This window comes from Erinaceus europaeus, chromosome 1 (assembly GCF_950295315.1).
Source record: "Erinaceus europaeus chromosome 1, mEriEur2.1, whole genome shotgun sequence".
Lineage (NCBI taxonomy): Eukaryota > Metazoa > Chordata > Mammalia > Eulipotyphla > Erinaceidae > Erinaceus > Erinaceus europaeus.
The window spans coordinates 89,647,013-89,717,394 of NC_080162.1; the positions used below are offsets into that span (position 1 = coordinate 89,647,013).

The 70,382-nt window shown below is 46.3% G+C and overlaps 3 protein-coding genes and 1 long non-coding RNA gene across 4 annotated transcripts in view; 2 read left to right on the top strand and 2 right to left on the bottom strand.

Moving 5' to 3' along the window:
- Positions 1-4,681: 4,681 nt before the first annotated feature.
- On the bottom strand, positions 4,682-21,121 carry MATN4 (matrilin 4). Its single transcript, XM_060190692.1, has 11 exons — positions 21,062-21,121; positions 20,836-20,950; positions 15,805-16,374; positions 14,203-14,325; positions 11,606-11,728; positions 11,367-11,489; positions 11,151-11,273; positions 7,733-8,146; positions 7,481-7,633; positions 4,993-5,100; positions 4,682-4,816 (listed from the first exon to the last, which is right to left on the bottom strand). The coding sequence occupies exons 2-11, from the start codon at positions 20,912-20,914 to the stop codon at positions 4,758-4,760; spliced, it is 1,875 nt and encodes a 624-aa protein (XP_060046675.1). The 5' UTR covers positions 20,915-20,950; positions 21,062-21,121; the 3' UTR covers positions 4,682-4,757.
- Positions 21,122-21,904: 783 nt separating this feature from the next.
- RBPJL (recombination signal binding protein for immunoglobulin kappa J region like) lies at positions 21,905-47,963 on the top strand. The gene is made up of 12 exons (XM_007530894.2): positions 21,905-21,926; positions 23,254-23,338; positions 24,517-24,642; positions 26,481-26,551; positions 26,689-26,804; positions 27,286-27,460; positions 36,252-36,389; positions 37,335-37,444; positions 37,699-37,851; positions 44,439-44,594; positions 44,696-44,799; positions 45,362-47,963. The coding sequence occupies exons 1-12, from the start codon at positions 21,905-21,907 to the stop codon at positions 45,633-45,635; spliced, it is 1,530 nt and encodes a 509-aa protein (XP_007530956.1). The 3' UTR covers positions 45,636-47,963.
- A 2,921-nt stretch (positions 47,964-50,884) lies between these two features.
- LOC132538203 (uncharacterized) overlaps positions 50,885-70,382 on the top strand; it is a 481,696-nt gene continuing 462,198 nt past the window's right edge. The window contains exon 1 of the long non-coding RNA XR_009549641.1: positions 50,885-51,183. This is a non-coding gene — a long non-coding RNA (uncharacterized LOC132538203). The remainder of the gene's footprint in view (positions 51,184-70,382) is intronic.
- Positions 57,833-70,382, bottom strand: part of SDC4 (syndecan 4) — a 22,340-nt gene continuing 9,790 nt past the window's right edge. The window contains exons 2-5 of the mRNA XM_016191599.2: positions 66,596-66,731; positions 64,206-64,261; positions 63,050-63,245; positions 57,833-59,909 (exon numbers count right to left, since the gene is read on the bottom strand). Coding sequence (XP_016047085.1) covers positions 59,758-59,909; positions 63,050-63,245; positions 64,206-64,261; positions 66,596-66,731 — 540 coding nt within the window. The 3' untranslated portion in view covers positions 57,833-59,757. The remainder of the gene's footprint in view (positions 59,910-63,049; positions 63,246-64,205; positions 64,262-66,595; positions 66,732-70,382) is intronic.

A 70,382-nucleotide genomic window follows, 5' to 3' on the forward strand; every position in this document is an offset into this window, starting at 1 on the left:
TAGGGGAAGATGACCAGAGGGCGCTGAACTCCAATCCTATCAGGACCCAGAGAGAAAAGAATAAAATAAGAAGGACATTTGGAAGTAGTAATAGAAGTAGGCATGACTTAGAAAGGAAAAGAAGATAGGAGCACAGGAAAAAAAAAAAATATATATATATATATATATATATATGTGCAGATAGTTATAAAAATAATAGCCAATCCATATCTGTGACTTTGGGAGAACCATTGAAGTTTATTTTTTAATTATTTATTTGTTAATGAGAGGAATAGGATGAGAAATAAAAACAAGACATTACTCTGGTACTTGTACTGCCAGGGATTGAACTCAGGACCTCAAGCTTGAGAGCCCAGTACTCTAGCCACTGAGCCATCTTCCAGACCACATACCACTGCAGTTTCCAATGGAGGGAATAGGACACATTCTGGTGGTGGAAAGTGCGGAATTGTACCCCTGTTATCTTGTAATTTTGTATGCCAGTATTAAGTCACTAATGAAAAAAAAAAGCCCCATTCATGACATCTCTGCCAACTGCTGACATTTATTTATTTACTTATTTTATTTATTGGTATAAGGTGAGAGGGAGAAAGGAGAGGGAGAAAGAGAGACATCTAGAGCATTGTTTCACTACCTGTGAAGCTTTCTTCCTGCAGGTAGGGACCAGGGGCTTCAACTTGGGTCATTAAGCATTCTACCAGGTGAGCCACCACCTGGCTCCAACCACTGGTCTTTCAATTATTCATAACCTTTAGAGAACCAAGGAGGCTCAGGGTGGAGTTCCCATGGAGAACCTGGGCTTAAGAGTTTCCCAAAATGTGTGGTCCGGGAGGTGGCGCAGTGGATAAAGCACTAGACTCTCAAGCATGGGGGTCCTAGGTTCGATCCCTGGCAGTACATGTACCAGAAAGATGTCTGGTTCTTTCTCTCTCTCCTCCTATCTTTCTCATAAATAAATAAATAAATAGTTTTAAAAAATATTTTTAAAAAAAAGTTTCCCAAAATGTAAAGTGTTCTGTGCCCAGTCTTAAGAGTTTCTGAAAGCCATGTAACCTCCCTGCTGTCAGCACCAGGAAGCCCAGACCCAGTGCTGGCTCAGGTTCAGTGTTTTATGGTCTTAGTTTTTTGGCAATGTTATTCCCCCCACCAACATCCCCTGGTCTCCTGGATTCTTACTTCCTGTCTTTTGGGTAACAGGTGCTTTTTCTGAAGAACTGATGAGTGTTTTGTAAGTGATCTCCTACTCTTTGAAGTAGGAAAGAGAAGTAAACAAGAAGCAAGGGTTAGATATCTTTGTGTGGGACAGTCTTTTCTTTTTATAATTTTTTTAATATTTATTTATTCCCTTTTGTTGCCCTTGTTGTTATTATTGATGTCATCGTTGTTGGATAGGACAGAGAGAAATGGAGAGAGGAGGGGAAGACAGAGAGGGGGAGAGAAAGATAGACACCTGCAGACCTGCTTCACCACTTGTGAAGCAACCCCCTTACAGGTGGGGAGCCGGGGCTCGAACCAGGATCCTTACTCCAGTCCATGCAACTTGTGCCACCTGCGCTTAACCCACTGCACTACCGCCCGAGTCCCCTGGAACATTCTTTTCTACTCCAATAGGTAAAGGTGGTAAAAGAAAAGGGAAATGAGAATCAGATGATAGGCACCTGTGAACACCTTCATAAAGCAGGTAGATAGCAGGGCTGGTCTCCAAATCCAAGAGTGTGTGTCCTATGCTGAAGGGGGAAAAAAAGCAGTTTCTTGAGCGGAGCAATGGAATCAGCCAAAATAATGAAGGGATGAGGGTCTTGTGGAGAAGGACTGGCCGGACTCCCAAGTGACAGATGCCACGAGCTTGAAAGGGACCCAGCTCCAAATCAGGACTCCAGGCTCCATCCAGTGGTTACTATGGAGATTGCAAGAGAAAAATCCCAGAGAAGACTGCTGGCCAAGCCAAGAAGGAAGTAGGGAACCTCTCCTTTGTCCTTAAGTCATGCCCAACAACTGAGGATCCCGTTGCTCAAGATGCTTCCCAATCAACTGAGATCTTCTCAGTATTTGATCTTGGGCAAGCAACTCTGTCCTCTAGAATGGTTCTAGGCTCTGTGATTACCATTTTAGTTCATCCCATCCTCATTTGCAGATAAGACTGCAACATCTTATTAATACATACACCAGGCACTCCTGACCTTCATGTTTTATTCACCCGCTGTGCCTGCCCTCTGCTCTGACTGTAGCAGGAGGAGAGGTCTGCAGGTGAGAGGATGGAACAGAGGGCAGGCACAAAGGGAGAAGCCCCAGGAGAGATGATATCTGTGCCTTGCCCTAGTGGTCGTGGGGGGGGGGGGGGGGGTGTTCACAGGTGAATAAAGCATGTAGGTCAGGAGTGCCTGGTACTCAGAGGTAGAGGGATTGAGGTACACCTCCTCCTGCTACCTCTCAGCTTCTGAGCTTAGGGGCCTCAGTTAACCATGTTTTCCTCTCTTCATCAAAGCTAGTGAAGCACCAGTCACAGAAGAACCAAAGAGTGCCTCCTATAAGGTCACCCCCTCAATCCCCTTCAACCCATGTATGGTAGGCAGAACATACATCCCCAACATGCCCACACCCCAAATTCTAGAACCTGTGAATATGTTACATGGCAAAGGAATTTTGCTGATATGATTTAAGACTTTGAAATGGGAGATGATTGTGGATATGTGAGAACAACATAATTACAAGGGTCCTTATAAAACAGAAACCAGAGAGAAGAGGTGTGATGTCTGAAGCTGAAGTCCAGGTGTTATGAGGTAAAAGCCAAGAAACTGGAGTGGCTTCTTGATGCTGTTATAGGAGAGGAAAACACAAGTCTCCAGAAGGAATGCAGCTCTGTCAACTCATCTTAAACTTCAGGTCTCCAGAAGTACAATAAATTTGTGTTATATAAGTCACTAAACAGCAACTATAGGAGGGCAGGGGTAGATAGCATAATGGTTGTGCAAACACACTCTCATGCCGAGGCTCCAATGTCCCAGGTTCAGTCCCCTACACCACCATAAGCCAGGGCTGAGCAGTGCTCTGGTGTAAAAATAATTTCAAAACAATTTTTTAAAAAGTAACTATAGGGGAGTCGGGCTGTAGCGCAGCGGGTTAAGCGCAGGTGGCGCAAAGCACAAGGATCGGCATAAGGATCCCGGTTCGAACCCCGGCTCCCCACCTGCAGGGGAGTCGCTTCACAGGCGGTGAAGCAGGTCTGCAGGTGTCTATCTTTCTCTCCTCCTCTCTGTCTTCCCCTCCTCTCTCCATTTCTCTCTGTCCTATCCAACAACGACAACAACAATAATAACTACAACAATAAAACAACAAGGGCAACAAAAGGGAATAAATAAATATTTTTTTTTAAAAGTAACTATAGGAAATAATAAATCCTCCTGCTTCTACTTTGTTATGTGATTTTGGGGAAACTTAACTTCTTTATGCCTCAGCTTCTTGGTCTGTGAAACAGGGATGAGCCACCAAAAAAAGGTTATTGTGGGGATAAAATGTAAATGTCTGCAAACTGGTTAGAGTAAGGCATAAGAGTAGATGTGATAGGTATTACCGTCTGTTTTTATTTTTGTTGTTGTTGTTTTAGTTAGAGATGAACAGAGAAAGAGTAAAAGGGGCCCCAGCACCAAAGCACTTGGCAAAGCAACACACTGTCCAAGTACACTATTTCACGAACTCATATGTAAGTTATTTTATAAGAATAATAACTATACTACTTATTGAAAACCTTCACTTGCCAGGCACAATATCAAGTGTCTGAGAAGAATTTTTCTTGGTTTTTGCCTCCGTCCTTAGGGGTAACAACTTCAGTCTCCATGTATAGAGAAAGAAACCCACAGTACTTTCTTTGCTCACAATCACTCTAGGCCTGGAAGCATTAGACTCTTGCACTTTCCAACATGTAGGAAGTAAATGATACTGGTTTGTGCTTTCTGACAACAGAAGATTTGTTTAGTTTTTGGGGGGTTGCAGTTGGGAGGGCTGAAGAGGGAGAGAACTGGGCAGAAACTGGACAGGCAGAGGGCCTGCTCTGCGGCCAGAGGTCCTACCTAGTGCAGAAGGCAAATAAAAGCTGGTGAAACTGACCTCTGCCCCCAGCCCCAGTTTCACTCAGGGGTTACTGACTCCTCTAACCTCACCAATTCCTGCTCTTCTCTACCCCCACCCCCAACACACGCAGCTGAACTGCCCCAACCACCCATCCCCACTTAGTTCTAGCAGCTTCTGAACCAGTTTGGGAGCATGACGGACACCGTCTGAGAACAAAGTGCTCGGTTAACAATGGCGAGGTGGACAGACAGACGGCCTCAGACCCCAAGGTTCGCGCGGAGCCCCACCACCTCCGTCCCGGAGTTCCGGCGTATAAAGAGCCGAGTGTTCAGGCTGAATAAACGGGGCAGGCAGCGCCCCCAACCCGACCCCGCACAATAAGCCTTTCTCCGCAGAGCCCTGGCGCCACGGGGACGCTCGTTGGCCCCCTACCCCTGGCGGCAAAAGACCCACAAACCAGCCCCTGTAGAAACCAGACTTTTTTTTTTTTTTTAGAAAAAGAAAACATAAACGAAATCCAACAAGCACTTCGCGCAGCACGCGGCGAAGGCATGCGGGTCTAGCCCCACCCCAACCCTCCTGTACCCCCTGTACCCGGAGGCCGCGGGAACCCGCCCGCGCCCCCTGCCCTTCCCTCCCCGCCCGCAGGGGCTCCAGCGCAGTCCCCAGAAAAGCCCCGAGTCTGGCCCTCACTTCTGGACCACCAGCTGCTTCTCCAGCTCCTCCATGCGCGTGGTCAGCTGGGCCAGTAAGCAGTGAAGGAAAGCTCTGGGGTTCTCCCGGGTCCCCCGCCACACACACACACACACACACACACACACTCCAAAGGATATGTTTCTACACACACACACACACACACTCCAAAGGACACACACACACACACACACACACACACACACACACACACACCCCTCCAAAGGATATGTTTCTGCGTCAGACTCTCGAGCGCCCCCAGCGTGCGGCCCTGGAAGTCCACGAGGCTTTCGCAGTCGCAGGGGCTCCGAAGCTCTGTGCCAGCGCCGATTCCCTCCTCTGCCAGAGGGTGCGGTCCGGGAAAGGACACACGAAGAGTCAGCCCCCACTGCCCAGAAATAGGCTATGGATTCAGACAGACTTGGGCTGGGCCCTGGCTATGCAGCTGGAAAGACCAGACTTTATTTCCCTCTCCCTCTCCCCTCCTACAGAGACCTCTGTCTGAGAGAGAAAGAGGGAATGAAAGAAAGACAGAGTGATGAGAGACTACAGCACCTAAGCTTCCTTCAGTGCAACAGGGGCCGGGCTGGAACCTGGTTCGTCCACATGGCAAAGCAGCGCTCTATCCAAGTGAGCTATTTCACTGCCCTCCCTTTTTTCTCCACTAAAACTTTTGTAAGCTTACTTCCTCACCTGTAGAACAGGTACAGTGAGGGGGCCTATTTTAGTGTAGTCTCTCAAACCTCGATGCTCACAGTCATTACCAGCAGATCTTGTTAAAGCAATTTTTCATTCAAAATTGGGGAGGGTCTGAGAGAGTCTATTTGTAATAAACATCCAGTGATGCTGGTTCTGTTGGCCTGTGAATCACATTCATAGTAGCAAGACCCACAGCAACATTCTTCAAATGAAGCTTTATGTAGTGGTGAAAATGATCCATCTCTGCTCTGCCCTGGGCAATAAGTAGCCTCTAGCCACCATGGCTACTTAGCACTTGCAATGTGGCTGACTGGACTGGAGATTTAAATTTAAATTTAAAATTTAGATTTAAATTTATTTTGTTTCATTTTAGCATGTAACTAGTGGCTACCATTATTGGAGCACACGGATAAAGAGGAAAATCTGGCACATGTGAACACTACGTTGGATTGCAGCTAGAGCACTGGTACTCAGAGTATAGTCCTTGAACTAGCAGTATCACCTAGGAAGCTATCAGACGTACAAATTATGTGTGTGTGTGGGGTTAGACAAAGAGAAAGGAGAACAGACCAGAGCACCACCCCATCATTTATTTATCTTTTTATTGCCACCAGAGTTACTGCTGGGACTTAGTGCCTGCATGAGGAACCCACCATTCCCTGCAGTCTTCTTTCTTTCTCTTTTTCTTCTTGACAGAGAAATTTAGAGGGAAGGGGGAGATAGAGAGACAGAGAAGAAGAAAGACACCTGCAACATGCTCCACTCCTCGTGAAGCTTGACTCCTGGAGATGGAGACTGAGGGATCTGAACCTGGGACCTTGCATGTGATAACATGTGCAGTCTACATGTTGTGCTACCACCTGGCCCCACCATTCCATTTAAGATGTTCTACTTGTTCTCGTTTTTATGCTAGAGATCAAACCAAGGACTTCTCGCATGCAGGGCATGTACTCTGTATTAAGCCCCTTCCCTAAGCCCTTATATATAAACAAGCCCTCTAGGTGGGTGTGATACACACTAATACTTAAGAACCACTAATCTAAGTCTATCTCCCTACACGTATCAACATCTTTGAAGTCAACATAATGACTTACAATTAAATCTAGCATATCAATTGTCTTTCTTAGCAGTGTGTAAAACAGTGGTGACTATTACAATGGCTTAGGTACCTTACAGTCACTGAAATTTTGTGAACATGCTATTTTCAATATCATATTACGATATCCATTGCTGACCTTTGATAAGGACTAGCTGTTATGATTTAAGAGATACTTCCTAATCTTGGATATACCATTATCAAAACACTGTACATTGTGTCATCAATAGTACTGCTATTAGTTCTGAGAAGAGTGAACATTATGGACGGGAAAAGCAAGGAGCAAAGAGACAGGATAAAGACCCTCAACCCTCAGAGCCCAGATTTCTCTTAGAATTAAAGAGCTGGAGACAAGTTTGAGCACATAGAACCCTTCCTGGTTATGGGAGAGGACAGTTAGGGAAAAAGGTGAGATGACTTGTCCAAAATCAGACTGTAAAGGATAAGAAGACAGAAGTGGCTCTAAAAGCATGGCTAATCCAGTTCATTCACAATACCCGGGACAGTTACAAAAATTAGCTGAGGGGACTGGGGTGATAGCATAATGATTATGCAAAAGACTTTCATGACTGAGGTTTTGAGATCCCAGGTTCAATCTCTAGCATACCATAAGCCAGAGTTGAATAGTGTTCTGCTCTCTCTCTAGCTGTATCTTTCTGTGTCTCTCAAGTTAAAAAATAAATAAAACATTTTTTAAAAAATAAGCTAAGGGTTCAACCCCCAGCAACACCAAAAGCCTTAGAAAGGAAGGTGGGTATACATGTGGTATACATAACATACATACATGCTTTAACTGTAGACTCCCCAGGCAGCCCAGCCCTATAAGCCCAATTCTGAGGGTCACTTCTTGAGCCTGGACAGGGAAAGGGAGAGAGACATGGGCACCTGGGCAGTGAAAAAAGGGGCAAAGGCAGAAGTGCTCACCCGGGCAGATGCTGCCTCTGAGGTTCTCCAGCAGGTGCGTCATGGTGCTGAAGTCGGGCGAGTAGGACACATGCAGTTCTGCGGGCTCAGAAGCTATGAGGCGCAGCTCCTCCTCCACCGCCTTGCCCACGCCCACCGCGTACATCACGATGCCTGCAGGCCAGGGGACACAGGGGGCGCCCTCCACTTCAGGACAGCGGCCTCACAATGTCCAATTCCATCCCAGGCGAGTAGTTTCAGTGGCAGGCTCACCTTCCTCCTTTGCGCGTGCAGCCCACACTGAGATGTCATCCTGGGAGCGGCCATCCGTGAAGACCAGGCCGACCCGAGGCACATGGAGAGCGCGGGGCCTGGCGCCCTGAGCTTCGGAGAAGCTGTGCTCCACCATGTGGCGCAGCGCCAGCCCGGTCATGGTGCCGCGCTCCATGTACTCCACTGCCAGCACCGCCTGCTTCACCTCGGCGGCCGAGCCGTAGCGGCCGAGCGGGAACTCGGTGCGCACGCGGCTGGAGAACTGCACCAGCCCCACGCGCGTGCCCTCGGGAGACACGTCCAGGAAGTCCACGATCTGGTTGACAAAGCGCTTCACCAGCTCGAAGTTCTGTGGGCGCACACTCTTGGAGCCATCAACTAGCACGACAAGGTCCACGTGACCTTCCCGACATCCTGTACAGTAGAGTTTGGATAGACAGACCAGAACCTTTTCTGGTGACAGTCACTTATTTACTCATCTGGTCATTCATTCACTAACACTGATTCTGTAACATGCCATCTGGGGCATGCTTCCTGTGCCAGGCACTGTGGCTGGTGATGATGATAATATCAGCATCCATCACAATTGCTTTGCTACTTATTGAGTGCTTAGTATAAACAAGACAATCTGCTAAAAGCATCCTTTTCAAGAAAAAATAAAAGGGAAGAAGGAAAAGAATAACCACAATGCTACAATTTATTGATAATCTATGATATATACATATTTCATATAGGTATAAGACCGATAACTAAGCTACCATTATTCACAAAAATAAATAAAAACTAACAAAAACATTTTTGATGGCATGCCACACAGCCAGGCATTGTACTAGGTGCTGCACAGATATATATCTATTCCAAGACCCCCAGTGGATTTCTAAGTTTCAGATAGTACTAAACCTCAAATATCCTGTTTTTTTTCCCTATACATACTAGATATGAAGTTTAAGTTATGAATTGCACACACAGTAAGAAGTTAACAACAATAACTTATAATAAAGGAGAATACTCCTAACAATATACTATAATAAAAGTTGTGTGGGGAGTCGGGCGTAGCTCAGCGGGTTAAGCGCAGGTGGCGCAAAGCACAACGATCGGCATAAGGATCCCGGTTTGAGCCCCCGGCTCCCCACCTGCAGGGGAGTTGCTTCACAGGTGGTGAAGCAGGTCCGCAGGTGTCTATCTTTCTCTCCCCCTCTCTGTCTTCCCCTCCTCTCTCCATTTCTCTCTGTCCTATCCAACAACGATGACAGCAATAACAACAACGATAAACAACAAGGGCAACAAAAGGGAAAATAAATAAATGTAAAAAAAAAGTGGTGTGAATGTAGCCTCTTAAAATATCTTATTGGGGGTTGGAGAGACAGCATAATGGTTATGCAAAACAACTTTCATGCCTGAAGCTTCAAGGTCCTTGTTTCTTTCTCCCTTCCTTTCTTTCTTTTAACTTTATGTATTTATTTTATCTTATAGAACAGAGAGAAATTGAGAGGGAGAGAGAGATAGGGAGAAAAAAAGAGACACCTGCAGCACAGCTTCAATACATGTGACGCTTTCCCCTTGCAGGTGGGGTCCAGGGACTTGAACCTGGGTATGTGTGCATGGTAGTATGTGCACTTAGTCAGGTTCACCACTACCTGGCCCCTCAAGGTCCTAGTTTCAATCCCTAGCACCACTATAAGCCAGAGCTGAGCATTCCTATAGTTCAAAAGAAAATACTTATTGCATGTAAATTTTTTGGAGACGATGAGTAACCACACATAGCAGACTATGTAACAAGAGGCTAAAGATAAGAGAGGACTATGTATGTATGTATGTATTATGTATGTATTTTTTTCAGTCTTCCCAATAACCTTTTGCATTATCCCTAACCTTTATTATCTAAGTTTCTTAAAGATAATGTGATTTGCCCCAGATTCCATTAACTAGCAGCTATTATTATTATTATTATTCAGCTATTCAAACCAGGCCTGTCTCCCAAAACCTGTGCTCTAATCACTCTACAGTGTTGTCTCCTCTCTTCTAAGCCAGGATTGTACTAAATTCCATAAGGGTTTTAACAATAAATGAAGCATAATCCTGATTCACAGGGAAATCAGGATAGAGCAGAGCAGTCTGACCTACCATATCAGGTAAATGCTAGACTACAGGGGCATGCATGGAGTTCAAGGCAGGCATAATTCATTGTTATAGCATTTGTCAGGGAGTGCTAAACAGATGTGGTGAGAGTTGCCAGGGAATACTAAACATAGGTGGTAACATTTTGACTTGGTCTCTAAGAATGTGTGTGAGTTCTCTAAGACAAGAAGGGACCTTCTAGATAGTGGGAGTAGCATGTGTCTACACAGCATTGTCTAAGGTATTCAAGTATGACAGGAATACAGCCTGAGGGAGTTGGCTGAAGCTAGACTGTGGTGAGTTAAAGCAGTGGTTTCAAAATATTGACCATGTATGTGCGGGTGATCTGGCTGCGACATCTGTCAGTCACCCCATCGATCACCAGGGTTGATTCGGCTGATCTGGCTGATTAGGCGGGTGTCCCCTTCTTCCCTCACTGCTCCATGTGTGTCCCTCCCCAAAGCTGTGTACTTGGTCAAAAAGAACAGCCTTCCCCAATAGAGACGGACTGGTCTTCAAGTACCCCTGCTAGAACCTCCAAACAAGCTCTCAAAATATTGACTATAAAAAAATAATAATACATTATTACATACTTCCTATATTCACATATAATTAAATTTCATGAAACAATCCTTATTCTGTATACATACAGTAAACTATTTTATCTCTTTTTTTTTTTAGGATGTTAGCTGTAACTCAGTATAATTTGGTTTCATTATTCATTCATGTGATCACACTTATTTTTCAAAAAAAAAAAATTTTGAGGGGTGGGGGTGGTAAGATAGCTCCCCTGGGAAGATGCCTGCTTTGTTATGCATCCAATTCAGGTTTGAATTTAGCCCCAACCACAGTGGGGAAGCTTCAGTAGTGTAGTATCTTTACCTCTCAGTCTCTCTGTTTACCCCTTTCTATCTGAAAAAGCTGTGCAACAGTAGTGAAACATGGGCAGTGAAAAAGAAAGAGAGGAAGGAAGAAGAAAGAAAAGGAAAACCTTCAGGGGAAAGGCATTTATTTGATCTTTGTTCAAGCACCGGTAAGCCACAAAAGGCTTTTAAGCAAGAAAACAATGTGATACATATTTTTGAAATGAACTTTGGTCACCAAGTAGAACTGAAAAGAAAGAGATGGAATTGAGATGTGACACATACCCAACACCTCAGCTAACACGCGCGCGCACACACACACACACACATACATGTACACCACATGCTAGGGAACCATGTAACAAGGAGGAAATGCAGGATGCTCAGACTGTCAGCAGTGCCAGGGAAGAGAGAACAGCCTTCTACCCATAACTCACGGTTGCAGCTCTTGCCATCAGCCTGGAGTTGCTGACCATCGGGGCACAGGCAGCGGTAGGAGAGACCCTCACTCACACACTGGAATTCACATCCATGGTCTACACCATTGCAAAGGTCTCGAGCTTAAAGGAGAGACAAGTCAGAATGAGTCATTGTGGATCTTGCCATAGAGGACCATCTGTTCCTCTGCACAAAGACAGGAGGTCCCTCCTCACCCTGACAGCTTCTCCCATCAGAGAGCAGGTCATAGCCTTCTCTGCAGTGGCATCGTGGCCCAGCAAAAGTGTTAATACACTCATGGTGGCAGCTGTGGTTCCCAAAGCTGCAGTGGTCAATGGCTGGTGAGAAGGAAGACACAGAAAGATGTCACTACTGACTGTAACCACTAGAGACCTCAGTCTAGGGTGCTGTTGGGGGGTGGTAGGGTGGGAAGGAGAGGCTAAGGCTCACTCACCCCTGCAGCTCCTCTGGTCCTGCTGCAATGCAAAGCCAGCTCGGCACTGACAGAAATAGGAGCCTGGGGTGTTGATGCAGTGGTGCTCACAGCCATGAGTCCCTTCAGCGCACAGGTCAATGACTAAGGAAGAAGAGAGGTCAGCACAAGGCTGTACTTCTCAGCCAAGAAAGAGCATAACCACCTGAAGAATTCTGAAAAATACTGATGCCTGGGCCTCCACCCAAAAGATCTTGGCTTAGCCAGTCTGAGGTGGTCCTCAAGCATCCTCAATGTCTATAAGAATAGGCCTCTTTCCTACTGAGGCAGGTGACCCTCCCAAGTCAAGCATTAGTTGCATCCCAGCATGCTCATCAATAAGCAAGGTATAAGAATAATAATCCAGGGAGTCAGGCAGTAGCGCAGCAGATTAAGCACAGGTGGCGCAAAGTGCAAGGACTGGTGTAAGGCTCCTGGTTCAAGCCCCTGGCTCCCCACCTGCAGAGGAATCACTTTATAAGCAGTGAAGCAGGTCTGCAGTGTCTATCTTTCTTTCCCCCTTTCTGTCTTCCCCTCTTCTCTCCATTTCTCTGTCCTATCCAACAACGACAACATCAGTAACTACAATAATAAAACAACAAAGGCAACAAATGGGAATAAATAAACAAATATTTAAAAACATATATATATATAGAAAAAAGAAGAATTCATATCATAGAAGACAGGGTCCTGGACTGGGGAGATAGCATAATGGTTATGCAAAAGACTTCCATGCCCGAGGCTCTGTGAACCTGGGTTCAATTCCCATTAACACCACAGCCAGAGCTGATCAGTGCTCTGCTTTCTCTCCGTATCTCTCTTTCATTAAAATAAATTATTAAAAATAAAAGAGGAGACAGGGTCCTTGCCTCAGGATGCTCAGATTTACAATGAAGGTGCCTCTGCATTTGTCTAAGCCTCCATCTCCAGCCTACAAAATTGAATGTGACAGAAAAAAGTAATTGCTATATACAACTTCTTTTTGATGAAGATACTGACCTGTTGAGCTTCCTGGTGGCTGGAATGTACTGGGCAATAAGGACTAAGGAGAGATAAATTGGCCTGCTGAAGGAAATGAAAATCTGGCAGCCCGAAAATAGATATAGGAGTAGAGAGAGGAAAAAAGAGTAAGTGAGCAGTAGTACACCAAACTCACATGTCTGAGGCCCTCACAGCCCCACATTCAATTTCTGGAATGAACATAAGCTAGAAGTGAGAAGTGCTCTGGTCTCTCTCATTAAAATAAATAAATATGTCATTAAATTTTTAAAAAATTAAGAGAACAAGGGAATGGTGTGGAAATGAACAACTGTGGGTTGAGGTTGCCAGTGAAAAATCCCACCCCAGTAGTGGGCTGACTGAAGACTTTCAGGAAAGGAATGTCTAATTTTCAATGCTAAATAATGGATGGGGGTGGGGTGGGGGTTCACCTGGTTAATCACACTTATATACAAGGACCCAGGTTCTAGCCCCTGCTCCCCATCTGTAGGGGGTACGTTTCACAAGCAGTGAGGTAGATCTTTCTACCCCTCTATTTCCCCTCCCCTCTCAATTTCTCTGTCCTGTCAAATAAAATGGAAAGGAAAAAAAAAAAAAAGGCCACTGGGAGCAGCACCAAGCCCCAGCAATAACCCTGATGACAATTAAAATTAATTAGGATAGGACAGAGATAGGACAGGATAGGACAGAGAGAAATGGAGAGAGGAGGGGAAGACAGAGAGGGAGAGAGAAAGATAGACACCTGCAGACCTACTTCACTGCCTGTGAAGTGACGCCCCTGCAGGTGGGGAGCCAGGGGCTCAAACCAGGATCCTTAAGCTGGTCCTGGAGTTTTGCACCACGTGTGCTTAACCTGCTGCGCTACCGCTGACTCCCTCTAAGTTTCTTGAAACAGGAGTTCGGCTGATATCTGGGTTACTGGAATCACATACCTCTTTTTAGAGGTTGCTGTGAGGTTGAGATGATTATGTGATGTTCCCACCACAATGTCTGATATTAGCATGGCACTGTAAATTGATGCTGCGATTATGATCAAAGAAGTGGACATAAATATATACAGAATAAAACCCCAGTAGTATAAGAAAGTCAATGTGTGCCCTGACTTTTCGGATAACAAAACTGAAGAACAAACCAGGATTTGAAAGATTTTCAAGTGCAAAGAGAAAATAGCTCCTGTCATCCAAAGTGAGCTGAGATGCACAAGCAGTAATTAGCAGAATATCTTGGGTAGGGAGGAGGACCTAAGTGAATACTCCAGCAGCGCCTAAATAACATAATGAAAAAGATGTGTCTATGAGAAGACACTAGCAAGTTTAGGAGATGTGTTGGAGCCAGGGCTAAGACAATTCTGAAAAAGCAGCAAGGAGGAAGTATGAAGAGCACTTAACTGTGGGGTCAAGATGCCCAGCCTAATCCCACCAATAACTTGTGTGACCCCAGACAGTACCTCCCTTTTCTTAGAAAATTAGGGAACTGAATTTGTACTTCCAAAACCTCTTTTAGACTAGTCTAATGAGGGGGGCTGGGAAAGTCAAAGAAAGCTCAAGAGCAATGAGTTTGCAGGGCAGGGTAGCTCTCACCCAAACAGCTCTTGCTATCTGTTGCCAGCTGGTAGCCAGGGTTGCAAGCACAGTGGAATGTGCCCAGGGTGCTAATACATTGGTGCTGGCAGCCGTGTCTCCCCTCAGCACAGAGGTTCTTTCCTGAGGACACATAAAACAAGAATCAGCAGGGCAGCACTAGATTTGCTTGATAGAGGTCCCTGGTTCCAGCCCAGGTACCACTATTTTTTTTTAAAAATTATTTATTCCCTTTTGTTGCCCTTGTTGCTTTATTATTGTAATTATTACTGTTGTCTATCTTCGTTGTTGGATAGGACAAAGAGAAATGGAGAGAGGAGGGGAAGACAGAGAGGAGAGGAAGACAGACAACTGCAGACCTGCTTCACTGCTAGTGAAGCAACTCCCCTGCAGGTGGGGAGCCAGAGGGTCCAACCCAGATCCTTCCGCTGGTCCTTGAGCTTTTTGTGCCACGTGCACTTTAAGCTGCTGTGCTACCGCCCGACTCCCCCAGGTACCACTGTTAACCAGAGCTGAGCAGTGGAAAAGGCAAGGCAAAGGAAGAAAATGAGGAGCCTCCAACAAGAACAAACTGAGTCACAAACAAGAAGTTCAAGTGTGGTCTTAGGAGGGAAAAGTACTCTTTGAGAAGGACCCACCCAGCTGGAGGGCTTAGGGAACCAACAGAACTTGACAAGCCCCTATGAATAGGTTCAGGAGAGAGGGGGCGTGGACACCAGCCTAGTTATGTCCACAGAACACAGGGATAAACAGAGGTGAAGGAGAGTCGGGAGGTAGCGTAGCGGATTAAGCACACGTGGCGCAAAGCGCAGGGACCGGTTAAGATTCCTGGTTCGAGCCCCCGGCTCCCCACCTACGGGGGAGTCGCTTCACAGGCAGTGAAGCAGGTCTGTAGGTGTCTTTCTCTCCACTTCTCTGTCTTCCGCTCCTCTGTCCATTTCTGTCTTATCTAACAACAACGACATCGATAACAACAATAACTACAATAACTAAAAAAACAAGGGCAACAAAAGGGAAAAATAAATAAATAAATAAATAAATAGGTGAAGGGTGGCTAAATTAGCTCAACTCATCAACATTGTCAACATTGTGGGAGGGGCTACACTGAGTGGTCGAGTATGTCCCTTGAGTAGGGCTAGACTACTTTTCCCAGCGGCTGCCCGCTCTCAGTCTAATGGGCCTCGCACCGAGGGATGGAGCTGCAGTTTGACGGGAGGCCTCAGTAGACCTCCGTGACTCATCCCGGTGGGCAGAGCACATTAAGTATTGTTCCTCACTGAGCAAAAGTGAGCAGACCAAGAACCTGACCTGGTTTGGAGAAGCCCACAGCAATTCATGTCCGCTTGGTGGGCGGAGCTGCCCATGGGGGCGGGGCTACTGCTGGGGCGGGGCTGCCTCAGGTGTCCGGCTATCGCCGGGGCCGGGGCTAATTTTGGGGCGGGGCTACGGCTTGGGCGGGGTCACCGCTGAGGCGGGGCTAAGGCTTGGGCAGGGCTGATAGCAGGGGCGGGGCTTGGGGCGGCACCAGCAGTGGAGAATGGGAATGCAGGGAATGCAGCAGTTGGAGAGTTCGAGCCTAGGTCTAGCTCTCTCGGGACTCACCACACAGCCGGCTCTGAAACTGCAGGCCAAACTGCTGGATCAGGTCGAAGGACTCCACCAGGAAGACGTGCTCCTCCAAAGGCGGCGACGCCATGGCGCGCAAGGAGCCCACGTCGGCGCGCTGCACCCCTACAGCGTAGATCTCGATGCCCCGGGCGCGCGCCTGCGCTGCCACATCGGCCACGCGGTCCTGGGGGCGGCCGTCCGTCACGATGACGGCGACGCGGGGCACGCGCAACTCGGGCGGGCGCGCGCCCTCGGCCACGCTGAAGGCCACGTTCATGGCGTACTGGATGGCCAGCCCCGTCATGGTGCCCTGCGCCAGGGGCACCAGGGCGCGGATGGCGCGCTCCATGTCCTCGCGGCGCGAGAAGGCCCCGAGCGGGAAGACGCTCTGCACTTGGCTCGAGTACTGGATCACGCCGACGCGCGTGGCGTCGGGCCCCACGTCCAGGCCGCGCAGGAGGCGCACCAGGAACTGCCGCACCGTCTCGAACTCAAAGGGGCGGACGCTGCGCGAGCTGTCAATCACAAACACCAAGTCCAGGGGCCCCGTGCGGCACTTGGGACCTGCCAGGAGGCGAGGGAGGATTTTTCTAATTAATAAAGCCTGTGGTGGCGCATCTGGTTGAGTGCACACATGTCACAGTGCGTAAGGACCCGGGTTCAAGCCCCTGGTCCCCACCTGCAGGGGCAAGCTTTGCAAGTGGTGACGCAGGGCTGCAGGTATCCCTGTCTCTCACTCTCTGCCTCCCCCCTTCCCTCTCAGTTTCTGGCTGTCTCTGTCAAATAAAGATAATAATTTTAAAAAATAAAATAACAGAGGACCTAGTGGGGGTTGTATTGGTATGTGGAAAACTGAGAAATGTTATGCATGTACAAACTATTGTATTTATTGTTGAATGTAAAACATTAATCCCCCAATAAAGAAATTTTAAAAATAAAATAAAATACAGTCTTAATTTTAAAAGTATAAAGGCCTGTAGGGGTGTGGAGCCACCTGCCAATGCCCATGTCACAGAAGCCAGAAACCCCACCTTCCGAACCACATAAAGAATTTTGGTGGCACACCTGGTTGAGCGCACATGTTACAAAGCACAAGGACCCAGGTTCCAGCTCCCGGTCCCCACCTGCAGGGGTAAAGCTTTGGGAGTGGTGAAGCAATGCTGCAGGTGTCTCTCTGTCTCCCTCTCTATCACCCCCTTCTTGATTCTGGCTCTCTAGCCAATAAGTAAATAAAGATAATAAAATTTTTAAAAATTAATTTAAAAAAAGAAGAATTTTGCTCTAGCAGTCCGGGAGGTGGCACAGTGGATAAAGCATTGGACTGTCAAGCATGAGGTGCCAAGTTCAAACCTCAGCAGCACATATACCAGAGTAATGTCTGGTTCTCTCTCTCTCTTTCCTCCTATCTTTCTCATTAATAAATAAAATCTTTTTTAAAAGATTTGATCCATACTCCCAGAATGGGAGAAATTTTAGAGAAAGATGACCACAGGGCTCTGTACCCCAATTCCACCAGGACCTGAGGCGATGGTCACCAGGAATCTTGTTTATATAACATCAATAAAAGAGAAGTGAATCTGGAAAACACTAGAGGAAACCAGGCACTGTTTCTCTTATCTGAGAGAGAAGAAAAAAAGGAAAGACACTTGGAAGTAGTAATAGGTGTAGGTGTGATTTAGAAAGGAAGTGAAGGCAGGGCCTTTGGAAAAATTCAGGGGGAAAATATAGATATAGAATCAGCCCATATCAGTGATGCTGGAAGCACTACTGCAGTTTCCAATGGAGGAGATGGGACACAGAACTCTGGTGGTGGGAACTGTATGGATGATACCCCTATTATCTTAAAATTTTGTAAATCAATATTAAATCATTAATAAAAATAAATAAATAAATAAAGCCTGGTTTCCAATGAAACCCCTCCCCTCCCCAGGGAAATTCTGGGTAGAATCATACTATCTCCAACAAGCCCAACACAGAAACTATTGTAGCAAATACAATTCAGATACATTCACTGAAGGGTGAGACAGCAGAATGGTTACACAAAAAATACTATAATACCTGAGGCTCTAAAGTCCCAGATTCAATCCTGTACAACACTATAAGCTAGAATAGGGTAAATTAGGGTAGGGTTGTAGGGTAGGGTAGGGTTGTAGAATAGAGTCATAGGTAAAGTTGTAGGGTAGAGTAGGGCTGCTAGGTAGAGTAAGGTAAGGCTAGAGGGGAAGGTTCAAGAGGTTTGGAGGGTAGGGTTGGATAGGTTTTAGGGCAGGTTTGTTTAGTAATGTTTAGAGTAGGAATGTAGGACAGGGTCAGCTTGTAGGGTATGGTGGGGTATAGTTATGTGGTAGAGTGGGTAGCATGTTGGCCCTGATATAGTTGGTTTTTAATGTAGGGTAGGGTTATTGTATAGGGTAGTGTAGGTTTTTAAGGTAGTGTTGTAGGGTGTGTTTATCAGTTAGGTTAAAGTATATTTGTAGGGTAGGGAACTAGGGTATATTTGTAGGGTTGGATAGTGTAGTTTGGAGTTTTATGGTATGGCTGACTACTACTACTACTACTAGCGTTTGCCCTTCTTCCATAGCCAGTCAACAGCATCAGGTTCAGCCTGATGTAAAGTTTCCAGACCTCCTTTGAATCTGGAGAGGTGGCAGTCGTTGACTATGTGGGTCATACTCTGTCTGTAGCCGCAGTGGCAGTTCGGGTCGTCTCTGGCTCCCCAGCGATGGAACATAGCGGCACACCGGCCATGGCCTGTTCGATTGCGATAGAGGAGGGCCCAATCATAACGTGCTAGGTCAAAGCCGGGTTGAAGCTTGCAGGGGTCTGTGATGAGGTGTTCTTTACCTCAGCTGACTGCCAACTCTGTTTCCAAGAGACTGGAACAGAGAAGTTCAGTGTAGGTGTAGGGGACCAGATTGGATGATGAGACATCAAGCATTGAACAGGGTGGACGAAGATATCCGCATATATTGGCAGGTCCAGTCGAGCGTAGACGTGGGAAATGAACTTAGGTGATGTCGCATCCTGACTAATAACTGGCGGGGCGATGTTGCTAAGAACTGGCAGCCATGGAACCGGGGTGGAATGGATGGTTCCAGAAATTATCCTCATGGAGGAATATAATTTGGAATCGACCAAGTGGACATGGGGGCTATGGAACCATACTGGGGCACAGTATTCTGCAGTGGAATAGCATAATGCCAGAGATGATGATCGTAGTGTGGAAGCGCTCGCGCCCCATGAGGAGCTGGCCAGTCTTGCAATGATGTTATTCCTCGCGCCCACCTTTGCTGCAGTTTTTATGAGATGTTCCTGAAATGACAGATTGCGATCGAGAGAAACGCCAAGATAGACTGGCTGGGCTTCATGCCGGATTCTCATATCGTCAAGCTGCATATTAAGCTCATGCGAGGCCGAGGCATGGTGTAGATGGAAAACAGATGATACCGTTTTTGCAGTGCTAGGAATTAGTCGCCATTTTTTACAATAATCAGATATCAGAGACATGTCTTTCGTGAGTGTTTCCTCGAGGATGTCAAACTTGGATGCCTGAGTTGCACAGCAGATGTCATCGGCGTAGATGAACTTCCTTGAAGTATGGCTGACTATGGTATAGTGACTATATGGTAGGCTATTTAGGGTAGAATAGGGTTGTAGTGTTGTAGGGTATGCTTTATGGTATGGTTATCAGTTTGAGTAAGGTATGTTTTTGGTATGGCTATCGGTTTGAGTAAGGTAGAATTGTATAGGTTGTTGGTAGATTTGTAGTGTATGGTTGTAGGGTATGGTTATAAGGTAGGGTAGAGGGTAGTTATAGGGTAGTGAAAGGTATGGTTATAGGGTTGCATAGGGTAGCATTTTAGGGTTGGATAGGGTGGGGTTTTGGGGTTTGGTAAGGCAGGGTTGTAGGTTATGTTAAGGTTGGGTAGTACTGTGCGGTTGTATGGTAGGTTAATTAGGGTAGGTCGTAGAGTATGGTAGGGTAGGGTTGTAGGATAGGGATATTCACTGGTCCACCATTTCTGTGTGCCAGGACTAGTAGAACACACAAACCCTTTCCTGGGCAGCTATTTTCAGAAGCTGTTATCCATTTGGGGTTGAAAAGGATGTTGGCAGGGTGTGTTCCATGGGTATCCTAATCTTGAATTCCTACAAGGGGCAGGTCAGCATCACAAATGAGTGAACTGGTTGGTTAGGAGGTTGGTGAGCCAGAATATCTTCATATAAGTGGACAGCACCAGTGGAATATCGACCTCCTATTTACAGATTGGTGCCTTTTTCAAGAGATGTCCTTAATCAAGATTTTTTAAAATTATTTTTTGTTTATTCTATATTGCCACCAGAGTTATTGCTGGGCTCAGTGTGCACAATGTATTTCTGATATTTTCTTTTTCTTTCTTTCTTTTTTTTTTTTGGGGGGGTGGGGTAGGGACAAAGAGAAATTGAGAGGGAAGGGTGCATACAGACAGAAACTAAGACAAACACCTGCAGTGTCTTAAGCAGGGTAAGGAAGGACCTGTGGCTTACACCTAGGTCCTTATGCATGGTAATATGTACTTCACTGGATGTGCCACTGCTGCCAGGCCCCCTATTAAGACTTTATATGTGATGGCTTGATTTTTTTTTTGTTTGTTTGTTTTACCAGAGCACTGATCAGCTCTGGTTTATGGTGGTGTCGGGGGTTGAACCTGGGACTTTGGAGCCTCGGGCATGAAAGTCTCTTTGCATAACCATTATGCTATCTACCCCTGCCCAATTTTTATTATTTTTTTTAACAAACTGGAATTAATTACTGGTTGGGTAGCTCTGCATGAGCACAGCTTTTGTTACCTCTAAGACATCTTACAGATGGGGAAACTAGGGTCCAAGTAGTGAACACAAAACCAGACTCTTTATAGTTTTAAAGCCCTTGCTTTACTCTTCCCAGTTGGCCTAGCTAATAGCAGATGGGAAACAGCTTTTGCTCACCACCCTCCTGCTGTGAAGGGCTGCCCTCCCTACTCCACCCTCAACCCCACCCCTCACCTGCAGACTGGAGCTGTGATTCCCAGGGCTGGAGAAGGAGCAGCAACATGGACAGCAGTGAGCATGAAATCCCCCTCATGGCACTTGGGGAGCAGAGAACTGGAGCTATGAGAGCCTGGCAGGAGGAAGGAAGATAGACAAGCAAAAATTAGAATTTACAGAACTCTTGCATTTTAGATGATGATCACTTAGAGGATAATGAAGACCGTGAGATGGTTTTACTAACCTCTGTTTCTGTGTAGCTTTCAAAATTTTCATTCCAAACCAACAAAATCACTACAGTGGAAACACAAGGAATTCTACTTGTAGAATTGCAGAGGAGTAAAGAAATGTCGACTAGTATCCAAAACAAACAAACAAAAAACCATGTCATTCCAAAATGTGAGGCACACTGTTCAATGCTTTTCACACATGCAGCATTTAATCCTCTGGCAGTTCTGAGGCTAAAACTATTATTGTTCTCATGATAGAGATGAAGGAAAAGAGGCCCAGAAACTGTACACCCCAAATCCAACAGAAAGGAAGTGGTTGCACAGGGTTAAATTCCCATATCTGTGGGGTTCCAAGGAAGACTGAGCCCAAGTTTCCCTGGGCCCTTTTCCTCAGAAAGGAAAGAACTTGTTCAGACGGAAGCCATGCCTCTCGTTGGCCCTTTTCCCTCCCCACACAAGGCGTCTCTGTGTGTTTTGTACACACACACACACACACGCACACACGTCCATTCTTTCCAAGGGTTGTGTGTAGTGGCTGCCAGCTCGGTGATCAAAATCCAGCCGGCACAGACTCTGGTTCTGTCGCCTCCACTTCTGTCCAGTTCTCAGGAGAGGCCCCCAGAAGTGCCCTGGCCCTGTCCCAGGCTGCGCCGGGTAGGTAGGTGGCCGTGGGAAGCACACATACGCCCAGCAGGTGCCCCTGCTCTGAGCAAACAGAAGGCTGGAGCCCAGGGGCCTTGGAGATAAGACCCGGGCAGGATATATCTGGCACCAGGGACCAAGGGGGTGCGCGGGGCTTTGGGGCCAGCCGGGCACTGGACGCCTCCAGGGGTGGCGAGTAAGCAGCCCCCGCAGCCATGGACGCTGCGGCGCCCTCAGGTGAGCGCTCCACGCCCTCCTGAGAATTATGAAGGGCGCCTATTGTACAGATGGGAAACTGAGGCTCGAAAGGTTGTCTCTGCGGAGCGGCGAAGGAAGCTGGCTCCCCTCTCTCCTGAGAACTGCCCGGCAGCCAGCCGGGTGCTGAGGAATGGCAAGGCCTCGTTTCTTCCACTCGCCCTCAGCTCCTCACACCCACCCCGCCGGGGCCGCGCTGGTTGCTGCGCTGCAGCTGTTTCTTTGCAGAAGGGACCTGCCTCCCACACCCCACCCCGCCAGCTAAGCCGGCCGCAGCCCCGCCCCCACCCCTGAATGGGCCTATTCTGAGCAGGTCCGGTGCCCGCCGCTCTCTGCGGGCGGCCTTCCCGTCCTGGATTCTCCCAGCCTGCGCCTTTCAGGTCTGGTGGAGGGACAAAAATTCCTTTGGCAGGGCCTGTGGAGGGAGGGTGGTGGTAAGGAGGCCAGATGTGCCAGCAGCTGCTGGAGGTGGGAGGCTAGAAGCTGCCGTGCAACCTGGGCCAGTACCGAGTACTTCTGGGGGAAGGTAGTGGGGACCCGCCTCCTCCCACCCTTTCTACCTGCAGAGGTTTCTTTCTTTCTCTTTCTTTCTTTCATTCCTTCTCTTTTTCTTTTCTTTTCTTTTCTTTTCTTTCTCTCTCTCTCTCTCTCTCTCTCTCTCTCTTTTTACCAGAGCACTGCTAAACTCTGGCTTATGGTGGTGTAGGGAATTGAACCTGGGACTTTGGAGCTTCAGGCATAACAGTCTCTTTGCATGACCATTATGCTATCTACCCCCCAACCTTGCAGAGGTTTCTGAGCCCCTGCCTTTTCAATAAGGTTCCCCCAATCCTCCTTCCGGCATGCCATCTGCACCCAAGAATCCTGTGAAGTCAAAACAGCTACTACCTTTCCCGCCCCCTCACCCGTCAGAGGAAGGAGTCACGTCTAGAGGTTATCCGACAGATAGGTGACAGAGATGATGTGAGGAGCCCGGCGCCCCTAAGCCTTCCTCCATGCCTTACAAAGAAAGATCCGGAAAAGCCCGTAGGCTGGGTAGAGTGGACTCTTTGAGGGTGCAAAGAGGACTGTGAATAATTCCCCTAGAGTTGTTTGAAGAATGAACACCCTGGACACTTTCATGAGGGTCCCGGAGGGAGGAGATGAGGACAGAGTACCCCGTTTTGGCGAACTGCTTCTGGTAGAGGCTCAATTTGGAAAGGACAGAGCTGAAAGGGGAGGGGGCGCTTCAGGACAAAAGGGGGGGCAAAGGAGGTCCAGCCGTGGCTAAAGGCCCTTCTGGGTTGTGAGGTCATCTGCTGCCCCGCAGGCCCCCCGGCCACCCCAGGCCCTCTGACTCACCTGAACCTGCCGGGCGGAGCGGACGGGCGGAGCCTCGCAGGCAGCTGGACCAGGTAAGGGCTGGGGCACCGACTGCCAGGCGGCTGGAAGAGCGAGAGACTGCAGCTGCATTTAACCCCAGGCGCGCGCGTGGGGAGGGGGACGCAGGCCGGGACCCCTCCCACCAGCAGGGAGGGCTCTGGGTCCTTGGAGGGCTGGGGCTGGGGCGGGGCCAGCGCTGCGCCCCCATCTAGCTCCCCTGGGAGCCTCGGACTTGGAGTGGGCGGCCCTGCAGGCACAGAGCTGCGGACAAGGCAGGCGCTTCCCGGAGCAGTGCCTTCCCCCGCGGCCGGCGGCTCCTCCATCAGCAGCCAGCCGGCTCCCTGGGGTGCAGCCCAGCCGCTGTGCTCCTCTGCCTGCTCAGGTCCTGCCAAAGGGTACAGGATTCAGAGAGCTCAGGGCTTTCCCGGAGGCCTCAAACCCCGGTCATCATAGATTACTTTGCAACTGTGTAAGTCTTGGGGCTCAGAGACCCACGGTCACCCATCCAAACTCCCAGGCTGAAAAGCCACCAGGTCCCTTGGCTCCTATTGGCACATCCTCAGGGCCCATGGAGACCCTACTGTGAAAGGAAGGGATGCTGGGATGGCAGTGGGCCTTGTCCTAAGAGATGGAGACAGGAATGTTGATCTGACCCTGAAGGACTTATACATATGTCCCTCTTGGAACTTGAAGATGCAGGCTCGGGGCCCTCCCATTTTATTAGACATTTGAGGGCAGGAAAGACGGTGTTGAGGTCCCTAGGTTCATTAAAGGCTCTTCTTCCTGGGCTGGGTGCCCCCTGGGTACAGGGGAACTCTATACCCTCCAGTTACCCTTGCATCCCAGACCAGCACAAGTGCAGCTTTTGTATCACTGGGGCCTTTGCTGCGTGCTCCAGGCTGCAGTGAGCATGGGGCCAGGCCAGAGGAGGGAAGCCTGAGTGATCTCAGTGGGCTCTTAGCAAGTCTTGAGTCCTCTTAGCTCAAATATTTAGCTTTGACTGGACCCCAGTCCTCACCCTTGCCAGACACTTCCTCTCCCTGACTCTGTGGGGCAGAAGGTAGAACAGCCTTTCCTCCCATCCATTCCATTCAGCCCATTCTTGCCTAGGGTGGTGGTGGGGGGGGGATGTCTGTGTGTCAAATGCCACCTTGCTTTTTGATTCTCCCTGCTGTGGGCTGCCTGGGTCTCCCTGCCCCCACACTCTCAGGTCACCCCCGGAAGGCACTGCAGTCGTGAGGGAAGGTGTGCGTCTGTGCCTCCAGCAACGATGTGAGCAGACAGTGCGGATCCTCCATGCCAAAGTGGCCCAGAAGTCATATGGAAATGAGAAGCGGTAGGTACTCTGGGTAGGTACTCTGAACACCCTCTCACGTAGTGTTTTGTTTGTTTATTTATTTATTTATTTATTATTTATTTATTTTTTAATCTAGGGAGGAGGACTCAGGTCAGCTAATGACTCATTAGAGACCTTTCTCCTCAGCCCAAATAGCCCCCAGTTTGGGTGATAGCAGCACCGTCCTGAGAATCTACAGTCCCCATTCACTTGTCCCTTTCTTTATTCTGGAGATGTGACTGAACAAGACAGGTACAGACCCTGTATCTTAATGTTAGTGTAGGGAACTAGGCAAAGCCCCCACTAACCAGTAACCCAAATATTTCCAGATTGTGGCAAGAGCTGAAGGGAAAACAACACAATAATGTCGTCGAAACTGAAGTGGGGATCTTTAGCCGGAAAGGTCAAGGTAGTGGTACTTTTAAGGAAGGAACATCTGAACTGCCCCTTGAATGGGAAATGGAGCCAAGACATGAGAAAATCTGGGAAAGGCATGTTCCAATTAGAAGGAAAAGAAAATGCCAAGACCTTGAGGCTTTACCAGCTTGGCCTGTTCCAAGTTCAAAAGAAGTCGTAATGACTGGAATTAGAAAAGGAGGGGGAGTTGTAGGAAATAAAGTTGGAGAGGTGATCAGGGACTGGTTCATGTGAGGACTTAAGTTTAAACCACTAGGGGATTTTAAAAAGATATTACCCGAGGCTGTTTTTTTCCTTTTGTTACCCTTGTTGTTTATCGTTGTTATTGTTGTTGTTAGTGCTGTCATCGTTGTTGGATAGGACAGAGAGAAATGGAGAGAGGAGGGGAAGACAGAGGGGAAGAGAAAAATAGACACCTGCAGACCTGCTTCACTGCCTGTGAAGTGAGCCTTCTGCAGGTGGTAGCCAGGGGCTGGAACTGGGATCCTATGCCCGTCCTTGAGCTTCACACCATGGGCGCTTAACCCACTGTGTTTCTGCCTGACCCCCAGTCTATTTATTTTTGTTACCACCAGGATTATCACTGGGGCTTGGTGCCCACATGATGAATCCACTGTTCCTGGTGGCCACTTTCTTTCTTTCTTTTTTTCTTTCCCTTCCTTCCTTCTTCCTCCTTTTTTCTTTCTTCTTATTAGGACAGAGAGAAACTAAGGGGGGGGGGAGACAGAAAGGGAGAGAGAAAAGGAGACACCTGCAGACCTGCTTCATGGTTCCATCAGACTTCACCCCTGCAGGTGGGCAATGGTGGCTTGAACCTGGGTCCTCTCACACTGTAACATGTGCACTCAATCCAGTGCACCACCACCCGATCCCAGCAAAAAGACTTTCATGACTGAAGATTCAAGGTTCCAGGTTAAATCCCTAGCACTACCATAAGCCAGAGTTGAAACAGTGCTCTGGGGGTGAGGGTGGGGATTAATTAAAGGAAGAAAAAAGTGGTCCAGGAGGAGGCATAGTGAATAAAGTGTTATGCTTTCAATCATTAGCTTTTATGTTTGGTTCCTGGCAGCACATGTACCAGAGTAATGCTCTGGTTCATGTCCTTCCCCCATTATCTATATATTCAATGGATTCTGGAGATGTGTGAAAATGGTAAATAAGAGTTACTAGTTGGTTAAATGAAGACAGCAGAAAAAAAAAAAAAAAGAAAGAAAGAAAGAAAGAAAGAAAGAAAGAAAGAAAGAAAGAAAGAAAGAAAAATCTTTGGGTGTTAATGGGATTCATTGTCATAGAGATACCAGGTATGGGTGATGGGAAAGGGGTAAAGATTCTGTTGGATTTGTGTTACCTTCAAAATGCCTTTAAGATTCTCAGATGGATGGAGATGTATAAACAAACACAGCACTTACGTGTCTCCTTAGGTTCTTCTGCCCCCCGCCTTGTGTCTACCTCTCAGGGCCAGGCTGGAGGGTGAAGCCAGTGCAAGGCCAAGGTGAGGCTGCCCAAAGCCTCCAGGACCTTTGAGCGCGAGGCTCTGGCGCTGGGCTGTTGGCGGCGCGGTCTCGCTGCGCCCTCTGGCGGCAAGAAGTAGGTTTGCTTGGCACCGGAGCTGCTCGCATCTTTTTCCAGTGTGCCAGGTCGGGGAGGCAGGGTCCACAGTCTGCGGCTTCATGGGGCTGGATGGAGCGTCTGGCAGTGCCGCGGAGACGCAGAAACTGAATTTTGAAGAGCAGCCGGACTCCAGGGTGAGAGCGCCCAGGAGAGGTTGGGGTACCTGCCTCCACCCGGGTTTAACAGGGCTCATTCAGGGAGTCAGGCGGTAGTGCCGCTGGTTAAGTACATGTGGCTCAAAGCGCAAGGACAGGCGTAAGGATACCGATTTGAGCCTACGGCTCCCCACCTGCAAGGGGGGGTCGCTTCACAGGCGGTGAAGCAGGTCTGCAGGTGTCTGTCTTTCTCTCACCCTCTGTCTTCCCCTCCTCTCTCCATTTCTCTCTGTCCTATCCAACAAAGACAACATCAATAACAACAACATTAATAACTACAATAAAACAACAAGGGCAACAAAAGGGAAAATAAATAAATTATAAAAAGGTGGTCCCATTCATCCCCTGCCCCCAGGAAGCAGAGCAGATGAGGCTTCTGCCCTGAAGGGGAGTTGGCATCGTGCAGCTGGAACCTGGGAGGGGCTGTGCTGAATTGAGTCCATCTCTTCGAACCCCACAGGAGTTTGGATGTGCCAAGTCCCTGTACATCTCAGACGCAGACAAGAGGAAACACTTCCGCTTAGTGCTGCGGCTGGTGCTCAGAGGAGGCGGCGAGCTGGGCACTTTCCACAGCCGCCTCATCAAGGTCATCTCGAAGCCCTCACAGAAGAAGCAGTCGCTGAAGAACACTGATCGTGAGCCACGGGGCTTGGCCTGTGCCTGGGCCAGGGCAAGGGAGGTGGAGAAGGCCTGGAGTTGCTTGATTTGGGAGGAAGGGGGCCCTGGGTTATGGGATGAGAAGTGACTTACAGAGTGCTTGAGGCTGAGGTCTGAGGAGAGTCAGAGACCAGAGCAGAGAGAAAGAGAGCCAAACCCCAGACTTGGAGAGAACTGATGATCACAGCAGACTAAAACTTCCAGCAGGTACTGAACTAAAAACAGAGCTGTTCTGTTTCTCTTTCTCACAAAAACTATTGTGGCTAGGAGCCAGGTGGTGGCACACCTGATTAAGCGCACACACTATAGTGCGCAAGGACCCAGGTTCAAGTCCCTGGTCCCCCTGCAGGGGGAAAGCTTCATGAGTGGTGAAGCAGGGCTGCAGGTGTCCCTCTGTTTCCCTCTCTATCTCCCCCTCCCCTATCAATTTCTGTCTCTATCCAATAATAATAATAATAATAATAATAAACTACTGTGGTTATCTCTGGTGCTCAGTGCCTACACACCTCCACCATTCCCAGAAGCCAGGTTTCCCATTTTCTTTTATTTTCTTAAATGGAACATGAGCTAGAAAGGAGAGGCACCTGCAGCACTGCTCTAACTGCTCATGAAGTTTTCCCCTCTGCAGGTGAAAATGGGGACTTGAATCTGAGTCTCTAAGGGTGGTAGTGTGTGTGCTCTACTGGCTGTGTCACCACCTGACACCTAAATAAGTCTTTTTCATTTTTATTTAAAAGTTTTAAAGTGAAGATAGGGCAGAGATGTAGCTCAATGGTCAACAACATGCCTTGCATGTGTAAGTCCCAGAGTTCCATTCTCAGCACCAGATAGGAGCACCAGAAGAAGGGCAAACCCAGGGATGGTGGAATGATACATTGGTGTCTCTCTCTTCTCCCTCCCTTTCTCTCTAAGAATAGAAAACTTGAGGGACTGGGTGGTGGTGAACTTGGTTCAGTGCACACATTACAATGTGCAAGAACTGAGGTTCAAGCCCCTGTCCCCACCTATGGGAGGAAGCTTCATAAACAGTGAAAAAATGTTGCAGGTATCTCTCCCCCGTGTGTGTATGTGTGTGTGTGTGTGTGTGTGTGTGTGTGTATTTCATTCTTTCAGCAGATATTTATTAATATAATAACACCACATTTTAGGCAAATTAAAAAAATTTTTTATTTATAAATTGGAAATATTGACAAGACTATAGGATAAGAGGGGTACAATTCCACACATTTCCCACCCCCAGAACTCCACACCCCATCCCCTCCTTTGGTAGCTTCCCTATTCTTTTTTTTTCTTTTTTGCCTCCAAGGTTATTGCTGGGGCTCGGTGCCTGCACCACAAATCCACTGCTCCTGGAAGCCTTTTTTTTTCCCATTGTTACCCTTGTTGTCATTATTACTGTTGTCATTGCTGTTGTTGTTGCTGGACAGGACAAAGAGAAATGGAGAGAGGAGGGGAAGACAGAGAGGGGGAGAGAAAGATAGACACCTGCAGACCTGCTTCACCACCAGTGAAGCGACCCCCCTGCAGGTGGGGAGCCGGGGGCTGGAACCAGGATCCTTATGCCGGTCCTTGCACTTCATGCCATGTGCACTTAACCCACTTCGCTACCGCCCAGTCCCAGCTTCCCTATTCTTTAACCCTCTGGGTGTATGGACCCAGGGTTATTATGGGATACAGAAGGTGGAAGATCTGGCTTCTGTAACTGCTTCCCCGCTGAACATGGGCATCTCGATCCATACTCCCAGTTTAGGTACAATTTTTAAGATGTGATTCCTCACATCTAATTCTACTAGCTTATGTTTTAGAACAGATTACTAAGCTCTCTCACTTTAAGAAATTTCACGGGAGTCGGGCTGTAGCGCAGCGGGTTAAGCGCAGGTGGCGCAAAGCACAAGGATCGGCATAAGGATCCCTGTTCGAACCCCGGCTCCCCACCTGCAGGGGAGTCGCTTCACAGGCGGTGAAGCAGGTCTGCAGGTGTCTATCTTTCTCTCCTCCTCTCTGTCTTCCCCTCCTCTCTCCATTTCTCTCTGTCCTATCCAACAACGACAACAACAATAATAACTACAACAATAAAACAACAAGGGCAACAAAAGGGAATAAATAAATAAAATAAATATTAAAAAAAAAGAAAGAAAGAAATTTCACAGTAATAGATCCTGGCATGGCTTCATGAGGAATATATGCCATTGTAAGAGAAAGCTAACTAGTACATATAGAGCAAGCAGCTCAATAATATTTTTTATTTTATTAGTGACTTAATATTGATTTTCAAAATTATAAGATAACAGGGGTATTCCACACCATTACCATCACCAGAGTTCTTTATCCCTATCCCCTCCATGGGTAACTACAGTAGTTTTCCCAAGGTCACAGATATGAGTTGACTATTATTTCTTTTTTTTATTTTTCTTTCTTTCTTTATTCCCCTTTGTTGCCCTTGTTTTTTTTTTTTTTTATTGTTGTAGTTATTATTGATGTTGCTATTGGATAGGACAGAGGGAAATGGAGAGAGAAGGGGAAGACAGAAAGGGGGAGAGAAAGACAGACACCTGCAGACCTGCTTCACCGCCTGTGAAGCGACTCCTGTGCATGTGGGGAGCCGGTCCTTGCACTTTGAGCCACATGCGCTTAACCTGCTGCGCTACTGCCTGACTCCCTTGAGTTGACTATTATTTCTATAAATAAATATATGTGTGTGTGTGTGTCCACTTTTACCTATGGTCCTGCCTTCTTTTCCTTACTAAAGCACACCTATACCTATTACCACCTCCAAATGTCTTTTCTTTTTTCCTCTTCTCTCTCTGGGTCCTGATGGAGTTGGAATTCAGATCCCTATGCTGATGTATGACATTCTCACAGGAGTGAAGTGGTATCTCATTGTTGTCTTTATTTGCATTTCTCTGACAATCAGAGACTTGGAGCATTTTTTCATGTGTTTCTCAGCCTTTTGGATCTCTTCTGTGGTGAATATTCTGTCCATGTCCTCCCCCCATTTTTGGATGGGGTTATTTGTTTTCTTGTTGTTGAGTTTGGCAAGCTCTTTATATATGTTGGTTATTAAACTCTTGTCTTATGTATGGCATGTAAAGATCTTCTCCCATTCTGTGAGGGGTCTCTTGGTTTGGGTAGTGGTTTCTTTTCTGTGCAGAAGCTTTTTAATTTGATGTAGTCCCATATATTTATGCTTGCCTTAGTCTTCTTTGTAATTGGGTTTGTTTCATTGTAGATGTCTTTTTTATATATTTATTTATTTTCCCTTTTGTTGCCCTTGTTGTTTTATTGTTGTAGTTATTCATGTCGTCATTGTTAGATAGGACAGAGAGAAATGGAGAGAGATGAGGAAGACAGAGAGGGGGAGAGAAAGATAGACACCTGTAGACCTGCTTCACAGCCTGTGAAACGACTCCCCTGCAGGTGGGGAGCCAGGGCTCGAAGTGGGATCCTTACACCGGTCCTTGCACTTTGTGCCACGTGAGCTTAACCAACTGTGCTACCACCTGACTCCCGAAGATGTCTTTAAAATTTATGTGGAAAAGAGTTCTGCCAATATTTTCCTCTAGGTATCTGATAGTTTCTGGTTTAACATCCAAGTCCTTGATCCACTTGGATTTACTTTTGTGTTTGGTGAAATATAGTGGTTCAGTTTCATTCTTCTGCATATTTCAACCCATTTTTTCCAACACTATTTGTTGAAGAGACACTGCTTTCCCCCATTTAATAGTCTGGGCACCTTTGTCAAAAATTAGATGTCCATAGGTGTGGGGGTTTACTTCTGGGCTCTCAATTCTATTCCACTGATCAGTGTGTCTATTCATGTTCCAGTACCAAGAAGTTTTTTTTTTTTTTTTAAGAAAGGAGACATTAACAAAACCATAGGATAAGAGGGGTACAGTTCCACACAATTCCCACCACCCGATCTCCATATCCCATCCCCTCCCCTGATAGCTTTCCCATTCTCTATCCCTCTGGGAGCATGGACCCAGGGTTGTTGTGGGTTGAAGAAGGTTGAAGGTCTGGCTTCTGTAATTGCTTCCCCGCTGTACATGGGTGTTGACTGGTCGATCCATACTCCCAGTCTGCCTCTCTCTTTCCCTAGTAGGGTGGGTCTCTGGGGAAGTGGAGCTCCAGTACATATTGGTGGGGTCATCTGTCCAGGGAAGTCTGGTCAGCATCGTGCTGCCATCCGGATCCTGGTGGCTGAAAGAGAGTTAACATACAAAGCCAAACAAATTGTTGAACGACCTAAAGACTGGAATGGTGCAGATGAAGTGATGGGGGTATTCCCTGCAGGCTCTTGTGTACTTCAGCTTTCAGGTATATATTTTTCCCTAGCTTATGGGCATGTGTGAACATATGCTCTATCTCAGGGGACCTGGACTATATCTAAGTTTGGGGACTTTATTGGGGAGTGGACCACCTGGAATGGAATTAGAGAATACTATGAGAGGAAAGGTCTCACCCGAGTGATGAAGCTGAAGGGTTGTCATTCCACACCTGAAGTCTCTGGACACAGTCTGAAGTGAAGCATGCTGGGGTGGCACTCGTTGCGTTGATTGGGTTGTGATCCGCGGATGCAATATTATTTGATTTGGATTGAGAGAAACATGCAGCAAAGTGGGCCCACCCTAAGGTTCCAAGACTGGGGGAAATATAGGCTCTATAGTGGAAATGTGAAGTTCCTGCTGACTTAGGGTTCAAGAAGATAATGGATAGTTGTTATCATCACATTATTTGGTGATTGGGTTAACTTTGAAAAGTCCCTTTGTTAGGGTTTGGGGTGTAATACCCAGCATCTTGTATATAACTGTGCTACCAGTTGCTTCTGTTCTCCCTGATCTAGGCTTTTGAGAGAGTCAACATATCAAAGACACCCTATGTAGTAAAAACACTCTGTTTTAAGAAGTTCTAGACAAATGATCAATTTTTCCCCTCTCATATTAATTAAATAGTGGTTTATATGTCTAAAATTTAATAGGAGTGTACATAAACACCATTCCCACCACCAAAAGACTGTGTCCCATCCCAACCACTCCACCACCACCACCACCACCACCCCCGCGCGAGCTTGAAGTTCATGGTCCTAGCAAGAAACATTCTAGGCTGCACTCATTTCTGGACTAGTCTTCCTGGAGTGACAGGGTAGGATGACCCAGCCTCCCTTTTGAGAGTGGGGCAGTCTCTACCACTACTACTTTGTAGGGAGAATGAGTCCCTGGAGTGGCCCATGAGAGGGCTTATATGATGTTCCTGATGGAAGTGACCAGTGATGGTGGCAAGAGGGATCTATTTCTCTCTCTCTCTCTCTTTCCGCCCATCTTTCCTTTCCCTTAATTTCTCTGTCTCTATCCAAAATAAATAAAAATACACTTATTTTAAAAAAGAGAGAGTTGGGAGTTCAGCAGTAGCGCAGCGGGTTAAGCCAGGTGGCACAAAGCACAAGGACTGGCTGAAGGATCCCAGTTCAAGCCCCTGGCTCCCCACCTGCAGGGGCGTCGCTTCACAGGCAGTGAAGCAGGTTTGCAAGTGTCTATCTTTCTCTCCCCCTCTCTGTCTTCCCCTCCTCTCTCCATTTTCTCTCTGTCCTAGCCAACAAAGACATCAATAAAGCAAAAAGGGCAACAAAAGAGAATAAATAAATAACTATTTAAAAAAGAGAGAGTTTTTGAAAGGGACAATAACAATAGAGAAGAAATTCAGTTAAAAACATTTATAGAGTGCTTACTATATGGCCTGGCTCTGTGTTCTGTGCCGGATCCCCCTAAAATAAAGGCAGGTGTCTGTTCTGGATGAACATCCCCTAGCAGAGGAGAAAGATGTTCATAGCTGGTTAAGGGGCAGATTGAGATGTGTGCTGTCCAGGGGCTGGGTGGTGGTGCACTGGGTTAAGCACACGTAGTATGTAATGCAAGGACCCATGCAAGGATCCTGGTTCTAGCCCCTGGTTCCCTATCTGGAGGGTGGGGGGGTTGCGGGGGGGGGCTTCACAAGCGGTGAAGCAGGTCTGCAGGTGTCTTTCTGTTCCTCTCCCTCTCTATCTCCCCCTCCCCTCTCAATTTCTCTCTGTCCTATCCAATAAAAATGAAAATGGCTGCCAGGAGCAGCGGATTCATAGTGCAGGCACTGAGTCTGGAGGCTAAATAAATAAATAAATAAATAAATAAATAAATGTGTGCTGTCCTAGATGCCAAGTGAGAAATCCCAACTGGGGGGCTGGGTGGTGGCACACCTGGTTGAGTAAATATGTTACAGAGCACAAGGCCAGAGTTTAAGCCCCCAGTCCTCACCTGCAGAAAAAAAAAGATTTGCGAGTAGTGAAGCAGGGCTGCAGGTGTCTCTCTGATATTCTCCCTCTCTATGACTCCCTTCCCTCTTGATTTCTGTTTGTCTCTATCCAATAAATAAAGATAAAAAATTTTAGGGGGGGTTGGGAGGTGGTGCAGTGGGTTAAGCGCATGTGGCGCAAAGCGCAAGGACCAGCATTAAGGAACTCGGTTTGAGCCCCTGGCTCCTCACCTGCAGGGGAGTCGCTTCACAGGCAGTGAAGCAGGTCTGCAGGTGTCTATCTTTCTCTCCCCCTCTCTGTCTTCACCTCCTCTCTCCATTTCTCTCTGTCCTATCCAACAATGACATCAATAACAACAACAATAATAACTACAACAATAAAACAACAAGGGCAACAAAAGGGAATAAGTAAATAAAATAAATATTTTTATTTTTTTAATAACCCTTAAAAGAGAGAGAGAAAGGAATCCTACTGAGCCTTTGAGGATTATTGGGGAGGGGGCTCTGAATAATAGCGGCACCACTGCTGCCCTCTGCTCTCTGGGAGGTTGGAAGATGGGGTGGGGGCTTTCCTGGGAGGCATTTGCATACTGCACCCTGTTTGATATTCCCTAGGTGCTACCAGTATTCCTGCACCATAGGTGAGGAAATCGAGGTTTGGAACATTTATCTATTTCATTTAAATATATATACAATTATGGCTGTGGCTCAGGAGGTAGTATAGTGAATGTGGTGTTGGATTCCCAAGAATGAGGTCCCCAGTTCAGTCCCCAGCATTGTGTGTGCCAGAGTGAAGCTTCAGTGTGTGTGTGTGTGTGTGTGTGTGTGTGTGTTTCTCTCTCTCTTTCTCTTTTTCTCTCTCTCCTTCCTCTGTCATAAATAAATAAATAAATAATCTTTAAAAAAATAAAATAAAACCCCTGAAGACTGTTTCACGTCCAGCCTGTGCTCAGGTATACCCAAAGAGCGGGGGTGGGGTGTTGGGGGGGGGCAGTAAATAGTGTAGTCTGTGTGATACGGTGAAGATTCTGGAGCCAAGTGACTTGGGTTAGAATCTTAGCCCTTCTGGGGAGTCGGGCGGTAGCGCAGCGGGTTAAGCGCAGGTGGCGCAAAGGGCAAGGACCAGCGTAGGGATCCCAGTTCAAGCCCCCAGCTCCCCACCTGCAGGGAAGTTGCTTCACTGCTTGTGAAGCAAGTGTCAGTTCAACTGCTTGTGAAGCAAGGTCTGCAGGTGTCTTATCTTTCTCTCCCCCTCTCTGTCTTCCCCTCCTGTCTCCATTTCTCTGTGCTATCCAACAACGACGATATCGATAACCACAACAATAAAACAATAAGGGCAACAAAAAGGAATAAATGAATATCAAAAAAAAAAAAAAGAATCTTAGCCCTTCTTTTAGCTGCATTTAGTGATCTTGAGCAAGTCACTCCCTTAAGCAGAGCTGATCTTATCTTCGCAAGAAAGGATTATTGAGAGACTAAAATGAACTAAGATACACAAAGCATTTGAAACAGTGCTTAATGTGCAATACATAGTAGCTGTAGATGGGAACTTAAGGCTTTAAGTATAACTTGAGCACCAGCAGTCTGCTTAGCACCATGAGAGGAGAGCGGGATGACCCAGTACTTTCTTCCTAGTTGTTTCAAGTCCAATCAGAGGACCAAGTTGTGGCCTTAGGTATGTTCAGTAGGCTGGAAAAGATTGAGGTCAAGGCCTAGACCTTTGGTTATGTGCCTCCAGAACAACTCCCTCCCATGTCACGTTCCCCAGCTTATAGCTTCTCCTCAAGACTGTAATATCCTCCAGAGCAAAACTGGATCTAATTAACATCTTGGTGTCCAGTACCCAGAAACATATCCTCCACAAAAATAAGCACGTATTGAGTACCTGGGGGTGGGGGGGAGTGCTTATTGAAATGAAGGAAACAAAAAGTACCACAGAGGAGCAGTTTCCGCAACAGGAACGGAGAAAATGAAGGCCTAGTATGTACAGGGCATAGGGCCTGCGAGCCAGCCTGGCACAGGAGACAGAGGATGAAAAAATATCTGTGAGAGTCGGGTAGTAGTGTAGTGGGTTAAGCGCACATGGCGCAAAGCACAAGGGCCAGCGTAAGGATCCCGGTTCAAGCCCCCGGCTCCCCACCTGCAGGAGGTCACTTCACAAGCTGTGAAGAAAGTCTGCAGGTGTCTATCTTTCTCTCCTCCTCTCTGTCTTCCCCTCCTTTCTCCATTTCTCTCTGTCCTATCCAACAACAACAACAGCTATGACAACAATAACAACTACAACAAGCACAACAAGAAGGGCAACAAAATGGGGAAAATAGCCTCCAGGAGCAGTGGATTCTTAGTGCAGGCACCGAGCCCCTGCAATAACCCTGGAGGCAAAAAATAAAATTAAAATAAAATAAAATAAAATGCAAAACCATCTGGCAGGTCCGAGGGGCCAAATCCAGCCAGTAATCTGACTCCATCCACTTCTTCTCACAGTGTGCATCTCCTCTGGCTCAAAAGTGTCCCTCTTCAACCGCCTGCGCTCCCAGACGGTGTCTACTCGCTACCTCTCTGTGGAGGATGGGGCCTTTGTAGCCAGTGCTCGACAGTGGGCTGCCTTCACACTGCACTTGGGTAATTACACCAGCAGGTCCCGGGCATGCATAGATTTGTCTGATCTTCACCACAAGTTGACAAAGAAACTAGATTTTGCCCCATGAAACTGAGCTCAGAAACACCATTAAGAATCACCAAGGTCAGGGAGTCTGGTGGTAGTACAACCGGGTGGTAGTACATCGGGTTAAGTGCAGGTGGAGCAAAGTGCAAAGACTGGTGTAAGGATCCCAGTTTGAGCCCCCAGCTCCCCACCTGCAGGGGGGTCACTTCACAGGCAGTGAAGCAGGTTTGCTGGTATCTGTCTTTCCCTCTCTCTGTCTTCCCCTCCTCTCTCCATTTCTCTCTGTCCTATCTAACAACGTCAACATCAATAACAGCAACAATAATAACTACATCAACAATAAAAAAAAACAAGGGCAACAAAAGGGAAAATAAATATTTTTAAAAAAAATTTAAAAAGGGGGGGCCAGGTGGTGGCACACCTGGTTGAGTGCACATGTTACAGTGCGCAAGGACCCAGGTTCAAGCCCCCAGTCCCCACCTGCAGGGGGAACGCTTCACAAGTGGTGAAGCAATGCTGCAGGTGTGTCTCTGTCTCTCACCCTCTCTATCCCTCCCTTCCCTCTCGATTTCTGACTGTCTCTATCCAATAAAAAAAAGTTAAATTAAAAAAAAAAAGAAGAATCACCAACGTCTCCAAGGAGTTGGTGATTGATCTAAGATATCCTAACCCTGGTGCCCAGCCCTCTCCCTTCACCTCAGCCTCTCCCACCCTTCAGAAGGCAGACATTTCTGAGGACTAAAGAGGAGACCCTTTCAGTCTTAGTTGCCCGAGGCCACATCACAACCTTACCCACAAACACGTGTGCTATCTCGTGATGAGCCAGAGGTGAGAAAGGTAAGGCCTGGAGCTGTTGCTTGGGGCCTCTGAAAGCCTCCTTTCTTTCCTCCTTTCACCCCCAGCTGATGAACACTGTTCCCAGGGGGACTTCCCACCTCGAGAAGGCTACGTCCGCTATGGCTCCTTGGTGCAACTTGTCTGCACCGTCACAGGCGTCACACTACCTCCAATGGTATGGGAAGGAGGGGTCTAGCCGCGCCCCCCCCCCAGTCCCATGCAGCAAGTACAGCTCACATGGGCAGACACCTCTTCTCACTCAAGTTACTCAGTGCTTTGTGGAGCTGGATGGAGGTGAAGGACTACTGTGGGAATGGACCAGGGGAATATGCCAGGGCCCACAATGGAGTAGCAGAAGCTGACTGGGAGGGCAGCATCTGGGCACCCAGGCTCCTAGCTACTATGCATTCTACTGCCCTTCTCTTGCAGATCATCCGAAAAGTAGCCAAACAGTGTGCCCTCCTTGATGTGGATGAACCCATTTCTCAGCTGCACAAGTGCGCGTTCCAGTTCCCAGGTGATCCTCCAGGAGGGGGTGGCAGTTACTTATGTCTCGCCACAGAGAAGGTGGTGCAATTCCAGGTGAGAAGCAAAGCATTCTACAAAGTCAGATTACAGAGAACCATAGAGATAAATACATCAGATGTATTTATTCATACAGTGTCTGTGACTTAGTGAGCAGGATGGCTTCCCATGACTTGGTAGATCATGGACTACTGGGACAACATCAGAGAATGCAGAAGCAACAGTAAAGGCGCTGCTGAGAAGGGCTGGGTGGTGATGCACCCAGTTGAGTGCACAAGGACTTCAGTTTGATCCCCTATTGCAGGCGGGAAGCTTCATGAGCAGTAAAGCAGGTCTGCAGGTGTTTTTCTCTCTCCCTCTCTACCTCCCCCTCACCTCTCAGTTTTTCTCTGTTCTATCAGATAAAAATAGGAAGAAAAGAAATGATTGTTAAGAGTGGTGAATTTATAGTGTTAGCACCACAACCCAGCAATAACCTAGGTGACAAAAAAAAAAAAATAGAGTCACAAATGTTGAGAGGGGGCCAGGCAGTGGCACACCTGGTTAAGCACTCACATCACAGTGTGCAAGCATGTAGGTTCAAACCCCTGGTCCCCATCTGCAGGGGGAAGCTTCATGAAGTGAAGTAGGGCTGCAGGTGTTTCTCTGTCTCTCTCCCTCTCTACCTCTCCCTCCCTTCCCAAATTTCTCCATCTTTATCCAATAGTAAATACATAAAAAAATTTTTAAAGAATTTGTGGGGCAGGGAGATAGCATAATAGTTATGCAAACAGACTTTCATGCCTGAAGCTCCAAAATTTTCAGGTTCAATCCCCACACCACCATAAGCCAGAGTACTTACATGAGCAGTACTTTGATGTTTCTCTCTCTCTGCATCTCTCTCAAAAATAAAAAGAAAGAAAGAATTTATAGAATTTTGGGAGAGCACATTGGAAGATGTACAGAAAAATCATGTAAATGACAATATTGAGTATTATCGAGTAGAGTCATAGAAATTTCAGAGGGGGAGTCGGGCGGTAGCACAGCAGGTTAAACGCACGTGGTGCAAAGTACAAGTACCTGTGTGAGGATCCCCGTTCAAGCCCCGGCTCCCCACCTGCAGGGGGGTTACTTCACAGGCGGTGAAGCAGGTCTGCAGGTGTCTGTCTTTCTCTTCCCCTCTTCTTTCCATTTCTCTCTGTCCTATCCAAGAACGCCAACATCAATAACAACAATAATAACTACAACAATAAAACAACAAGGGTAAACAAAAGGGAATAAATATTTTTAAAAATAAATGTCAGATGAAGTTATAGCATATATATGGAAGTTTGTTATTATAATTGTTAGTTATAATTTTATTATTGTTAAAGGCAGTACTACAACAATAATAACTGCAACAATAAAACAACAAGGGCAAACAAAAGGGAATAAATATTTTTTAAAAAATAAATGTCAGATGAAGTTATAGCATATATATGGAAGTTTGTTATTATAATTGTTAGTTATAATTTTATTATTGTTAAAGGCAGTACTACTCCCCCCAAAAAATATCAAGAAATCTTGAGGTGAATCATAATGTACAGAAAATAATATTGTTATTAAGCAATATTCTCTTCCAAAGAGTTATGTACTATATTATTGTTGTTGTTGTTGTTGTTATTAGATTGAGACAGAGAGGCAGACAGTGAAAGAGACCACAGCACCAAATCTTCCTTCAATGAAGTGGGGGCCAGATTCGAACCTGGCAAAGCAGAGCACTGTTCAAATGAGCTATTTTACTGGCCCAAGATTGATTTGCTTATAAGAGAGAACCCAGAGCATTGCTAGGGATAGAACCCAAGACTGCACACATGCAAAGCATGTGTTCTACCTTTGAGCCACCTAGTGGCCACCAAGGATTTTTAAACTGTATAATGGTAGGGTGTTAAACATTATGTTAATCAATGGAAGTCAGGAATCTTTAGAACACATACCTTTTCTAAACTGATCTAAAGCAGTTTGACTAGTGTGTTTATATGACTCTGGGCTCTCTCCCTAGCTCACAGGGCTGGCAAATTGCAAAATTAGCTAGCACCAGAACCAGTAGGTGGAAGTCCAGGCTGGCTTCCCCAAGTAAGTGGCCACCATCAGAAGCTTATTCCCAACAAGGTGATAGCATAATGGTTCTGTAAAAGACTTTCATGCCTGAGGCTCTGAGGTCACAGGTTCATTCCCCAGACCATGATAAGCCAGAGCTGAGCAGTGCCCTGGTTTCCATCTCTTTCTCTCTGTATCTCTCACTTCTTGAAATAAAAATAAAACATTTGCAGGCTGAGTGGTAAAGTACACATGTTGCAATGCACAACAACCCAGGTTCAAGCCCCGTAGTCCCCACCTGCAAGGAGAAAACTTCACTAGTGGTGAAACAGTGCTGCAAGCATCTCTCTCTCCCTCACTTGCCTCTCAATTTCTGTCTCTATCCAAAAGTTAAAAAAAAAAAAATCCTTCAATCCTGGTGGCAGTACACTGATTGAAGGACACTTGTTTCGTTGTGCAAGAGCCTGGGGTCAATCTGCAGGTCTCTCTCTTTTAAGTTTCTTTTAAAAAAATGATATATATATATATTTTAATATTTTTTATTTTGTTAATTTTTTATTATTTTTAAATAGTTATTTATTTATTCCCTCTTGTCCTTGTTTTATTGTTGTAGTTATTGATGTCTTCGTTGTTGGATAGGACAGAGAGAAATGGAGAGATGAGGGGAAGACAGAGAGGGGGAGTGAAAGCTAGACACTTGCAGACCTGCTTCATCACTTGTGAAGCGCCTCCCCTGCAGGTGGGAAACCAGGGACTCGAACCGGGATCATTATGCTGGTCCTTATGCTTCACTCCACGTGTGCTTAACCTGCTGCGCTACCGCCCAACTCCCATTTTTTTTTTATTTTTTATGTTTTGCCTCCAGGGTTATTGCTGGGGCTCAGTGCCTGCACTGTGTATCCACTGCTCCTGGAGGCCATTTTCCCCCTATTTTTGTTGCCCTTGCTACTCTTGTTGTTATTATTGTCATTGTTGTTGGATAGAAAAGAGAGAAATGGAGAACGGAGGGGAAGACAGAGATGGGGAGAGAAGATAGACACCTGCAGACCTGCTTCACTGCTTGTGAAGCGACCCCCCTGCAGGTGGGGAGCTGGGAACCGGGTTCCTTACTCTGGTCTTTAGCTTCGCGCCATATGCGCTTAACCCGCTGTGCTACCGCCCGGTATTTATTTATTTATTTTTAAATATTTATTTATTTATTCCCTTTTGTTGCCATTGTTTTATTGTTGTAGTTATTGTTGTTATTGATGTCGTTGTTGCTGGATAGGACAGAGAAATGGAGAGATAAGGGGAAGACAGAGAGGGGGAGAGAAAAACAAACACCTGCAGACCTGCTTCACAGCTTGTGAAGGGACTCCCCTGCAGGTGGGGAGCCGGAGGCTTGAACTGGGATCCTTACACGGGTCCTTGCGTTTTGTGCCACCTGTGCTTAACCCGCTGCGCTACCGCCCGACTCCCTATTTATTTATTTTTTAACCAGAGCCCTGCTCAGCTCTGGTTTATGGTGTTGCGGGGGCAGGAGGGCCATTGAACCTGGGACTTTGGAGCCTCAGACAAGAGAGTCCATTTGCATAACCATTATGCTATCTACCCCCATTCTTAAAATATTTTATTTATTTGTTGGATAAAGAAACAGAAAGATTTCAATTTCTTCTAACTTAGTGTTTGCATAGAGGAATGTCACTGACTTTTGAATGTTAATTTTATAGCCTGACACATTACTGTATTGCCTGATGATTTCCAAAAGCTTCTTGCTGGATTCCTTAGGTTTTTCCATGTATACTATCATGTCATCTGCAAATAAGGAGAGTTTGACTTCTTCTCTTCCAATCTGTATGCCTTTAATTCCTTGCTCCTGCCTGATTGCTATGGCAAGAACTTCCAACACTGTGTTGAATAGTAATGGTGATAGTGGGCAGCCCTGTCTTGTACCTGATCTGAGGGGAAATGCTTCCAGTTTTTCACCATTGAGTATGATGTTGGCTGTAGGTTTGCTATATATAGACTCCACTATCTTCATGAATTTTCCATCTATTCCTATTTTTTGTAGTGTTTTGATCATAAAGGGATGTTGTATTTTGTCAGAGGCTTTCTCTGCATCTATTGATATGACCATGTGGTTTTTGGTCTTGCTTTTGTTGATGTGGTGGATCACATTGATTGATTTATGTCAGTGGCATTCCTCTATGCAAACACTAAGTTAGAAGAAATTGAAATCCAGAAATCAGTTCCTTTTTCTATAGCAACAAAAACAATAAAATATCTAGGAGTAAACCTAACCAAAGAAGTGAAAGACTTGTATACTGAAAATTATGAGTCACTACTCAAAGAAATTGAAAAAGACACAAAGAAGTGGAAAGATATTCCATGTTCATGGGTTGGAAGAATTAACATCATCAAAATGAATATATTACCCAGAGCCATCTACAAATTTAATACTATCCCCATCAAGATCCCAACCACATTTTTTAGGAGAATAGAAAAAATGCTACAAATGTTTATCTGGAACCAGAAAAGACCTAGAATTGCCAAAACAATCTTGAGAAAAAAGAACAGAACCGGAGGCATCACACTCCCAGATCTCAAACTGTATTATAGGGCCACTGTCATCAAAACTGCTTGGTACTGGAACATGAACAGACACACTGACCAGTGGAATAGAATTGAGAGCCCAGAAATGAGGCCCCACAAGTATGGACATCTAATCTTTGACAAAGGGGCCCAGACTATTACATGGGGAAAGCAGAGTCTCTTCAACAAATGGTGTTGGAAACAATGGGTTGAAACATGCAGAAGAATGAAACTGAATCACTGTATTTCACCAAATACAAAAGTAAATTCCAAGTGGATTAAGGACTTGGATGTTAGACCAGAAACTATTAGATACTTAGAGGAAAATATTGGCAGAACTTTTTTCCGCATAAATTTTAAAGACATTTTCAATGAAATGAATCCAATTACAAGGAAGACTAAGGCAAGTATAAACCTATGGGACTACATCAAATTAAAAAGCTTCTTCACGGGAGTCGGGCGGTAGCGCAGCGGTTAAGCGCAGGTGGCGCAAAGCACAAGGACCGGCATAAGGGTCTCGGTTCAAGCCCCCAGCTCCCCACCTGCAGGGGAGTCGCTTCACAAGTGGTGAAGCAGGTCTGCAGGTGTCTATCTTTCTCTTTCCCTGTCTCCCCCTCCTCTCTCCATTTCTCTCTGTCCTATCCAACAACGAAGGCATCAATAACAACAACAATAATGACTACAACAATAAAACAACAAGGGCAAAAACAAAGGGAAAATAAATAAATAAATATTTTTTTTAAAGTTTTAAAAAAAAAAAGCTTCTTCACAGCAAAATAAACCACTACCCAAACCAAGAGACCCCTCACAGAATGGGATAAGATCTTTACATGCCATACATCAGATAAGAGTTTAATAACCAACATATATAAAGAGCTTGCCAGACTCAACAACAAGACAACAAATAACCCCATCCAAAAATGGGGGGAGGACATGGACAGAATATTCACCACAGAAGAGATCCAAACGGCTGAGAAACACATGAAAAAATGCTCCAAGTCTCTGATTGTCAGAGAAATGCAAATCAAGACAACAATGAGATATCACTTCACTCCTGTGAGAATGTCATACATCAGAAAAGGTAACAGCAGCAAATGCTGGAGTGGGTGTGGGGTCAAAGGAACCCTCCTGCACTGCTGGTGGGAATGTCAATTGGTCCAATCTCTGTGGAGAACAGTCTGGAGAACTCTCAGAAGGCTAGAAATGGACCTACCCTATGACCCCTGCAATTCCTCTCCTGGGGATATATCCTAAGGAACCCAACACATCCATCCAAAAAGATCTGTGGACACATATGTTCTTGGCAGCACAATTTGTAATAGCCAAAACCTGGAAGCAACCCAGGTGTCCAACAACAGATGAATGGCTGAGCAAGTTGTGGTATATATACACAATGGAATACTACTCAGCTGTAAAAAATGGTGACTTCACCGTTTTCAGCCGATCTTGGATGGACCTTGAAAAAATCATGTTGAGTGAAATAAGTCAGAAACAGAAGGATGAATATGGGATGATCTCACTCTCAGGCCGAAGTTGAAAAACAAGATTAGAAAAGAAAACACAAGTCGAACCTGAAATGGAATTGGAGTATTGCACCAAAGTAAAAGACTCTGGGGTAGGTGGGTGGGTGGGGAGAATACAGGTCCATGAAAGATGATGAATGACATAGTGTGGGTTGTATTGTTAAATGGGAATCTGGGGAATGTTATGCATGTACAAACTATTGTATTTACTGTTGAATGTAAAACATTAATTCCCCAATAAAGAAATAAATTATTAAAAAAAAAACAGAAAGAAATTGAGAGAGAGACAGGCACAGTCTTATTTCACTGTTCATCAAATATTTCCTCAGGCAGGTGGGAGCTGGGGTCTTGAACCTGAGTCCTTGAGCATAGTAACATGTGCGCTCAAGCAGACCTGCCACTGCTGAGTCCTGCTCCACTCTCTTTCTCTCGATTTCTCTGTCTCTATCCAACCAATCAATATTTTTTTATATCCCTTGGGTCTTCTGCCAGGCCTCCCCCTGCCCCAAAGAGGCTAACCGAGCACTGCTCAATGACAGCTCATGCTGGACCATCATTGGCACCGAGTGTGTGGACTTCTCCTTCAGCACCAGCTTGTCCTGTATCCACGAGCCGGTCACACCTGTGCCCCTCATCAGCACCCTGGAGGTGAGGGGGCACCACATTAGGGGGCCCAGGGTCCGGGGAGCTGCAGGGTGGGAGACTCAGGCCAAAGGGCTCAGGGGCCACTGCTTTCTGCACACCCCCAGCTCAGTGGTGGGGGCGACGTGGCCACCCTGGAGCTCCATGGGGAGAACTTCCACGCAGGACTCAAGGTGTGGTTCGGGGATGTGGAGGCCGAGACCATGTACAGGTATGGATTACAGGGCTGGGCGGCAGGGAGGCAGCCTGTCTGTCCTGAGCCCTTGCTTCACTGGTGGCGAAGCAATGATGCAGGAGTCTCTTTTTCACTTCCCTCTCAATTTCTGTCTCTATACAAAAGTTAAAAAAAAAAAATTTAAAAATCATGGTCCGGAAGGTGGCTCGGTGAATTAAGTATCGGACCCCCAAGCATGAGGTTCTAGGTTCAGCCCCTGGCAGTACATGTACCAGAGTGATGTCTGGTCCTTTCTCTCCTCCTATCTTTCTCATTAATAGATAATTAAAATCTTAAAAAAATTTAAAAAATCCCAGAGGCCTGGTGGCAGTGCACTGGTCGAAGTACACTTGCCACAAGGTGCAAGGACCTGTGGCCAAGCTGTAGGTGTCTCTCTTAAGTTATATATAATTTGTTTATTGGATAAATAGAAAATGAGAGGGAGAGGGGAAGGGAGGGGAAGGGGGAAAGGGAGGAGAAGAGAGGAGGGGAAGCGGGGGAGGGGAGAGGAGGGGGAGACTGATTTTAGTGTTTCTGCCCCTTCCCCGGCCCCCTGCAGGAGCCCGCGATCCCTGGTGTGCGTGGTGCCCGACGTGGCCGCTTTCGGAAGTGACTGGCGCTGGCTGCGCGCCCCCATCTCTGTGCCTGTGAGCCTGGTGCGGGCTGACGGCCTCTTCTACCCCAGCGCCTTTTCCTTCAGCTACACCCCGGAGTACAGCGCCCGGCCCAGCTCCCCAGGGGCCCCAGAGGCCGCAGCTGATGCAGACGCGCTGCTGGAGAGCATCCATCACGAGTTCACTCGAACCAACTTCCACCTCTTCATCCAGACCTAAACCGCGCTTGCCCTGGCGGTTGCACCCTAGCCTGGCCCCGGGAGGGGTGACTTTCTGTGCCCCAGACCCTGCTCTTCTCCCTTTTGCTTTGGGGGAGTGACAGGTTCGCTCTAACCAGCAGAAAGCTCCCACAGAAACCCAGCCCTGCGGGATTCCAGCCAGAAGAGGATAGCTGAGCCAGGCTCTCTTGGTTTCCAGTAGCGAAGATGGTTCGCCTTGGTCTCTGTTTTGCGCTCTAAATGAAGCAGTCTTTCTAGTTCAAGCTCTGTAGATCTATTTGTGTTCCAGACCCTCCGTCATGGTCTCTCTCTCTCTTCTGGTTTCATGACAGCTCCACACACTCTGCCTTTACTCTCTAAGTTGCAACCACTCCTCCTGAAGAGAAACAATTTCAAACCCCAAATATTGGGTCCTGTCTCAGGAAGCATGGGTTCTGTCTGGAGCATTAAATCTGACCAGGAGCACTGCATCCCATCAGAAGCATCAGGTCTCAGTGTGGAACATTGGATCCTGCTCAGATCATTCTGGAACTGGGAAGCTCTGCCCTGGAGCCCAGGGTTCCTTCCTGAAGCACCAAGACCTGCCCCTTCTTGTCCTCTCTCTGTGGCTGGAGCCAGGCACACAGGAGCCTTGCCTGCATTTTGCTCTCTGACCCACAGCTATGTGACTGTGCAGATGCTTAGGGGCAGAAATCAGATCTTGCTAACTTAAATGTCCACCAGCAGCGCTCCTAGGATGCAGTCTGAAGCTCAGGCATTCCTCTGCCCTGTTGGCATTGACTCTGTCCAGTCTGGTCTGCAGGACTGGCGCTCAGTGTGCTTCCTCCTTACTCTCACACACAGAGGAAAGGGATGACAAGTTCACTAGCACAGAAAGGATGCCACTCCCCCCCCATTCTTTATCTCAAGAAGAAATGGGGTGCAGATGCTACTGGCACCCCTAAGCCCCATCCCTGCCCTAGTGCCAGTTCCAGAGATATGAGGGGCCCTCCTAACTGTCACCTCATTCTGAGCCAATATGCACCCCAAGCTCAGAAACCAACAACACAAATATTTCCCACATCAACTCTGGGCAGAACTCCTGGGATCACTTGTTAATTATAACTCGGCTGAAAATAGAAATTCTCTGCATGGGCCCCAGGGTCAAACCATGTTCCCTGCCCAGTCACTCTGCCCACCCTCACAGTAGTCTGTGTCTACAGAAGCAGAAAAGCAGGCAGGTCCTGGCTGCTTGAATTTTTGGAACCAAGGACACAGATATTACAGTTGCTAGGTCCCTTGCACCAGTCCCTCATGGTGCAGGTCTGAAATGTGGGTTCAGGTCTCTCAACTCTCCACCCTGGGCTCTTAACAGAACTCTGAGGAAGTGCTTATTTCTTTCACAACTCTTTCCCCAGAACATGGAAAGCCCCATGAGAAAAAAGCATAATATCTTCTAAGAGGAAAGAAATAGCGTTTCCTCAATTAAGACAATGATGAGATACCACTTCACTCCTGTGAGAATGCCATACATCAGAAAAGGTAGCAGCAGCAAATGCTGGAGGGGTTGTGGGGACAAAGGAACCCTCCTGCACTGCTGGTGGGAATGTAACTTTGTCCAAGCCCTGTGGAGAGCAGTCTGGAGAACTCTCAGGAGGCCAGAAGTGTACCTATCCTATAACCTTGCAATTCCTCTCTTGGGGATATATCCGAAGGAACCAAACACATCATCCAAAAAGATCTGTGTACACCTATGTTCATAGCAGCACAATTTGTAATAGCCAAAACCTGAAAGCAACCCAGGTGTCCAACAACAGATGTGTGGCTGAGTAAGCTGTGGTCTATATACACAATGGAATACTACTCAGCTATTAAAAACGATTTCATCTTTTTCAGTCCATTTTAGATGGAGCTTGAAGGAATCTTATTGTTAAATAAGATAAATCACAAACAGAAGGATGAATATGAGATTATCTTACTCATAGGCAGAAATTAAAAAACAAGGTCAGAAGAGAAAACACTAAGCAGAACTTGGACTGGAGTTGGTGTATTGCACCAAAGTAAAAGACTCTGGGGTAAGTGGCGGGGAGGATTCAGGTCCTGGAACATAATAGCAGAGGACCTAGTGGGGGTTGTATTGTTGTGTGGAAAACTGATAAATGTTACCCATGTACAAACTATTATATTTACTGTGGACTGTAAAACATTAATCCCACAGTGAATAAATTAAAAAAAAAAAAAGACATTCCAAAGTCTTGGCTAAATTTTGTCATTGGCTGCAAAATCAGACTGAAACCCACTCTTATAGGAAACAACAGGGTTATTCAAAACCCCTTAGAACATATGCTGCTTGGGAGTCGGGCGCAGTGGGTTAAGCGCAAGGGGCGCAAAGCACAAGGACCCGTGTAGGGATCCCAATTCGAGCCCCAGGCTCCCCACCTGCAGGGGCGTCGCTTCACAGGCAGTGAAGCAGGTTTGCAGGTGTCTATCTTTCTCTCCTCCTCTCTGTTTTCCCCTCTTCTCTCCATTTCTCTGTCCTATCCAACAACAACAACATCAATAACAACAACAATAATAACTACAACAATAAAACAAGGGCAACAAGAGGGCATAAATAAATAAATAAATATTTTAAAAATAACATATGCTGCTTAAAGAATACAGAGAGTTAATGTCCCTGAAGTGACCATCTGTCTCATGAGCTCACTGCCCCGTGATAAGGATAAAGCAGGAAGCCACTTGGGGAAATTTAAGAGGTTCACAGAACATCACATGGAACTTGAGGCTCAAGGGTTCATGCAGCTATGCCCTTGCAAACTTGTTTTGCCACTCTACAAAGTAGGAGTCCCAAAAGTCAAGGACCTATGTCAGCCTGAAAACTCAGTCATACAGCTCTTCCTTTGTACTCACCTTAGGTGACATAGACTTTGGTCCCACCTGCACACCCACCTGAAAGCCTAAGACCCCAGGACTCCAGCTCTGCCCTGGCCTCTGATTTTCAGCTTCTAGACTGACTAGGACCTCCTCCTCCTGACCCAAAATCTGAGTCCATCTAGCCCCGTTCACAACCCTTTGTTTTCTTTCTGGAGGGTACTGTCACCAAGACCCAAGGGTCGCCCTTCTCCTTCCTTTCCTCTCACTCTACTATTTCCCTACTCTCCAAACCCAGCTTAGATGCCCCCTCTTCTAAGATTTCCCCCAAACAGGATCAGTTGCAAAAATAAGTGGGGGCTGAGTGCAAAATGAAAATGTATGTCCCCTTACCTGCATATTATCTTGTAAACAGTGATAGCAAAGCATGAATCAGGCCCAGGATCCTAAATCCAGGGCATGAGATCTGCGTTACTGGCCAGATTATATATTCATGAATCCAACCCTGGTCCCAGGGAACACTTTGTGTTCCTGTAGATACTTATCTGGGCCCTTGAATCAAAGGCCTTTATGAACATGTCTGTTACCCCTCTAAATTGTGAACTTCATGTGGAAAGGAGTTTATCAGTGCATGTCCTAGAGGTCCCATTATAATGCCTTGAACATTGAATTGGAATCCAAGAAAAAAGAATTACGGGGGGTAGATATCATAGTGGTTATGCAAAGAGACTCTCATGCTTGAGGCTCCAGTGTCCCAGGTTCAATGGCATAAGCACCACCATAAGCCAGAGCTTAACAGTGCTCTGGTAAAAAAATAAAATTAATAATAACAAGAAGAAGGAGAAGAAGAGGAGGAGGAGGAGAAGGAGAAGGAGAAGGAGAAGGAGGAGAAGGAAAAGAAGAAGAAGAAGGAGGAGGAGGAGGAGGAGAAGGAGAAAGAAGGAGAAGGAGAAGGAGAAGAAGAAGAAGAAGAAGAAGAAGAAGAAGAAGAAGAAGAAGAAGAAGAAGAAGAAGAAGAAGAAGAAGAAGAAAAGTAATAATAAAAAGAAAAGAAATAAAGAATTACATAACCTTGATTATGTGTTTGGATTTTGCAAGTACAATATGAAACCGATAGATGGCGGTGTTTCCCTCTCAAGAATATATTTACATTTATCTGTGAACTTTTAAAATCCTTACCAATCATCATTTTTCAAGCTTCTTCATGCTTTCAGGATCAGCCCTCACCTCCTTCCTCCCTACCCTACATTGAGAATCATTGTCCCAGTTAATATTTCCTCTTTGTTTTATAGTTGGAGAAACTGAACTTTCAAGAAATCAGGCCCATGAAGCTCAGAGCAGGTTGACAGAGACAGAACCTGCCTGGAGTCCCAAACTCCAAATACAACCTGCAGGGATGGGGGTAAAGAGAAATGGTCTCCTATAATAAGAGCAAAGTCAAAGCCACTGCTTCAGAGTCTCCCAAATTACCAACACTCACACTGCTAAGATTCCACCATGAACAAGCTAGTCTTTCAATTTAAGCATTGACCTTTGGGTTTCTCTTTCTCTTCAATTTCTTTTTATTGAGTTTCTTAAAATAAATCTGCGTAACCACAATATAAGTTCAGTTCTCAAACACCTTGGGTGTGTGTGTGGGGGGGGGGGGACTGTCTGTGGGCACAACCTGTAAAGAGGGCAAGAAAGAGGGAAGTGGTTTTAATAAAGAGATAAAACCCAATTTGACAACATCTACAATAAGCTTTGTAAGGGTTAGCCTCTAGTGAGTAAAATACAACCTGCAGGGATGGGGGTAAAGCAGGCCTGGCTCTGCTCCAGAATTCAAGGGAAAAGGCAGTCAGGGGAGTAGAGGCACAATAATGCTTTCAGTGAGCAATGTGATAAACACCTGCTGCAGCTGGCTGCTTGCCACCTGGAAGGTGGGGGGGGGGGGATAGGAGAGGCAGGGAAAGTTCAGGGAAAGGCAGGGCCTTGTCCTTGAGTTCTTTACAGACCCACCCTGGTTATAGAGGCCTAAAGTGGGGCCCACACTGCCAAATTTACTCCCAAGTACTCATCTGCTTCCAAATATCCTCCTATCCTCTCCCCACCCCCATACTGCATGGGGTCTATACTTTCACTATCAATACCTGGGCAAGGTTGGCTTTGTCCTGCTATCAGAAGGCCCCTCAATAATGTCTAAAACTCAAAACTCCATTGGTAATTCTGATGAGGAAAAAAAGTAACCTCAGCCAGTGCATTGAACACTGAGGACCTGCTTTCTTCACATGTCATTTCACAAAACATTTTTCAAGAACCTGTTGATACCGTTAAGTGAGGACTTACTGTGTACACATTCTTCCCCCCCCCCCTTCTCTCCCTCCTCCACACTGGTTACTTGTATGTTTTGGGTTGCCAATAAAAAGTTATGACAGGGAGTCAGGCTGTAGCGCAGCGGGTTAAGCGCAGGTGGCGCAAAGCACAAGGACCAGCATAAGGATCCTGGTTCGAACCCTGGCTCCCCACCTGCAGGGGAGTCGCTTCACAGGCGGTGAAGCAGGTCTGCAGGTGTCTATCTTTCTCTCCTCCTCTTTGTCTTCCCCTCCTCTCTCCATTTCTCTCTGTCCTATCCAACAACGACAACAACAATAATAACTACAACAATAAAACAACAAGGGCAACAAAAGGGAATAAATAAATAAAATAAATATTAAAAAAAAGTTATGACATATTTTTCTATGCAAAAATGTGCCATGAATTTTCCAACAGCCCAATATTTTCAGAGAAATACTAAGCTGAAGGAATGTAGAGCTAATGGTGGTTTTCCAGAACTTGATCATCTTAATATCAAACCCACTATGTACTTGCTGGTTGAACTTGGCAAGCTGAAGTCATTCAGCTCCTTCATGCCCCGGTTTGGTTGATAACAGTGTTTATTTCATAAAATAGCATGAGGAATAGAATATCTGATAATCTAATATTCGTAAAGTGCTATCAACAGGGGCCTGACCCACAGTAACAACTTTATGTGGGTGTGCTGTTGTTTCCCCAAAGGCACTTTTAAAAATGATCCACAAACTGTGCTCTCTCTCCATCTAGCAAAAGGGAGGTTGGTGGTCTAAAAAGTGTAAGTGGCCTTCCTGAATCCTTGTTTTAGAACTTAAGTGTTACTTTTCTATGATGCAGAACAAACTGCCACAAATGTAGCAGGTTAAAACTACACAATATTTGTTATCCCATCATGGAGGCAAGATGCCAGCAGAGCTGAACTCAGCCTTCTGCTCAGGGTCTCCCAAAACTGTAGTCCAAGTTCCAGTGGGGCTGCAGTAATCTCCAGGAACAGGGTCCTCACCCAAGCTCATATGACTGCTGGCAAAATTCATTTTCTTACAACTGTAGTCCTCACAGGCAATTTGCTTCTTCAAGGCCAACAGGAAAATATCTCTCTTACCAAGATAGTTCCAGACACTTCTTTAATTGTGTGTGTGTGTGTGTGTGTGTGTGTGTGTGTGTGTGTGTGTGCATGTGAGAGAGAGAGACACAGAGAGAGAGAGACACAGAGAGACAGAGAACCAGAATATCGTTTTGCCATTCCAAGCAGTAGGTTGATTGAACTCAAGGCCTCACATAGGCAAGACATGAATTCTACCACTAAGCTACCTCCTTGACCCCTAGACCATTTATTCAGGGATTTCAACTGACTAACTCTGGTTCACCCAGGACAATATCCCTTTTTGCTAATTCAAAAATTAAGTATAGTGGTCCAGGAGGTAGTGCAGTAGATAAAGCATTGGATTCTCAAGCATGAGGTCCTGAGTTCAATCTCTGGCAGCACATGTGCCAGAATGATGTCTGGTTCTTTTTTTCTCTCTCTCCTCCTAGCTTTCTCGTTAGTAAATAAATAAAACCTCTAAAAATAATAATAACAATTAACTACAGGGGCTGGGTGTTGGCACACCTGGTTGAGCGCACACATTACAAAGGCTCCAAAGTCCCAGATTCAGGTTCCCCCCCCCCAATTACTATAAGCCAGAGCTTATGGTAAAAATAAAATTTAAAAATCTGTCTCTCTCTCACACACACACACCTACAGTTAACTCTTGAACAATGTATTAGAGGAACTGACTCCCCTCCACACAGAAAAGAAAAAAAAAAAAAAAATCCATGTATAACTGCCTGGGAGGTGGAGTAAACTGAACTCTAAGGCATGAGGTCCTAAGTTTGATTCCTGGCATCATTTGTGCCAGAGTGATACTCTGCTTCTTTTTTTTTTTTTTTTTTTTTTAGTATTTTTTTAAATATTTATTTTATTTTATTTATTTATCCCCTTTTGTTGCCCTTGTTGTTTTATTGTTGTAGTTATTATTGTTGTAGTTGTTGGATAGGACAGAGAGAAATGGAGAGAGGAGGGGAAGACAGAGAGGAGGAGAGAAAGATAGACACCTGCAGACCTGCTTCACCGCCTGTGAAGCGACTCCCCTGCAGGTGGGGAGCCGGGGTTCGAACCGGGATCCTTATGCTGGTCCTTGTGCTTTGCGCCACCTGCGCTTAACCTGCTGCGCTACAGCCCGACTCCCGATACTCTGCTTCTATCTGTCTCTGTCAGCCTTTCTCTCTCTCATAAATAAATTTCCTTTTAATCACATGTAACTTTGTATTTCCACCAAAAGTTAATTACTAATAGATTGCTATTGGTCAGAAGCCTTAGAGATAGCATCAATCACCAACACAATACACATGTTTAAGTTATATACTGTACTTTTAAAGTAAGCTAGAGAAAAGAAAATATGATTACAAAAATCATAGGAAAGAGAAAGCACATTTATGGTTCTGAGCCCCCAGTGCTGTCACCCAGATAAGCTGCCCATCCCTGACCCACATGGAGTGTAGGGGATATTGCCGTTGTCAGAAGTTCTTCTATCTGGGGGGTAATTTTACAGTGATAACACAAGGGCTTTCTAGAGATAGTGTGTTACCAAAAGGTGGCACTGATAATGAGGACAAAATGCCCTTTATTGAGCACTTACTATGTGGCAGGCTCTGACCTACCTCCCCGGAGGTCATCAGAACACAAAGTAACCACTAATAAAAGATGAAATCAAAGTCTAGAGACCCTGACCCAGTCTTATACCACCATCCACAGCCCTAACAAAACTCCTATAGTGGAGGCCAGTTGGTAGCACACCTGGTTAAGCGCCCACATTACAGTGCGCAAGGACCCAGGTTCAAGCCCCTGATCCTCACCTTCAGGGGGAAAGCTTCACAAGTGGTGAAGCAAATTTGCAGGTGTCTCTCTGCCTCTTTCCCTCTGTATCTCCCCCTCCCCTCTCAGTTTCTCTGTCTCTAGCAATAAAATAAATTTTTTTAAATATTAAAAAAAAAACTCCTACAATGGATATGTGCTTTATCTGCAAGTCCAGACAGATTAGCTATCAGTCATTTATGGCTATTAAGTATAAAAGTAACTGGTACTACTGAGGAACTGGATTATTTTTTAATTTTTGCCACCAGACTCTGTGCCTACATGACTCCATTGCTCCCAGCAGATACCCCCCCACCTTCTAGATAGAAGGTGAGAGACAGAGGTGGAGAAAAAGAGATGGGAGACACCACAAAACTGCTCCACCATTCATGAAATCTCCCATGTGCAGATATTCCCATATGGTGGCCAAGGGCTTGAACCCAGGACCTAGTGCTTGATGAAGTGTATGCTCTGTGGGCTGAGTCATAGCCCAATCCCTTAGTTAAAGAAAAAAAAAATTAAAATTAATTTAGGGGCTGGTCAGTGGCACGCCCAGTTGAATGCATGTTATTATGTGCAAGGACTGGGCTTTAAGCCCCCACTCCCTGCTTGCAGGGGGGAAGCTTTACAAGCAATGAAGCAGGTCTGCAGGTGTCTTTCTTTTTCCTTTATGTCCCTCTCCCCTTTCAATTTCTCTATCAAATAAAATAGAAAGAAAAAAATAAAAATAAATAAAATTCACTTAAACAGTCATACATGACTAGCAACACAGTATTAGGCAGGACAGACCTAACAGATTCAAGAACTTCCTGCAAGACCCTAAGTCCAAGAACACAGAACTGCTCATGGGACTCAGGCGTACAACAGAGACCTCTAAAAATCTCTCACCGCTTTATAAAGAGGGGGTGTGGGGTGTGAGAAGTTTCCTGTGAAGGGGCCCTGGGTGACATCAACCCTCTGAGCGACAGTTCTGAATAGACTCCAGAGCTGAACTGTCTGGGTTCAAATCCTACCTCCACCACCAGCAATCTGTTTCACTTTGAGCAGGTTATTTCACCTCTAACTGTAGCTTCCCTGTCTATAAAATGGGAACACTTAACAGTGAAATGAAAAATCTATAGGCTTCTGGTGGTGGGCTTCACCCACTTCTACATTCCAGCATTCCAGTGGCTGGCTCTGATGGCAGCCAACCTGCTCTCATTTTTATTATCAGCACCTTGATGGACATTGATTGTTTCTAACCAATCAGCTTGTGCCATGCCCAGTTTGAAACTGATAAAAGCTGTGGGCCGCAGGAATAAGCTGTGCAGGTAGGATAGGAATCGGCCTGTAACTCGTGAAGGTAAAATAACCCTAACTCCCTGCCCTCCATGTAGCATCAGGTCTCATTCTTTGTGGGACTGTTGTGACAACTCATAACATGGGTGAGTTCAGGCGTTTAGTCAGACTGGGTTCCTGATACATGCTTACTTGCTCCTACTGTCAAATCCTCTTTGCTTCCCACCCACCCAGTGAGGCACCGGGCAAGGCGGCACCAAAGGAAGAGCCACCCCCAAAGGCTAAGTTTCTTGAATTAAGGTTTCACTCTGGACAGACAGGCTAGAGACAGGTTGTCCCTTTGGTAGAGAGGATTTTATCTTCTTCATAAAGTTATCATGTGAATCAAGAGAGATGGCAGGACCATGAAGATAGTATAGTGGTTATTCAAAAGGCTCTGAAGTCCTAAGTTCAATTTCCAGCACTATCATAAGTTGGCATTAAGCAGTGCTCTGGTTTAAAAAAAAAAAAAAAAAGTGGGGCCAGGTGGTGGTACATCTGGTTAAGTGCACATTATGTTACAATACGCAAGGAAAGTTCGAGCCTGGGTCCCCAGCTGCAGAGGAAAAGTTTCACAAGTTGTGAGGCAGGGCTGCAGGTGTCTGTCTCTCTTCCTCTCTACCACTCTCTTCCCTCTCAATTTCTGGCTGTCTCTACCCAATAAATAATAAAGACAATAAAAGGGAAAGTGACCCAGATGATCACAGTGGATAGAGCACTGGATTTTTCAATAAAGCAGAATTGTCATGTATTTATTTTTGCCTCCAGGGTTATTGCGGGGGGCTCAGTGTCTGCACTCCAAACCTACTGCTCCTGGAAGCCTTTTTTTTTCCATTTTATTGTTATTGTACTTTGTTGTTGTTATTGCTATTGTTGGATAGGACAGAGAAATCGAGAGAGGAGGGGAAGACAAGGGTGGGGGAAGACACCTGCAAACCTGCTTTACCACATGAAGTGACCGCCCCCTGCAGGTGGGGAGCTGGGGGCTCGAATTGGGATCATCGTTGCATTGGACCTTGCACTTTGCACCATGGGCACTTAACCCAGTACACCACTGCTTGGTCCTTGGAATTGTCATTTATTTATCTATTTATTTTTACCAGAGCACTGCTCAGCTCTGGTGGTGCAGGGATTGAATCTGGGATCCTGGAGCCTCAGGCATGAGTCTCTTTGCAAAACATTATACTGTCTCCCTTGCCCCAGCATTGGATTCTCAAGCATGAGGTCCTGAGTTCAATCCCCAGCACCACTATGCAACAAGATGATGTTCTTGTTCTGTCTCCATTCTCATAAATAAATTTATTTTTTAAAGGTTTCATGTATTTTTTTTCTTTCCCAGAGGGGTGAACCTCTAGCTTCTGGTGAGAGTAGGATTTGAACCTGAAGCCCTTCTGCCTCAGAGCCCATGTACAGAGCCACTGTACCAGGTCAGCACTCTGCCTCATGTATTTGCTAATGAATGATAGGCAGGGAAGATAGCATCATGGTTACGCAGATTCTCATGCCTGAGCCCCTAAGGTCCCAAATTCAGTCCCCTGTACCACCATAAGCCAGAGCTGAGCAGTGCTCCGGTCTCATTAAAATAAAATATTTAAAAAGATGGGAAGAAAATTTAAAAATTTAAAAAAAATTTAAAAATTTAAAAAGATGGGAAGAAAATATTTAAAAAGATGGGAATCAGGCATCACTCTGGTAAATGTGCTGTTGAGAACCTCATGCTTGAAAGTCCAATGCTTTGTCTTATCGCGCACCCTCTCCTGGACCACAATAAAATGTATCTATTAAAAAAAAGAGAGCAAGGGGGGCCAGGCAGTAGTGAAGCGGGTTAAGTGTACATGGTACAAAGTACAAGGATCTGCATAAAGATCCCGGTTCGAGCCCCCAGTTCCCCACCTGCAGGGGAGTCACTTCACAAGTGATGAAGCAGGTCTGCAGGTGTCTATCTTTCTCTCCCCATCTTCCCCTCCTCTCTACATTTCTCTCTGTCCTATCCAGCAACAATAACAACAATGATAAAAAAACAAGGGCAACAAAAGGGGAAAAAATTAAAAAGTTAAAAAAAAAAAAGAGCAAGCTGTCGATGTGAGCTATCATCCCTACAGAGGAGCAGGAAGAAAGAATCCATGTCTAGGAGGGCTCCCATTTGCCAGCAACTCCTTACCACTGTAAGAGTTACTAAATCTTGAATTTTCTCCAAGTGGAGAGCCAGGTTATTATTATTATTACTATTAATGATTTATTTTATTTCTTGGATAGAGACAGAAATTGAGATGGGGAGATAGAGAGCGAGAAACACCTGTAGCACTGCTTCACCACTCGTGAAGCTCCCCCCTTATAGGTGGGGATCAGGGATTTGAACCCAGATTTTCAGACATGTTAACCTGTGTGTTCAACCAGGCACATCACGGCCTGACCCCATGAGTTTTCATGAGATAGCAAAGCACCACTCAGCTCTGGCATTCAGCAGTGCCAAGGATTCAGCCTGGGACCTTGTGCCTGCAATTCCCATGTGCTACCATTGTATATCCCCCAGGGGGTAAAAAAAAAAAATCCTCACTTCTATAATTGCCAATGAAGGACCTCTGTGTTTTTGAGGACAACATGCTCTATGGACCACTGAGTGGCCCTCCTGACTTCCCTATAGAACCTTCTTTCTAGGCCTTCCTGGATTCCCACATTTCTGCTCCTGTTATCAGACACCCCAAATACCCAAAGGGTATTTGGTCAGGAAAGTGACCTCAGGCTCCACCAAGATCAAGAGATATCCAGCCTAGAAAAGACAACTTAACAAAACTGAAAGACAGACAATCTAGAAAGTATCATGTTTTATTATCTCTTTATCAAAAAATCAGTAACAGACAACAGTGTGAGGTGGCTACAGAAGGAGGGTACACTCCCAACACAGCTGGAGGAAAAGGAGGCTGAGACAGAAAGGACCCAGCCAGCTGGGGCCTTGGGCTGTAGTGGTAAAGGTTACAGGGAGCAATGGGCTGTTCCCTATCCCCACCACCACCACTACCCCCAGCCACTATAGTCAGAAGGCATAACTTGGCCAGACTAAACCACAGAGCCACTCCTTTCTGGAATGGGAGGGTCACAGATAAGGGGTTTCAGAGCTGGGGCCTAATCAGGCCTCCCCAATCCCCTTTTGTGCAGGGAGCCAAAGGTCACCCCAGCAAAGCTGGGACAGGGACTTATTAGAACAATTAGTTATCTAGCAGTACTAACCAGTAGATGGTAATGATCAGGACAGCAGTCACTAGCCACATGGAGTCACCAAATACTTGCATGTGTTTAGTGTAACTCAGCAGTGAATCTTTATGTCACTTTCATTGATTCAGTCACTGTGTGACTAGCAGTTACCAGATCGAATAAAGCAGCTCTCCCTTCAATTTTCTCTCCAGTTTAGAAAAAGGAAAACCAAAAGATACCAGCTAGACTCAAAGCAGAAGCTAGAAAGGAGGTAGAACCTTCTATCTTCAACTTTTCCAGCCCTATTAGAAGGCACAGGAACAGGGCAGAAGAGGCCGAAGTCCACAAAGACTTACAAAGCTTCACTCACTCAATCTCCCAGTCAACCTCAAACTGGAAATACCACATTTATTTCCTGAAAAAATATATTTATCTATTTTTCTAGAACCAAGGATGAACAATATATTACAAGAAAAGAAACACATATATCCCATCATCCCCTACATTATAGTTTTGGGGTCTGCTATAAAACTATGTTTCAGCAGAAGCTACTTCTTAGAGGAAGCAGCTTCAGAAAATATGAGCAGGTGAGAGTGAAATATTATAAAAATATATGGGGAGGGAACTTAAAGAAAAAGAGGGGAAGAGGGACAAATGAGGCCTTCTCTGAAGCTATAAATAGTAAAAAATAATAATAATAAAAATCTTATCTCCAGCTCTCCTCTCGTTTTCCAGAAAATGAACAAACAAAAAGCCATTAAATACAAACATAGCAGGTGCTATAGAAATGTACAGGAGAACAAAGAACAGCTTGGCATCTGTGTGCCCCTGCCCAGGCAGAAAGGCTCTGCACGAAGGAATGAACTGCTTAAAAAAACAACAAAAAAAAACACTAGAGTAACAAATATTCTACAAATCCATTTTTTAGTACAACTCTCAGTTCCTCCCCCATCCCTGCTTGCCCTCCCTGTGCCCCCCCCCCCAAAAAAAAGACTGATCTACAGGTCACTTGAAAGAGCCTAGAATGGCCCCAGGTTTACCACAAAGACTTGTGTAGTGTGGTCACAAGTGCCCTTTGATGGACACATCTCAAGGTGCAGTTCTTTCTCCCAGCTTTTGACAGAGGGACAGACTGTGAAAGTGGAGGGGGGGTGCTGGGGAAGGGGGGTAGGAGGCTGACCTCCAGCAGGATTTACACAACAGCTATGGGGAGTCTGGGGGGTGGGGAATGGCTCATGGTCAGTAGAGCTAAATTGGACCTACATTCTACACTGGCAGATTAAGAAATGATCTAATCACAGCCTTGCCTTCAGAAAGGCCACATTTCATCCCATTTTTCTGGCAGGATAATCTAGGTCCAGAGAATGAAGAAGATAAGGCAGGAACAGAAGAAGGATGCCTCTTCTGATGCTTAAAATGGAACCAGAGCTGGAGACGCTGATAGGGCAGTGTTAGGACACCTTCCCTTCCCCAAATGGCCACCCTTCAAAGTCTTTGCATTTCCTTCTCCCTCAAAGTCCAAGTCAGTGCCCACGAGGAAGCTTCAGGCATAGAACTCATTGGTGGGAGCTTTCTTGTAGATGGGTTTCTTGCCCAGGTCGTAGCTGCCTTCGTCCTTCTTCTTCATGCGGTACACCAACAGCAGGACCAGGAAAATGGCAAAGAGGATGCCCACAACACCGCCCACGATCAGAGCTAGAGGAGAGAGGGAAGGGTGAGAGCTGTTCATGGCAGCTAGGGGCACTCCCATTCCCACTGCACACAGAATTGCCTCTGCTGCCCTGCATTGGCAACTGAGGCCTATGTGACTCTTATGATCTTACTTTTGAGATGGTCCCCAGAGCTGGAATGGTAAAGCCACGGTGCACCCAACCCACTTCTGCATGAGTCACCAGGCTGGCTCTCCAGCAACAGCTCAGCACTAGCTAAGCCAGGGATTAAAAAAAGGTTGCAGAGTAGAAATTCCTCTTAACACTCTCTCCCTGTGTGCACACACCCACACATTTTTTTTTTACTGATTTTATTTATTTATAATGAGAAAGAAATATTGAGAATAAGACAAGAGCACTGTTCAGCTCAAGCTTATGGTGGTGCTGAGGATTAAAGCTGAGACTTCAGAAGCTCAGGCATAGAAGTCTTTTTGCATAACCACTATGCTGTCTTCATAGCTCCAGACCTACAATTTCTAGAGGCAGATATAAATATTCCATACACACTGTGGTGCACAGGATACAACAGAGGCAAGAAAAGAAGAAAGAGAAAAAGAAAGAGAAGAGAAGAAAAGAAAAAAGAAAGGAAGGAAGGAAGGAAGGAAGGAAGGAAGGAAGGAAGGAAGAAAAGAAAGAAAATGGTTCTGCTGGGAATGGTGAGTTCTTGGTGCTGGTACTTAGCCCACTGATAACCCTGGTGGGAGTTAAAAAAGAGTTGATTGGACTAAATAAGTGACTTAATTTTTTTTCTTTAAAAGCAGAACTTTAAACAAAACCTTATGCTAATCCCACATATGCCAGCTACAACTGAAACTCTGTGGTTGAAGAAAGATGGGGGGGACTTTACCTCCCTTCAAAATACTTCCAATCTGAAACCAGCACAGTTAAGTTTCAAAAAGCCCTTCAATATCCCACAATACCACTACCCATCTCTATTACATAAAAACTAGTGAAGTATTGGCCTAGGAGGTGGTGCAGCGAATTAAGTGTCAAGAGTCTCAAGCATAAGGTGCCAAGTTCAATCCCCAGCATCACATATGCCAGACTGATACTCTGGTTTTTGCTTTCTCTCTCAATAACAAATAAATCAATCTTTAATAATAAAAGAGAATAAAAAGGAAAAGTAAAACAAACATTGGATACTGAATCCAAAGCCACCTGGGGGTGATTCCCAAGGGGTCTAATCTGCAGACAAGAACCTTTATCAGGTCTGGATGGAGGCAGAGCACTCACTGTCCAGCATGGGGTCCTTTCCCTATACTTCTAAGGCTGCTGACCTCACTGGTTCCCAGGAAACAAGATGACTCACCCTGGGCCCAGACTGCCCAGTCACCTGTTGTCCAGAAAGGCAGCCCCTCTAATAAGTCCATCAGCACTAGTGGTTAGCCTTACCCCCTCAAGGAAGAAGACAGGAAGTCAGTTGAAAGGCCAATATCCAGGCTTCACAAAAGCACTCCTGAACCCTCACCCTGGGACAGTTTCCCTTACAATTGCACATGATAGATAGGAAAGAACTTGGGTCGGAGAGCCAGGGGAGGGAGCACCCCTTGCCATGTATATAAGCCAGATTCCAACATGGCTGGAGCATCACATGGGAGGTACCATGGCACTGAGGAAGCTCTACTACTATTTTTTCTCCTCCTCCCTCTTTCTGAATTAAAAAAGTGGCCCAGAGCAGTAGAGTGCAAGGCTCTCATGCCTGAGACCACAAGTTCAATCTCCTCACAACAGCATATGCTTAAGAGGTACTCTGGTTCTCACTCATGAAAATAAAATCTTGGGGGTGGCGCAGTGGGTTAAGCGCACGTGGCGCAAAGCGCAGGGACCGGCGTAAGGATCCCGGTTTGAGCCCCCGGCTCCCCACCTGCAGGGGAGTCGCTTCATGGGCAGGTCTGCAGGTGTCTATCTTTCTCTCCCCCTCTCTCTCTGTCTTCCCCTCCTCTCTCCATTTCTCTCTGTCCTATCCAACAACAAAGCAACGTCAACAATGGCAATAATAACCACAACGAGGCTGCAACAACTAGGGCAACAAAAAGGGGGAAAAATGGCCTCCAGGAGCGGTGGATTCATGGTGCAGGCACCGAGCCCAGCAATAACCCTGGAGGGGAAAAAAAAAAAAAAAAAGAAAAGAAAATCTTTAAAACAAAAACCAAAGCTATATGGCTTGTACCTGAACCAAACATTTAATCTTCCTAGATCTCAGTTCCCTGTTCCACCACATGAAGGTTTCCTGAGGGTCATCTACTATAAAGGTCAATGAAGATTCAATGACAGAACCTATTAACTGAGAACAATTTTGTTAACCGTAAAGAGTTGTTTTCAGTTGTTAATAAAAGTCACTAATAATAGCTCACATCAATAATGTGCTGCTTTGTCATGTGAGTGACTCAGGTTTGAGTCAGGCCTACATAGCACTGGAGGAAGCTCTAGTGCTGTGGTCTCTTTCATTCTCTCTCTCTACTTCACTGTCTCTATGTTTCTCTGAAAAAGTCTCATGGAAGTTAAATTCCTTTTTTTTTTTTTCATTCAGAACACTTAACTAGCTTATGGTGCTGCAAAAGGAATTAACTAGGGAACTTGTAGCCTCTGGCATGAATGCTTTTCTGCATAGCACTATGCTATCTCCCACACCCTCAAATTCTGTTTCATGCACTCAGTGCGTTAACCCAAGGAGGTACCACATTTGTAGGTGGAAACAGAAGCTCACCTCATCAACTGAAAGGTTCGACAGTTTCTCAGCCAAAGAAGTCACAAGTGGGACATCAGGGGAGTGAGGCCTCCCTGTCTCCCTCACCCCCATCTTAAACCTCTGGGCTTTCTCAGCTTTTAATAACTAACTCAAGTGCCAAACCTAGGCTGTAAAAGTGCTTTGAAAAGATAGACCTGAGGCAGGAATGACTCAATGTGTCTTTTTTTTTTTACCTTTGATATGCAATTCTACTGTCTGTAGCAGTTGGCACAGTCAGGTGGTGTAGGCTGCAAAGTCCAGAGTCCCCTCAGTTCTTGAGGGGGCTGAAAGGAAGGGTGGCCAAGGAGCCTACTAGTCTGAAAGTATGCCTGCCTGTAGCACCACCACTCACTCACAAGCCCCCATCCAAGTTCTCTGTGAGGAGCAAGGAAGCTCACCTGCTAGGACCTCTGTCCTCTCAAAGATGTTTCTGCTCTGAACAGTGCTAGACATGGACACTCTGTTGGACACATCATCATCTTCAAAGGGTGAGATCCTCTTGGGGATGACCTCGTTCTCCTCCAGTTCCTTGGATTCACTGGGGACCCGTCTCCCAGGTCCTGCCTTCTCAGGGATGTGGTTATCTAGAGGAATCTATGTGGGGAGGGGAAGAAGAAGCACACTTTCAGTATACAGAGCAAGGGACATGGGTGGGAAGTCTTATCCAGCCATCTCTCAAAGTCAACCACTATGATCCTGGAGTCATTAAATCCTTAGCCTCAGGGCATAATGGTTATGCAAAAGACTCTTGCCTGAGGGCTCCAGGTTTAAACCCTAGAACCACCCTAAACCAGAGCTGAGCAGTGCTTTGAGGGTGGAGGGGGGATCCTTAGCTAGTGTATCTGCCCCAAATGGGAAATGAATACCAGGATCTAGGGCACTCCAGAGTCACTACCCTGGAGGTGAAGTGGGGGGGGGGGGGGGGGGAAACTACGACAATTTGATAAGAAACTGCTTGTCCTCAAAGGAAGCAGTTTCACCTCTGGGACTCTGCTCTAAAAAGCTAGACAGTGACCTGTGAAAAAAGATGCTTGCTGTAGTGTTCAAATTTCAGAATATCAATAAATTATAGGGCTGAGAAGACAGCGTAATGGTTATACAACAAAATAAAACAAAACTTTAATGCCTGAGGCTTCAAGGTCCCAGGCTCAGTCTCTAGTGCCACCACAAGCCAGATCTAAGCAGTGCTTTGGTGTAAAAAAAAAAAAACCTTGTTCTAGAGGGGTCAGGCAGTGGCATACTTTGTTGAGTGCACACATTACAGTGCACAAGGACCCAGGTTCAAGCCTCTCCCACCTGCAGGGGAAGCATGAGTGGTGAAGCAGTGGTCCGGATGTCTTGTCTGTTTCTGTCTCCTATCCCCCCCAACCCCCACAATTTCTCTGCCTCTATCAAAAATAGAGAAGAAATATTTTTCCCATGGGAAGGATAACTTATCCATGACCCGTATTTGTTCCTGGCCCTGATGTGTGCAGGTTCTCAAATAAACTGACCTCCTTGCTACCAACAGGTGAAGGTACAGGTGGGAAGAAGAAAAAGCATGCAGATACTTACCAAGGGGTGGATTATGCTGGGGAAAATTTTGGAGTCCTCGGAATCATCTACAAAGTCTGTGTGAGTGAGAAAGATTGAGAGTGAGGTCAGTTAACTCCATGGCGGCTGCTGGAAGCCAGTTCCCACAGCCTCAGTGCCCAGTAAGTGATCATCTCTGTCCCAGCCTCCGCCACCTCATCTGTTAAATGGTCCTCATATTACAACCTGCCTGTAATATGAGGACCTTTCATAAGAATGCTAACTTGCTAGTTCCAAAACTTTCATTATATAAAGGGACCAACAGCAAGCATCTGCCTGGCAATCAGAAGTGTGGCATTTAAGCTGGGCAGCGGTGCATTTGGTAGTGTGCATGTTACCAGGCCCCCAGTCCCCACCTGCAGGGGGAAACTTCACAAATGCTGAAGCAGGGCTGCAGGTGTCTCTCTCTCCCTCTCCCTCTCTACCTCCCCCATCTCTTTCAATTTTCCTGTCTCTATCCAAAATTAATATATTAAAAAAGAAAGAAGGAAAGAAATGCAGAATTCAGAATCAGCACTTAACAAGATTCCTGGGGGGGGGGGGAGAAATACTTTTGATAAGACTAGATTGACTACAATGCTAAATTAGAAATATTTAATGTTAAACAACTACCAAGCGCTCAGTACATGCCTAGAACTTTAACTCAGTCTAATCTCCACCACACTGACTGCCATTACTTGTCCCCATTTTATAGATTAGGAAAACCAAGGCTCCGAAGTCATAGAGTGGCAGTTTAAACTCAGAATCATGTGACACCAAAGCTCAAAGTTGAAATTGTCACCCCAACACATCCTATTGGGATGATTCTTGCCTGGTAGCCCAGGCCCAGACCTAGGAATCATGGAAAAACCACAGGAGATGGGCACAGGCCCCCTAAACACACCTCCTCCCTCCACGGCTCACACAAAGATCTGCTCCCCCTTACCTACTCCCACCTACTTCTCAAGTAGGGACTCTTCAGCTCTTACTCATGCTTCCACACTTTAGAGCTAGTTCTTTCCCTTTATCCCTTTTCTTTTTATTTCTTTCTTTCTCCCAAAAGAATTTATTTATTCATTCATGAGAAAGATAAGAGCGAAAGAACCAGACAACGCTTGGGTACATGTGCTGCTGGGGATTGAAATCAAGACCTCATGCTTGAGAGTTCAATGCTGTAACCACTGTGCCACCTCCCGGACCACTCCTTTTCTTTTTAGTATCATTTGTTTATTTATTTATTGAATAGAGGGAAAAAAACAGAGAGGATGAGTGATCTGGGAGATGATGCAGTGGATAAAACATTAGCCTCTCAACCATGAGATACTGAGTTCAATCCCCAGCCGAACATGTACCAGAGTGATGTCTGGTTCTTTCTCTCTCCTCCTATCTTTCTCATCAATAAATAAATAAAATATTAAAAAAAAAAAAAAAGAGGAGGAGAGGGAGACATACTGGAAGGGAGGAAGACCCCTGTAAGAGAGAGTAAGAGAGACATACTTGTACCACTGCTTCTTCACCCTTGCAGATGGGGACCAGAGCCTTGAACCTGGGTCCTTGTGCATTATAACATGTGCACTCAACCAGGTGTCTTTCCAAGGAAAGACAAGCATTTGGGGCCAGATGGTAGCACACCTGGTTGAGCACACACATTACAATGTGCAAGGCTCTGGGGTTAACCCCCTGGTCCCCACCTGCAGAGGGGAAACTTCACAAGTGGTGAAGCACTGCTGCAAGTCTGTCTGTCTGCCTCTCCCTCTCAATTTCTGTCTCTATCTAAATACATATAATATACCCCCCCCCCTTTTTTTAACCAGAGCACTGCTCAGCTCTGGCTTATGGTAGTGCAGGGGATTGAACCTGGAACTTTAAAGCCTCAGGCTTGAGAATCTCTTTGTATAATCATTGTGCTATGTATCCCCACCCTATACTTTCTCTTTGGGGTAAGGATCCTGGTTTGAGCCCCTGGCTCCTCAACTGCAGGGGAGTCACTTCACAAGTGGTGAAAGCAGGCCTGCAGTTATCTATCTTTCTCTCCCCCTGTCTTCCCCTCCTCTCTCCATTTCTCTCTGTCCTATCCAACAATGATGACATCAATAACAACAATAACAATAAAACAAGGGCAACAAAAGGGAATAGATAATAAATAAATATAAAAAAGAAAGAAAGAAAAACAAGCACTTTATCAGTTCTCCTTCCCAATCTCACTGTGCTCAGCAAATGAGAGCTACAGCCCAATTCAAGCAAAATCTAGCCCTTATGGGTATGAGATGGAAACAGTCTACCCAGTTACTTCTGCTTCACTTTGAGAGGGGAAGGGCCTTGTGGGAAAAACCCAAGGCTCATGTCTTGGTCATTCCAATGGGGGTCAGGCCAGTCCACCAAACCCTTCTTACCCAGATCTCCAGAGCCAGACAGCTCAAAGTCATCCACTCCCTGACCAGGGGCTCCCACATCCTCGTCATCTGGCAGGGCTCCAGAAAAGTATCGGCCTTCTAATTCTTGAGGGCTGATGACTGCAGTCTCTCGGATCTAGGGTGGAAAAGTGACACACATCAGTCAATAACCCCTGAACTCTGGCCTGCAGTTAATTGGACACTAAGTACAAAATAAGCAAGCATTGGGCCTGAGACCTGGGTCTGGATCCCTCCTGTGTGACCTTCTGCAAGCACTCATTCCATTATTGGGAAGAAAAAAAAAACAGTAGGGGCCAGCAAGATAGCTCAACTTGGATAATATGTTTGCTTTGTCAGGTGGCACTACCCAGGTTTGAGACCAGCCTGCACTGGACTTCTATGTCTTTTTGGGTTTTTTGTTTGTTTGTTTGTTTGTTTTTTACCAGAGCATTGCTCAGCTCTGACTTACAGTGGTGCAGACAATTGAACTTGGGACCTGGGAGCCACAGATTTGAGGCTGTTTGCATAACTAGTATGCTGCTTTCCCCACTATCTCTCTTTCTATCTGAAAGTCAGCCTGGAGCTGTGAAGCCCCTGCAATGACCAAAAAGAGTTCTAAAAATAGTGAGAATAACCCGACTATTTATATTTCTAGGTGCTGTCTACTAAGTGCATGCCATGTGCCAATCCTTGTCCTTAATAATTAAAGGGATGCCTTTAATCTCATTTTTACACCCAAGGGAACAGGGCAAGAAAGTATTAAGTTCTTTTCTCTCTGTAAGGAGTAGGTGGAGGAGAAAGGGTCCCACAGAGGGTGGCCTGACTTCAGGACTCCACTGCCCAGGAGTCTATGATGCAGCGGCAGTTGATTCACACATGGCAGCAAGGGACACTTTTCCCAGCTGAGTCAGGCAGGCAGGTGGCTGGCTCATCCACTCTGCAGGACAGCCTCAGGTCAGGGCGCTACCCGGTCCCAGTGACTCAGGCGAGCACAAGCACACCCTTGTGTCGAGCCATGTTAGCAGCTTCCATAGTCCCAGACTGCTGCCAGCTCCCTGGAGGGCACAGAGAGACAGGCTCTGCCCTCTCCCTGGGGGCCCCAGCTGGTCCCAACTAAATCTTCAGCCCACTCCCGCTGAAAAGCTTTCAAAAGGCAAGTATGAAAGGTCTGGGAAGAACTCTCCCAAGCTGTTACAGTACCTGCGTAAGCTACTCTGCACCCATGTCCCAGAGCTTAGCAGAGTGGAAAACAAGACTCCTTGAGGAGAGTGGAACATTCAGGATGCCCGCTACCCTTCCTCTTAGCTTCTGAGCTTAGGCTTTCCACAGAAAAGCAGTGACAAAGTTCATTGTACCACCAGTGAGTGCCTATCATTTGACAGCAGTGTCAAGGTATTGATTACATTCAATACATACTCCTTCCCCAGGATATTCTGATCTTCTTTCACAGACCCTGAATTGCAAGAGGTGGGGGCCACCTGCTCAGAACCACAGAATACCAGCTGGGGATGCCAGGGAGATCCTGCCTGTCCATCTCACTGAATGAGCCCTGAGCAGGGCAGTGACTTTGCCCAAGGCCATACAATAATCTGGAGACACAACTCAGAGCAGAAAGAAGCCAGAAAGTTCTGGACTGCTTACCCCTCCCCACTTGTCCTTCACTTAGCAGATGATGGTCAGTGACACAGGGGAGAGCCTAAGGGAGAAGTAGCCATCCATTCCTAAAATAAGAATGCCATCTTGTCAGAGAGGCCCAGGCTCTTCCTGTAACCCCCACTGGTTCTGTGAAGAAGCAGGAGGACAGTCAGGCCCCTTTCCACCCCCCTGAGAGAGCAGATACTGGATTCCGGGACTCTGGGGAGGGAGCAGGATCAGGGAGAAGGAAGACAGTAGGAGGGATGGGGAAGTCACTGCTGAAAGCTGGGCACACATGGGGGTGGGGAGCCAGTGGGGTTAAGCCCCGGTTAGAGATGACTTCATTACTAGGGAATCAGAAGCTGTTGAGCTGCTAGCTCTGGAATTCCAGCCCCCGCACACAGCCCAGTGCCTGTGGCTTTGGTTTGGCAGCTCAGGAGGCAGTCTTCCATGGCTGCAGTTGTGAAAGGGCCTGTACCTAGGGAGGGTCCTGTGCACCCACCCTCCTCTTCAGATTCCCTGGGGGCTCAGAACCTGAAATAATACCTTGGAAGCTTTCCAAACAAGAGGTAGGTTTGAGAGAGAGAGAGAGATGATTGAATAGAGATAGAGAAATCAAGAGAAGGGGAGAGAGAAGCTTGCAACCTGTTTCACTATTTGTGAAGCTCCCCCACCCCATTGCAAGTGGGGACCAGAAGTTTGAACCTAGGTCTTGGAGCATTGTAACATGTGCACTCAACCAGGCGTTCAACCTGGCTTCCCCTCCCCCTTTTGTTAAACAGAGCGGGGAAACAAAGGCTCAGAAAGGTAAAGTGTGGGCAAAGTAACCACACGCGACCAGACAACTGTGCATATACATAGACACAAATTTGAGCATGAGTACAAGATGTTGTTCTCATACCCAGAAGGAGGGGACTCTTGGAAGGTGGAGATCTCTCCAGGTGAGGAGGAAAGGGAGGCTCTTTTTGCCATTTGCTGGACTGGCCTGGAGGCTAGACTAGCCATCAGTCATCAGTCAGAGATCAAAACCTTCACTACAGGGGGCTGGGGTGCCCACATAGGGCAGTTTCAGACTGAGGCCCTCCCTACTCCCTCTCAGTCCCTAGGAACCATGGAATGTTGTTTACACATCCTGAAAATCCTGACTTTCTTTTAGTGTGTGATAGTCAAGAGGTGTTTCCAAACAGCCCATTGGGATTAGTACCCTGATTGGTTGATAGTAACCACCTCCTTTTCACATTAGTGAAATAGAAGACAAAGAGAGGGGGTGGGGTGAAAAGATTTAACACCCCAGTCAGCAGCAAAACTGAATCCAAAACCCTGATTTATTTTCACTTCGCTCTTCTTTGTGATTGTGTGGTCATCCTGGGCCAAAATTAATGGGGGGTGTCACAGATTGACCCTAGGGTGTCATATATGCACAGTACATGCTCTGCCACTGAGATACCCACCCACCCCCACCCCACACAATTAGATCCAGAGAGACTGCTGCTTCAGATGAGTCCAGGTGCCCTGCTACAGCAAGACAAGGGGCTTGGGAACAGTTTTATGGGGCAGTGCTGGAGGAAAGGGCACTGGGATGTTAGACCTCTTTTCATGAAGCACCCTCGGCCAACATGCAAGTGGCTGGGAGCCCTCTGAGATCAGGCCAGGAAGACAGGACCAAGCCCCGTAGGATTTCAGGCAGATGTGTGTACGTGTCCAATAGCACTTCCCCTTCCCTCACTCTTTTCAACAAGGCTCATTCAATCTAGGGTGGCTTTGAAGAACCAGGTCACCCAGCAACGAGGCCCAGCCCTGACCAAAAGGACCCCACCCAGCTCCTGGCTAAAGTTGTGGTCTGCTCTCCCTGGCTCACCCCACCCCCTCACACAGGGGACCTGCGCTCACAGGTGTGTGCGTGTACAGACATTAGATCTCCCCTGTATCTTTGTCCTACTCACAGAAACTGCCAGCTGAGTTAAGGCTGGTGAGGCCAGCTGGCCCAGAGCTTGGAGCCTGGAGACTGAGTTGTGGCATGATTCTCCAGATCCACACAAAAGGGGGGAGGTGGGGTGCTGGTGTTGTTTTGTTCTGCAGGGTTTAACACTTGCCAAAAGAATGTGTCTGAGGACATGGAAGCCAATGGCTCATTTAATAGCCCAGGAAATGT

Bases quoted from the DNA above. Each gene is read 5' to 3' on its own strand.
- MATN4 (XM_060190692.1), bottom strand. From the start codon at position 20,914: ATGAGGGGGATTTCATGCTCACTGCTGTCCATGTTGCTGCTCCTTCTC. The intron at 11,490-11,605 runs GTGAGTGAGCCT...CCTTCTCACCAG, and splicing joins GGACCAGAGGAGCTGCAGGG to CCATTGACCACTGCAGCTTT. The intron at 11,274-11,366 runs GTGAGGAGGGAC...CTCTCCTTTAAG, and splicing joins TGATGGGAGAAGCTGTCAGG to CTCGAGACCTTTGCAATGGT.
- RBPJL (XM_007530894.2), top strand. From the start codon at position 21,905: ATGGACGCTGCGGCGCCCTCAG. The intron at 24,643-26,480 runs GTAGGTACTCTG...GTGTCTCCTTAG, and splicing joins TCATATGGAAATGAGAAGCG to GTTCTTCTGCCCCCCGCCTT. The intron at 26,552-26,688 runs GTGAGGCTGCCC...ATCTTTTTCCAG, and splicing joins GAAGCCAGTGCAAGGCCAAG to TGTGCCAGGTCGGGGAGGCA.